Here is a 68,227-nt window from a genome sequence, read left to right as displayed (position 1 = left end):
CCTTAGGCTCAGGTCATGATCTCAGGGTCCTGGGATCAAGCCCCACATCAGGCTCCCTGCTCAGCGGGAAGGCTGCCTCTCCCTCTCCCATGCCCCTGCTTGTGTTCTCTCTCTCTCTCTGTGTCTCTCTGTCAAATAAATAAAATCTTAAAACAAAATTACCATATGGCCCAGTAAATCCACTTCTAGATTAATACTCGAGAGAACTGAAAACAGGGACTCAAACATAGTGGCATTCTTCACAGTAACCAAAAGGTGGAAAGAACCCAAATGTCCATCAACAGAGGAGTGGGTAAACAAAGTGGGGACTGCCCCCACAGCTGTCAGAAGAAATGAAATTCTGTTAGATGCTAGGACAGGGAGGGACCTTGAAAACATTATACAAAGTGAGATTAGCCAGATTCAAAGGACAGATACCTTACGGCTCCACTTACATGAGATTTCTAGAATAGGCAATTTCGTAGACACAGAAAGCAGAACAGAGGTTACCTGGGGCTTGGGGCTAGGGGGAAATGGGGTGTTATTGCTTAATGGGTATAGAGTTTCTGTTGGGGAAGGTGAAAAAATTCTGGAAACGGTGGTGATAGTTATGCAATATCGTGCATGTACTTAATTCCACTGAATCGCACACTTAAACATGGTTAAAGCTGTAAAGTATAGGCTATGTATATTTTACCACAATTTAAAAAAAAAGATCTTTTAAGAGATTAGATTAATTCTGTAATGAAGAACTTATACAGCGTGAGTACGAGGAGAGAGCGGAGCGGGGATATGCGGGTGGAGCAAGTGTGACAGCATTCAGGGAAGCAAAGACAGGATCAGCACAATCGCTTAGTAAACAATCGTGGAACGAATGAGGAATGGTACAGGAGAAGAACGGATTTTTTTTTTTAAGATTTTATTTATTTATTTGACAGAGATCACAAGTAGGCAGAGAGGCAGGCAGAGAGAGAGGAGGAAGCAGACTCCCTGCGGAACAGAGAGCCCGATGCGGGGCTCGATTCCCAGACCCTGAGGTCATGACTTGAGCCGAAGGCAGAGGCTTAACCCACTGAGCCACCCAGGCGCCGCGAGGAGAAGGGATTTTGAGGATTTGACTATGGTTGGACAAAATGTATCCCCTACGACATTCTGTGAGAAATCCATGAGGACTGGGAGTCTTTTTTCGAGACTTATGTTAGTAGACTTTAATCTTTGTCGAGTGGACGTCACACTGGGCACGAGGTGGGTGAGGATAAGGGTGGCGCCCCACGTAGCGGTGGGTCAGGTCAGCCTCTCTCTAGAAGGAAGAGCCTCCGTGGAGGTTTCTAGAGTCAGGAGAAGGCAGGACGTTCAGGAAGAGCCCAGGGAAGTAGAGGCTGGAGGCCATATTGGCCTCGGGGTGAGCTGTGTAGGCAGATACAGCTTTGAATTTCAGCCAGCTGGGATGCAGGTGTAAGTGTTGAGGGGATGGGGATGACCCACAACCAGACAATGGACTGCAGCGGGGTCGGCACTGAAGTTTTCTCGGCTGCGCATAAGGCCTCCTACGAGCCCAAAGCCCCTAAAAGCTCTTGTCCCTCAGCGCACGGCTCCAGGATCCGTCCGCCGCGTGTCTTGAGCCAGAGTCGCCAGCAGAGGGCGGGAGGGAGACGGACATGCTGAGGTCCGCAAGCCGCCGCTCTAGCCTGAGCCGGGTCATAGAGTCGAGTCGCTTCCGGCCCCGCGGCTGGGAAGGAGCCGGAAGTCCGGTGGGCTCCGGGTGTCGAGATGGAGGAGGGAGAGTACGAGTCGGTGCTCTGTGTCAAGCCGGAGGTCCACGTCTACCGCATCCCGCCGCGAGCCACCAACCGTGGTTACAGGTGACCGCTTGCCGCCGGGCCAGGCTAACTCCGATTTAACCGCTTCCCCGCCGCCCGACACGCCCACCATGGGAGCCGAGGACGGCTCCGGCCGGTTTAGGGGAGAGGCGGGAGGTAATGCTGAGGTTTCTCCCAGTTCGAGGCCAGAGCGGGGAGGGAGACCCAGACTTGGGGCTGTGTCAGCCCGGCGCACGGGGCTCCCAGCGCGGGGAGGGCTTTGGAGCCGTGTCTGGCCGGTACCCTAAGTGTGGTTCGGGGTGGTGGTGTCACAAGCCCTTTTTTTTCAGCCCTAACTGGTGGCCTTGAGGGGAACCTTGAAAAGCCTGAAGGGGGAGGGGTCCTGTCATGGGCGGAAATCTCCAGGGGAAGGAAAACAGCTCAGAACGGGCCAAAAGGACCCGTCTGAGGGAGCTGTAGGCGGATGGCCAGAGCCCGGGGACCCCTCCCTGCCCAGCTCCCTTCGCACGAACCTTAGTCCTTATCACAGCTGGTGGCGGTTGGGAGGAGTGTATCGCGCTTCTCCGGTGAAATGTTCAACCGAGACGGATAGACAGATGCTTGTAGGGTCTGGAAGAGAACGCAGGAAAGGGCGCTACGGGAGGGTAGTGGGGGTTGGAAGGAGACTTCCTTTCGCGATATGCTTTTTTTGTACCGTTTGCATTTTTTTACCAAGCCTATGCATTACCTATGAAAAGGTGCGGGGAGGGGGAGATGTACCTGTTACAGACAACCTGGTCTGTGGCTGTTTTGTGCCGCTGGAGTGGGGGTGGAGTCGCTTTTGAAGGCAGTGTTTTTGTCTCAGTGGTTTGGAAATACAGGATTGGCCTGCATCTCAAGGATGGTGGAGTGGCCACATTATCTGGCTTCTTGTTACTTTCCAGGTGTGTTAACACAGACTCCTGGCTGATTTTCTAGACAACAGATTACTTTCTTGAACACCTGTGACATCCGTGGTGTAACTTGAAAGTAGTTTGAAAGCAACAAGAGAAGAGGTTACAAAAACACATCTGCTTTCTGTTATCAAACTGGAAATTGGACACCAAACCCAGGATGGTCAGCCTACTCTGATCACCCTCAGTAGGATGGGTTTTGTCCCTCCTCATCCCTGCAAGAGTGAGATTCCCAAGTGTCTGGCTGGCTGGTTTGGCATAGAGGAAGCTGGCAGCCCCTGCCCTTGACCCTGAGAGCTCCTGTTAGCTTGGGTCTGAGGCCTGTGTTGCCCCAGTAGGAGGAACTGAAACTGAGTCAGCTGACTGAGAGTCTGCATTTGTGGTCCCCCAAAAGACCTGTGTCTGTCGTTAATGGTGTTGTTTAGGGACTTCCAGGAAAAGCCTTTGAAAACACCCAAAGTTCTTGCTATTTGGGGATTTTACTGAATTGCTTCTTAGAAGTAAAATGTGAAGTTACTGCCTTAGAAGTCCCTAAAGAAGCTATTGTGATAGGTCCATGGTTTCCTGGGGTTCTTTTGGCCTGGAACACCTTTGGGGTTAAATTTCCTGGATACCCATTCACTTTTCTCAGGTGTATGGTTGCTCTCTTTTTCTCTTTCTGCTAATGATTGCTCGCTCTCTGCTTTTCCTCGAAGATTGTCTCACTGGTCCCAGATGGTCACTCTCGCCACTGCAGCCTGGCAGTGTCTTAAACAGCAGGCCCAGGAGCTGCTGCATTTACCGAAAGAAAACTGGAAAAAAAAAAAAAAAAAGAAAACTGGAAGTCCTGCTTCTGAGAAAAATCTCTGTAGTCTAGAACCGGGGCCAGCAAACTGCCACCCACTGTGTTTTTGTATGTCTCACAAGCTAAGGATGGTTTTTATATTTTTAAATAGTAGTTGGGGAACATTTCAAAAGAATATCTCTTAATGCAAAACTTACATGAAATTCAGGTTTTTAGTGTCCAGAAAGTTGCACTGAAATACAATCACACGCCGCAGCAGACATTCAGATAAAATACGTAAAGCACCAAGACGCTCCTGTACTCTGTATTACTGCTGTCACCCTACAACAGCAGAGTGGGTAGTTGTGACAGAGATGGGATGGTCCTTTTCGGAGAAAGTCTGCCAGCCTCTCGTCCTGAGCAGGCAACCCACATGCCCTTCCCATTCCCGTCCCCAGCCCTGGAGTGATGGAGCAGGACCCCCTAGCAGAGGCTCAATGGTTTTTGTCCCCTTAGGGCCGCGGAGTGGCAGCTGGACCAGCCATCATGGAGTGGCCGGCTGCGGATCACTGCAAAAGGGCAGGTGGCCTACATCAAGCTGGAGGACAGGACCTCAGGTAAAGGCCAGGGAGGCCCTTGTGGGGCTGAGATGCCGTGCCTCCTACTTTTCAAAGGGAGAGGCAGCCCTGGCGAGTCCACTCGGGTCATGGGAACTGATCCTCCAAATCAAAGGCCCAGCGGCCCTCTAAGCCGCCTCCACCCCCCCACCCACCTTTAATTGTAGAAAGCCCGGTCTCTAGGTGTAAAAGGGTGCATTTCCTGTCACGCACCTGTCTTTGGTGGGGGGCATCCTTAAGAACATACTAATTTTGGAATCCAGGAAGAGGAGACAGACAAGCTGGTCTCAGGTAGGAAGCCCCAGAGTTTGCCTTTAAGACCAGCTTGGCCAGGGGGAGACGCACAACACGGTGCCGCTGAGTGAGGCTTCTTCCTCAGGAATTCTGTTTATCAACTGAATGGTAACTCCCCAGACTGACCACGCCCATGAACTGAAAGTGCTGGAAGTTGTCTTACTCAGCTATTTCTTTGGTGAAAGGACAAGCCAAGCTGGGCCGTGTTGGGGTCAGCTGGCAGATGTCACCTTAGGGGAAATCTGTCTGGAAGTCATGTGCCCCCAGGGCCTCCGGGTGAGCTGTGGAGGCCGCAGCGGCCTGAAAAGAGCCTCAGCCCCCAGAGCTGGGGACGGGCATGGTGCTGCTCGGTTGGGGGCTGCAACGTTCGGTCATTTATTTTTCTAACGTGTAAGAGATTGTCCTGGCTGGGGCGGGACGGTCTGTAAAGCGCCACAGGCAAAACCGGCCGCCTCTGAGAACTGCGTCTCTTGTGTCTGAGCCGTGGGACCTTCGGCGAGCCACGTGACTGCTGGTGCCTTGGCCTCCTTTTTGAAATGGGGATCACGTTAGCTCCTACTTCACAAGATTGTTGGAAATACGAAGTGAGCACACATTGATCCAACTGCTTTGTGAACTGCAGGGTGACCCAGAGCATTGATGCGTTCTGGAACATGGGGCTGGCTGGGTATTGGCTGCAGAGGAGTTTGAAAAGACAGCTGCTGTGACTAGGCCAGAGAATTCCGGGGTGTCCCAGGTGATCTCACGAGGGATGGCAGCGGCTGTTTCCTGGGAGCCTTGGGAACGGACTTTAAGGTGCCTGCCTAGTGGAACAGCGGCTGCCCAGAGCTGAGCTTCCCCTGCAGGATCCGCCCTAGGATGCTCGTGTCTCGGGGTCAGGCCTGCTGGGTCCTCTTGTCTCTCGCTCTGCACTCCTTCTCGGCCAAGGCTAGTGGCATTTGGGCCAGGGGAGTGTTGGGACTGTCAAGTCAAATTTCAGATACATAGCAAAATTCAGATACATCCCTGGCCTCTGCCTACCAGATGCCAGTAGCACCCCCCAAGCTGTGAAAAACCAAAAGTGTTTCTGCACGTTGTCGCATATCCCTCATTGGGGGGAGAGGGCAAAACCACCACTGGTTGAGAATCACTGCTCTAGGCCAAAGGCGTCCAGGTGAGTACTAGATCCCCAGGGGCAAAGCTGGGGGAGGGGGCATAGAGAAATTACCAAGAAGCTACAGACTCGAGGGCCACCAGTTTGGATTCAGTTAAGCCTTGATTACAATCACCTGTGAACCCCGGCATTGCGTAGAGGAGCCTCGGGCGAGTACCAGAAGCCCGGACAGAGGTCAGCACCTGTGGAAGTGGTGCGAGTCCAGAACGCCCCCGAAGGCGTGCCCCGCACCGGGGCCTAGAGTGCCCGAGTGACAAGGGATGCGTTCGGCAGGGGCTCCTTTTAAAACCGGTGGTCCTCTTGCCCTGTCTCAGCTGCTTCAGATCCTTCTTCTTCTTAATATTTTATTTATTTGTCAGAGAAAGAGAGAGAGAAAGCACAAGCAAGGGAAGGGGCAGGGAGAGGGAGAAGCAGGCCCCCCGCTGAGCAGGGAGCCCGATGCAGGACCCTGGGACCATGACCGGAGCCGAAGGCAGCCGCTTAACTGACTGAGCCCCCCAGGTGCCCCTGCTTCAGGTTCTTCTGTGGGCGCCCAAGCCCCTTTCACCGGGTTCTGCGGCTCCTCTGCAAGGTCTTTTCTGAGGTGGTGCTGTACCTGGACCAGGGCCTGCCTGCTCCAGGGCCCTCCCGTGCAGGCAGGTGGGCTCCAGCCCAGCTCTCCTATGGGAATGGAGTCCCAGCATCGCTAGAGGTTTGGATTGTCAGGGAGGACCAGAAATCTGGATGATTTTGCATGTAATTTGATTTTGAAGAGTTTGGCGGTTAAATCAAGAATATTAACCTTGGGCTGTATCTGACCTACAGGCCACTCCTGACTTAAACCTTTGCTTGGTTATAGGTCTGTGTCCTCTCTTCCATCAGAATGGATTTGATTTGAACCCTGGAGTAAGGTTTGCCTCGCTGCCTTTCAGGAAAAAGGCCGCAGCGGTTTGATAGAAATGTCAGGCAGGAAGGGGGCTCCAGGCTCACCCTAACCTGTGCTTCCAGGGGAGCTCTTTGCTCAGGCCCCGGTGGATCAGTTTCCTGGCACGGCCGTCGAGAGCGTGACAGATTCCAGCAGGTACTTCGTTATCCGCATCGAAGATGGAAACGGTGCGTGCGGGTCTCGGGGGTTCCTTCTCGTAAGAAGAGTTTCCTCTGCCTCTGGCAAGTGGGATTAATCCTGTGTTGTCCCCCAGGGCGCCGGGCGTTTATTGGAATTGGCTTCGGGGACCGAGGCGATGCCTTTGACTTCAACGTTGCACTGCAGGACCACTTCAAGTGAGTGGTTCCAAGACACCCGTGCTCATGCCTCTTTGCTTGCTTTCCTGGGACAGAATGATTTCCCAGCCTAGGATACTTAGGTGGTTGTGTGGGATTCGTCTGCTAGCAGAGCCCCGGAGAGACTCACTGCTCCTGTGGGCCAGGCTGCCTTCTCTACTTTCCAGTCCTCTCCTTTTCCCCAGGCCCATCTCTCACTGGTCAGCTGGCCCAGCCTCTGAGGTGCCATATCTCTTCCCTTACCAGGCCCCAGAGGAGCCAGAGTCCGTGGGAGGCTCATGGGGCCTTCCTGAGGCTGCTCCTTCGTGATACAACAAGTGGTGGCAGGTGGCCACTGTCTGGGAGTCCTTTCGAAAGCTAAAAGACGGGGCAGGAAAAACTGCTCCCCTGCCACCTGCAGGCCTCCGTCTCTGGCTGCTGTCGAGTTGGCGTGTGTGCAGCCACTCACGTGGGCACCCCTGGCTCTTCCCTGGCCTGTGTCCCTGCCCAGGTGGCTGCTGGATGGGTATCGAGTGGAGGGTACCTTTGTGTGCTCTCCACTCCCTGGGCATCTGTCTTGTCTCACCATCTACCTTAGGAGTCCTTGTGAGTGGGGGGTGTGGATATGTTGTCCTGGTCCACATGCCAAGTGCTAGGGAGGAGAGGGCCAGTTCTCAGATTTCCTGAAGACCGGTGTGAGGACCTTTGTCTGCATCCATGAGCTCACTGAATTTTCAGAGCTGCCTTTAACACATACGTACCTGTCATCCCATTTTGTTGATGAAGGAACTGATCTGCCCGCAGCTACTTATGTGTCAGAGTCAGGATTCAAGTTCAGGCCCAGCTCCCAAGCCTGCGTGTGCTTTCTGCCATGTAAAACCTCTTCCCGGATGTGGCAGGTGGAGGGGGGAGTAAGGGAGTGGAACGCAGGGCAGCGGGTCTCTTCCTCACCCTTTTCTTCCTGTCCTCTCCCCAGGTGGGTGAAACAGCAGTGTGAATTTGCAAAACAGGCCCAGAACCCAGACCAGGGCCCCAAGCTGGACCTAGGCTTCAAAGAGGGCCAGACCATCAAGCTCAACATCGCGGTGAGTCCCACCTCACTTGGCTTTGTTGGCCAGCCCCCCACCCCCCGGAGCCCGCCCGCCCTTTTCCCACACTTCAGTTCCATCGGTTGAGTAGATGTTTGTAGATCAGCTGCCTTTTGCCAGGTCCTGTGCTGGGGGTGAACGAGAGAGCTCTGCTCTTGGGGAGCTCAGAATTAAACAGAAGGACGAGGCGAGATGTGACCACAGCCTGGGAGGGGAGGGGATGCGCTCAGTGCCGTGAGTGCCTAGAGGAGGGGCACACAGCCCATAGTTAAGGGAAGTGAGGAAGGGTTCCTGGAAAAAGTGACCTGTAAGGAAGGGAAAGGAGGGGGATCAAAGGCAGTTCAAGCAGAGGGAACAGCATGTGCAAAGCCTCTTTGAGAAGAAGCATCAGTCCCTTGTCGCCAGAGCTGGTGTTTCTGACCAGGCTGTTAGAGTGGGGGCAGCTGCGTCCTGGCCTTGCTCCTCAAGGGAAGAGTAGGGAGGGCTCTGGGCGGGAAGGCGTTGAGGTGGGCGCTGGGAATCCTGGGCAGCTTCTGCTGGTGGGGTTGGTGTCCTGACGCCCTATGTCTCATCCTGAGCTGCCCTGCCTCTGGGTTTCCGCTTGTTAGCTCCTGTGGAGAACAGGAAAAGGCAGGGCGGGCTGGGTGTCTGGACGGGGTCCTCACCTGACTGCAGGGAGTGGGGTTGGAGTGATTGGGGGATCCAAGGACCCCATGGGAATGTTTTTTGAAGAAACTTTGTAACCCTAAGATAATGCTCTTCCTCTTTACTTCCTCTTTAATTACTATCTCTTTCTCCTCTTTTCTGCTTCATGCTGGTGATGATTTGGGACCCTTGACGTTGGCCAACTGGCCCTTAACAGAAAATACAGGTCATGTCCAGTGGACTGGTCGGGGTGTGACTCCTCTCTTGCTGGGAGGAAACTAACATTTAATGAGCATCACCTGTGTGCCAGGTAGTGTTTTTAGGCACTTACATGAATTAAACATTCTCCCATCTTACAGGCAAGGAAATTGAGGCTTAGAGAATTTCAGCCCACCTGGGCTGAAAATAACCAGCCCAGGTGGACTCCCACTGAGGGCTTTGAGGGTTCTGGCTTCAGGGCTGTGGTCTTGGATTGATGGTCTTGGATTCATCTTTGTAACTTACACTGGTTTCTGGCTCACATCGGGGCTCAGGTTTTTGTTTTTTAATTTTGTCGTCTTATTTTTTTTTTTTAAGATTTTATTTATTTACTTGAGAGAGAGCAGGAGCAGGGACAGAGGGAGAGAAGAAAGGGAGAAGCAGGGAGCCCTGTGCAGGGCTCGATCCCAAGACACTCTGGTCATGATCGGAGCCAAAGTCAGATGCTTAACCGGCTGAGCCAGCTAGACACCCACCGCCCCCCACTTTTTTTTTAATGTTTTATGGAAGTATGATACGCATACAGGAAAGTGCACACATCATAAATGCAGAACTCAGTGAATCTTTGAAAACCAAATGGACCCACACAAACTAGCCCCGAGATCAAGAAGCAGAGATTATCAGCATTCTGGAAGCCCGTCTCCTGTTCCGTCCACACGACAGAGTCACCACCGTCCTGATGTTGAATGCCCTGGATTTTGTTTTCAAACAAAATCTGCCTTTGTTTGGTTGCTCGTAGTTTGTCCATTGTCACTGCAGTGGCGCATACTGTTTGTGGGTTTGGTTTTTTTTTAAAGATTGATTGATTTATTCGAGGTGGGAAGGGGCAGAGGGAGAGGGAGAGAGATCCTCTCCAGCAAACTCCCTGCTGAGCACAGAGCCCCACAGGAGGCTCGATCCCACCACCTGAGATCATAACCTGAGCCCAAACCAAGAGTCAGATGCTTAACCGATGGAGCCCCCCCAGGCGCCCCCAGTGTTATTCTTTAACCAATGGTGGACGCTGGGTAATTGCCAATTTGGAGCTATTCCAAATGGTGCGGCTTTGGACGTCCAGGGGCATGTCTTTCGGTGCCATGAGTAAGTTTCTGTGGGGTCTGTTTCCAGGAGGGAAATTGCAGGTCAGCAGTTCGAGTAGCGGTGTACGGGGGAGCGTTCTGTTCGCTCCACGTCCTTGTCAGTACTGACAGTCTACATCCCAGCCGTTCCGGTGCGTGTGTAATGACACAGCACTCGTTTTGATTTGTAGTTTTAATTTGTATTTCCCTGCTGCTTAATGAAGCCAGGGCTGAGTTTGCAAATGAGATGTATTTGGGATCGCTCTGGAACTGTGATGCCTTGACCACCACTCACAATTGTGAGAGTGCTGGATGGCTCTTGACCATCTTTTGGTTATACAGACGTTTGGGGCTTGGGGGCCACCTTGGCCCTCTTTGTGGGGTTTTCCGATAAGCAGGGGTCCCCAGCAGAACTGACTGGTTTGCATTCCTCGCCTCTCTTCAGAACATGAAGAAGAAGGAAGGAGCAGCTGGGACCCCCCGAGCACGGCCCGCCAGCACAGGAGGACTGAGCCTGCTTCCCCCACCCCCCGGGGGAAAAACCTCCACCCTGATCCCTCCCCCTGGGGAGCAGGTGTCTGTTGGGGGATCCCTCGTCCAGACAGCAGTTGGTCCCAGTTCAGGTCAGTGAGCTGCACCTGCAGGTTCCTCTCCCCACCCCCGGCAGCTGGGGCCCCGTGCCATTCCCGCCTTCACTCACACTGTCCATCATTTGGTACCTGTCTGTGATACCACAAAGCTGATCCTGCCGGGACTGGGTAAGGGGTTCCTCTGTTCTCTGATACCTGCCACTTCCCCCCTGTGCCTCTGTGTACCCTTGCCGGGGGGGGTGCTGCAGCTTGTTTGCTGTGACACTGATTTGCTGGGAAATCATCAGTGTGTGGGCACCTGGTTCTTAGAGGGTGCTCAGTGTTTGTCACGTGGGTAAGTGACAGAGACATGGTCTGCTCGTATCTAGTAGGAGACAGGAGCCCAGGGCACAGAGACCGAATGTACGGGTCCACATACGACCAGCCAGGATGATGTGGGGAGGCTCCATGGAAAAGGTGGCACTGAGGTGGGCCTTGAAGAAGGAGATTGGGGCAGGGGACGCTTGGCCTTCAGACAGAGAGAAGAGTGGGAGAAGGGCTCAAATTTCTAAACACCTGGTGTGTGTAGCGAAATGGATGTAGCGTAAGTCAAGGTGAGTGGTGGGAGGTAAAGTTGGGGATTTAATTTAGAGCAAGCTCCTTGGTAAGGCCCTCGGGGTGCTGAGAAGTGGAGAGGCAACTCCCCCAGCACACTGTGTTAGTGTTTGCTCTAAGGTGTAAGGAGTGCCTTTTGGTGACCCCGGGATTCCAGAACTTAGTGCCCAGTACCAGCCATCGATAGTGCTGGGGAGCTAGCCCGTTTTCCTTGGCCCCCCACCCAACCCACCCAGCCTAGCTGATGTTCCAGGCCTTCCCCAGGCTGGGTGATTATCCCAGGTCAGGTTCTCCACACAGATCTCACTAGGTTCTAAGGAGCAGGATCTAGGCAGGAAGCCTGCTTTCTTTCCCTTTTAAGGGTGTGGACAGAGGCTTCCCCATCTGGCGGTCAGGCTTCCGCCCTCAGCCTTTGGGGGAATTCCCAGCCCGGGAGTGGGCAGGAGTAGCGGTCAGCCAGCCTCCGCCCTGGTACCAGGAACCATTCTTCCAGCATTATTTCTGAGAGTAACGGGACCACCTGCCTTGGCATCGCCAGGAGCATGGACAGGAATCTGTGTTCCTAACGGTGTTTGGATCCTCACCACAGTGGGAGAACCATTATCTCAGGCCTTCCCTTGGTCGCTGGTGCATGTTTAACAGCCCATACAGAGTATCCGCTACGTGCCAGGCAGTGTTTTAGGCCCTGGGATTGTTGCAGGTACAGCACCAAGTCCCTGCTCTCAAGAGCTTACGGGTTTTTTTTTTTTTTTTCATTTTTTTTTAAGGTTTTGTGTATTTATTTTGAGTGAGTAAGCGAGAGTGATGGGAGCAGAGGGAGAGGGAGAATCTCAAGGAGACTCCACCCGGAGCTCAGAGCACGATGTGGGGCTTGATCTCATGACCCTAAAATCATGACCTGAGCCAAAGTCAAGAGTCGGACACAACCAACTGAGCCACCCAGATGCCCCTCAAGGGCTTACGTTCTTTTTTTAAAATAATTTTTGTGTTAGCACAAGCAGGGGAGCAGCAGAGGGAGACAGAGAAGCAGACTCCCCACTGAGCAGGGAACCTATGTGGGGCTCAATCCCAGGACCCTGGGATCATGACATGAGCCGAAGGCAGATGCTTAATGCCTGAGCCACCCAGGTGCCTTGCTCTACAGATTAAAAAAAAAAAAAAAAAGACTTTATTTATCTATTAGAGAGCGTGTGCACACAGAGGAGAGGGAGAGGGAGAAGCAGACTCCTGGCTGAGCAGGGAGCCCGATGCGGGGCTCGATCCCAGGACTCCGGGATCATGACCTGAGCCAAAGGTAGACACTCAACTGACTGGGCCATCCAGGCGCCCCAAGGGCTTACGTTCTTTTTTTTTTTTTTTAAGATTTTATTTATTTGACAGAGATCGCAAGTAGGCAGAGAGGCAGGAGAAAGGCGGGGGGGAAGCAGGCTCCCCGCTGAGCAGAGAGCCTGATGTGGGGCTTGATCCCAGGACCCTGAGATCATGACTTGAGCCGAAGGCAGAGGCTTAACCCACTGAACCACCCAGGCGCCCCAAGGACTTATGTTCTAACGTACAAGACAGGCAGTCAGTGTGTCTGCAGACAGCATGCTGTCAGATAATGAGCCACGAAGAGCTACCGTTTGTTGAGCACTTAGTATATCCTCTAAAACCACACTGGCTGAGTTCACGTCCTAGCTTATCCATTGTGTGATAGAAGATTGATTACCTGCTTCTCTGGGCCTTGGTTTTCCGATCTCTAGGCTAAGGCGGGGTTATGATAACCTACAGTGTGGGTTTCTTGTGAGGGTTCAGTGAGCTAATCCGTGTGTAGCACTTGGGAACGATACCTAAAACACTAAGTGCTTGTGTTCGTCGTTCCACTAATGTGGTCGTTATCACCACCACGTGCTGGGCCTTCTCCAGGCTTGCCACCGTATTAACTGCCGCAGCCCAGGCTGGTTCTGTGAAGTAGTCACTGTTACCGTCCCTCACCCCCGCATGAGATAAGGAAACCGACTTGAGGGATGTGCATTGAGTCACACAGTTGGTCCTGGCCTGTCTTCCCCCAGGGACTGTGATGGGTCTGAATGGGACAATGCACTATAAGCACTTGGCAGGCATTTGGTGAGCTGTAAAACTAAATCCTTGAGGGCCCTGCTGTTATCTGGTCTCCCTGCCCAGAGCAGATTAGAAATAGCAAATTGGTGGGAGGGCGGAGGGAGGAGGGCACAGAGCCCTCAGCAGGGACAGCGTGGAGGGTGGTGCTGGAAGAGCGCAAAAGCATTCCTGGCTGCCCCATATGCCCCCCCCCCCCGCTTGGTGAAGGGGCACACAGCCCGCCCTGTGTTACTTCTTCTGGAAGGCTTACCCCAAACCCTAACCAGTTTGGGTCCCAGCACTTGGCACGTGTCTGGAGCAGAACTTTTTCAATTAGTCGATCCAGACCCTGGACGGAGGGCTTTATGTGAGGATGACCTTGCATTCTGTGGTGGGCATTTTCCATTCAAGAAGCCAGGGCAGATGGGAGCCTGCTTCCCTTCCTCTCTCTCTACCTGCCTCTCTGCCTGCTTGTGATCTCTGTCAAACAAATAAAATCTTAAAAAAAAAAAAAAAAGAAGAAGAAGCGCCACGGCGGGAGCGTGTGAATTTTAAACAGATTGCCAACAAAACAAAACAAAAGAAAACAAAACAAAAAAACCCAGATTGCCAACATCAGGGGTTGAAGACCTCAGCTTGGTCAGTGTGAGTCAGTATGAGTGATGGATGATGTGTGACTTGTCCTCACCGGCACCCTGCCCTCCACCTTGTGTGTATGTGGTTTTCCATTTTTCTCCAGGAGCCCTCAAGGGCTCATGAGCAGATGGAAATGTGGCAGCTTGGTTTTGTTTTGTTTTTTGTCCCAGAGTGGGTCTCTGTGTGTCTTTCTCGGCCACCTGGAATTATGAGACTGATTTCAGGGTCACTGAGACCAGAAAGAGAGATCTCTGACTCCTGTGTCTCCTTTCCTTCTCTCCCTGCCGGCGGATTTGGGGACGTCCATAGGAGGGGCCACCGTATCCTGGCCGCAACCCAGGCCTGCCACGACTGCCACCACCGACATCTGGGGAGACTTTACCAAATCCACAGGGTGAGGAGAGGGTCACATTCTTGTGGTGGGACTGGGGCCAGGGCCGTGTCCCTAGAAACCTGGGATTCTTCCATGTGCTTTTCTTCTGGTGTTTGGAGCAACAGCTCAGACTTGGATGTTTTCTGGCCAGCCAGAGGACAGAGCCCCAGAGTGCCTGCTTTGGGTGGCCTACTTCGCTTCCTGAAGGGTTTTTGCTGCTCTCTACTGCTAGGTGACCTGGGGCTACGCTGTAACTCTTTCTGGTCTTCCAGCCACCTTTGCTTGCCCCAGTAGCAGCTTCCCCTCTTCCTCCACTCCACACGCCCTAACCCCGCCCCAGCTCTCCCCGAACACTGGACTGAGAGTTAACCTTGGATCTAGCCTTGGCCCTCTTGCATTCTCTGCCTCAATAAAACTTCAAGCCTTTCCTTGGTGTCAGGGGGAAAAGACACTAAAAACTGACTGCACCATTGTTTATGGGGATGGGCTGTAGGACAGGACTCAGCACCTGTGTTTACTGTAAAGACAGATCGTTTAGACTTTATAGACCTCATGGTCTCTACTTGGCTTTGCTTTGTAGCTCAAAAGCATCCATAGGTGGTGTGTAAATGAGTGGGCGTGGCTGTGTACCAATAACCATTTTTACAAACAGAGGACTAGATTTGGTCCCTGGGCTGTAGTTTACTGACCCCTGCTCTAGAACATTCAGGGACTGACTTCTTGGAGCTCTTTCTGCCCAGAGAGAAGCCTCATTTTACTGACTTTGTATTTTCAAACGTCTGAACTCTCCCACCCCTCCCTTTTTTCCTTTTACAGGTCGACTTCCAGCCAGACTCAACCAGGTACAGGCTGGGTCCAGTTCTGATCTGAGTGTAGTCCCTCCTTTTCCTCATACAATTTCTGGAAAGAAGCCACGTCACCTGGGCCAAAGTAAGGAGGACGAAGCACTCCCCGGCCAGCCTCTGTTTGGAGCATGACTCTCCTCTCCTCCTCACCTGACTTTGACAGACTGGTGTGTTAGGCGGTAGATGGGCGCAGTGTCACACTGTTTCCTGGGACTCGAGGAGGAAAGCCCAGCATCCCTGTCCCTGTCCATCTCTTGACACGAGAGACTCTGAGACTGCTGCTTCCATCATGTGACCCGTATTAAACAGAAGCCCCCAAAGCAAAAGAAGGGCTTGAGCGTGCTACCTGGCCTCAGCTGGGCCCTTCTCAGTGGTTACAGATGTCCAGTGATCACTGGCCAGAAGGAAGATCTTGTGCACGCTTGTTGGCTGTCGCCACGTCACTCACAGTGCCTTCAGAGGGGGGATTCTTTCCTGATTTCTGGCAGGTTTATAGGCTGCAGCTCGAGCAGATAATCAGGAGGGAAATCAAGAGTATTAACCAGCTTTTAAAAAATTTTTATTTGCTTTGCTAACGTGCTGATCTGCACTAACTCGTCTTTGCAAAAGGGACTGCTTCTGCAAGATGTCCCAGCAGGGACCTCGGAAAGCATCCTGCCCTGTCCGCCGTAGGAGCCGCTCTGAGCTTCAGAAAGTGGTGTTCCTTCTTGGCTAAGTGGCCTGGCTGCCGGGTCACCACGTGGGCAGTGTGGGCTGAGGCAGGCGCCAGAAGCTGTTCGGGCAGGAAAGCCAGAACTGTCCTCGTGGCGGTGGGCGGTCCAGCCGTCCTGTCCACTGACAGCTCTCGGTTCACGGGCCCCCAGCGCAGTTCCCAGGGGCCTTGGGTTTTCTCCTTGGTGTGGTTTCTGAAGTGCCTTGTCTGCGGACAGCCTCTTACTTTCTTTTCTCCAGAGACTGTACACGACGGAAGGAGTTCTGAGTGAACTGGAAGACTAGGGTTGCCTGTTCTACTGGTTGATGAGAAATAATTTTATCTGAGCACACCTCGAAATTTGCTTTTTATCAACATACTTTACCTCTTAATTGAAGATCGGTTTTTTTGAAGGGTCAAGACAACTGAAAAAAAAAAAAAAAAAGTGTTGGCCTTTTTGTGGGACCAGATTCCGAAGATAAATAAATATTTTTACTTCTGTCCATGTCTGTCAGAGATGAGCCTGTTTTTGGCAGCATGGCCACTAAGCCATCCAGGGGGCCGCAGCTAGACTCAAAGCTGATCGTGTGTCCAGATTTCAAGTCCAGTGCCAGGGCGTCACATGAGGCAGAATAAGAGAATTGGGTCTTATTGCCCTAAGGCAACCAGTAACGTCTCCCCTGTGCATCTAGAAGAGCACCGGGACATTTTTAGCTTGTAATGTGGGAGGGGGCCCCTGCCTCCCCCCAAGACCTCACCAGGGAAACCACTCCCTAAATAGGAAGGGTGTAACAGGCAAGCAGAAGCAAAAATCCAAAATCCCCAGCACTTCCCGTGCTCGAGGGTTCGGTAAGAAAGCTGCAGTTTTTGTTAGTTATGGAAACAGCTGTTCTGGCTAATAAACCGTGTAAGGAGGGACATAGAAGATTAGAATGAGGGGTTCTCTGCCCTTCGAGTAAGAGAAAGGAGTTAGCATCAGAGGAGTCTCCGGAGTAGGATACCTTGCGTCTGTTGCCCATTACGTCCCATCTTCTTCCTTCCTGAGTGCTTGGAGGCTGGAAGGGAAGTTTACCTTGAACTCTTCCTGGCGTGGAAGTTCCTCTCCTTGGAGGTGGGCTCTCGGGTTCTGGAGCTGGACCTGGGCTTCGGGTCTGGGCGCTGTCCCTGGTAGGCTCCTTCCTTAACTCAGCGGTCAGTTCCAGGAGGCCAAGCCGCACTAGCACTGCCCACGTGCCATAGTTTGGCCTTAATTACCTTCCTCTAGAATCAGAAAACCGTTACTCCTAGTGGGGGTGGTGAGGCGGCTGGTGAAGCAGCCATCAAGGGTCTAACCGGAAAAATACCTTGACAGATCCGTGAGGGGTTGGGGGACGGGTAATAAAACAGTTTGGTGTTCTCCATCACCAACTGGAAGGCTGGCTGGGAAAAACCTGCCAGGGTCCCCAGGAAAATCCCCACTGCCAAACCAGGCCTCTCTTCAGACACGTGACTGGAGCTTCCAAGTGGGTGGGGTGGGGTGGGGGGACACGGGGCCTGGGCTGCGGTCTACAGAGCTGGGGGATTTGAATGCCCTCCCAGATGAGCATGGCTCCCACAATTGCCACCATCTCATGGAATCTTCCAGCGTAGGCCAGACCCATGACTTCTAAGCAACACAATAAGGCAAAGAGGACAAAATGTGGCTTCCATGATCACGTTACGGAACATCACATCTGTCCTGCTGTCAGGACATCTGTCCAGAGAGAGACCCTCTGTCGCTGGCTTTGGAGAAACAAGCGGCTCTGTGTGTGCCGCTCCGGTTGGAGGGTCAAAGAGGCGAGGAGCTAGGGCAGCCTCGGGCTGACAGCCAGCAGGAGACCACAGCCCCTGGTCCAGCAGCCTGCAAGGAAGGGAGCCCTGACCAAACCGTGGGAGCCTGGAAGCTGGTCCTTGCCCAGCTGGTTGTTCAGATGAGCCCCATGCCCCGGCCAAGCCCTGACTGCAGCTGTGCCCAGACACCTGACCCAGAGATACAGCCAGTAAATGTTTTGAACTGCTGCATTTGTGGGAATCCTGTTAGACAATAGATCACTAAGACAAGAAGTGAGCAAAACATGTTTGAAGTGGGAGTCTCGGAGAAAAGCATCTGGACAGATTTGAGGCCTCTGTGGCCTTGGCAGCTCACTTCCCATGCTCCTTTGGGCTTCCTCTCCCCCTTTATGTTGCCAGCAGTGATGGCTCGATGATGCTTACTCTATGCTAGGCACTGTTCCATGCACTTGGCCTAAAACTCGTTTTGCCATCACATCCGCCCTCCGAGGTAGGTACTCAGCTGTTTTACAAATGACGAGACTGAAGCGGTAAGATGAGGTAGTTTGCCCGAAGTCACATGGCTGCTGAGTGGCAGAGCTGGGATCAGAACCCAGACGTCTGGCTCCAACATCCATGCTTCTAATCAGACGGATCCAACCAGTGCTGCCTCTGGGGTGGGCTTGGAAGACCGGGTTAATCTGTGGGAGTTCCCATTCTTCTAGTAGATCAAGAAAGCCATAATATGACAGGTATCAAATGACAGGTCAAGGGCAGGGTCTTGCCTCCTAGGTGATTAGAAACCCCTCCATGCCTCATGGCACATAGTAGGTGTTGATTTCTCTGAGCAGACGGTGACAGGAGGGTGCCATGCTCTGTGGGCAGAATGGACCGGAATTGGGAGAAGACCAGTTTTTCCTTCATGCGGCTTGAACGTAGACAGATACTTTAATGTTTTCTTCCGGACTACAGAGGTAACGCAGGTACAAAAACAAAACCACAGAGGATATTAGCGATCATCCCAAATCATTCCTTGCTTTGTAGGAACAGGAGCCCATCTCTGAGGACACCCTGCACTGGATTTAGGGCCCACCCCTGGATTTAGGTGGACCTTAAACCTAGGACAATGTGGGCGCCTGGGTGGCTCAGCTGGTTAAGTGACTGCCTTTGGCTCAGGTCATGATCCCAGGGTCCTGGGTTCAAGTCCCACATCATGCTCCCCCTGCTCTGTGGGGAGCCTGCTTCTCCTCCTCCCTCTGCCTGCCACTGCCCCCCTCGCTTGTGCACTCTCTGTCTTGTGCACTCTCCCTCTCTGTCAAATAAATAAATACATACATAAAATCTTTTTAAAAAAATCCAGGATGATTCTATCTCAAAATCCTTAATTACATCTGCAAAGGCCTTATTTCCAAATAAGGTCACATTCACAGGTATTGGGGGTTGGGACTTGCACATATCTTTTGGGGGGACACATTTCAGCTCACCACAGTCTACCCACTCCAAGATCCACCAGTAGGGGATGGGTTATATAAATTTAGATACATCCATATAGTGGAATACTAGATTTTGGGGGGGAAACGGAATAAAAAAGCTCTTTATAGGAGGGCCTGGGTGGCTCAGTCGGTTAAATGTCTGCCTTCAGGTCGGGTAATGATCTCAGGGTCCTGGAATCGAACCACACCCCACGGAGGGCTCTCTGCTCAGCAGGGAGCCTGCTTCTCCTCCCTTCACCTGCTGCTCCCCCTGCTTGTGCTAGCTCTGTTTGTCAAATAAATCTTAAAAAAAAAAAAAAAAAGCCCTTTATATAGTTGTAAGGAACTATCACTGAGCTATATCAAGGGTAGGCAGCAAGGTACAGAATACGGCATAGACAGAATATGCTCTTTTGCATAAATGGGAAGGGAAAGCTTTATGAGCATAAAATATCTCTGGAAAGATACACAGGAAGTAGCACTCCACAAGTTGCCTACGCGAGAGACTGGGTGCCTGGGAGACAGAGATGCTGGATACCAGGAGATACTTTTGTAACTTTCTGAATCTGAACCATGTAAATATACCATCTTTTCAAAGAAAGGAAGAAAGGGTGCCTGGGTGGCTCAGTGGGTTAAGTCTCCGCGTTTGGCTCAGGTCATGATCTCAGGGTCCTGGGATTGAGTCCTGCTTCGGGACTCTCTGCTCCGCCTGGAGCCTGCTTTCTCCTCCCCCCCTTCCTCCTACCCTCCCACCTGCCTCTCTGCCTACTTGTGGTCTCTCTCTCTCTGGGTCAAATAAATAAATAAAATCTTAAAAAAAAAAAAAAGGAAGAAAAAATCTACATTTAAAAGGTTATTTGTTATATCAACACTCAAAGACACAGAGCAGAGTGAGCATTTTAGTGTCTTCTCATCTTATTACATATATAAGCAGTAAATAAATTTTATTTTTTTACAGATAAGGGCTTATTCTGTCTAGTGTTCTGAAACACATCACTTAATAACTTAAAACCATTTCTCCAGGCATTGAACATTCTTCTATAACATTTGGAATGATTTTATAGTTTTCCATTAAAGAAACCACCCAAGGGGCCCCTGGGTGGCTCAGTGGGTTAAAGCCTCTGCCTTCGGCTTGGGTCATGATCCCAGGGTCCTGGGTTTGAGCCCCACATTGGGCTCTCTGCTCAACAGGGAGCCTGCTTCCTCCTCTCTCTCTCTCTCTCTCTCTCTCTCTCTCTCTCTGCCTACTTGTGATCTCTATCTGTCAAATAAATAAATAAAATCTTTTTAAAAAAATAAAGAAACCACCCAAGATTATATAAGTTAGTGCTGAACCTTTCTTTCTAATTTTTTGCTATCCAAGTTGGATCTTACAGAAAGACTTTGCAAGTTACCCTTAAGATATCCAGTGAAACCAGTCAATCAGAATGCCTCTCCTCTAAGCCTCCTGGTTAATGTGGTTTTACGGATGGTGGGCAGAGTCCAACCCAGCCTAGCACCCAGATTTGGCAGGCAGTTGGCCCTAGCAACCCTAGGGTGGCAATTCCAGTCTCTTGTTTTCCAGTTGCCTGAGCTGCAGATTCAGAACCCTCTGCAGTGAGCAGGCGAGCCCCCGGCACGACTCCCTTCGGGTGGCTGATCTTGGGGTCACTGGGCCGAGCACCGTCTGGGTGACCGGATGGGCTGGGTGACCAGTGGGCAGCGCTGATGACCACTGGCCAGGCTGAGTTGAGCAGAGCCACTGACTCGGCACAGAGAGGGGGGCCAGAGGTACGTATGTGACTCCCCGCAGCACGGTCCTGTGAGCTCTGGGATAAGAGGGTCAGGAGAGAGTCGCTGTGCTTGCTGTCCCTCCCAGAGACGCCTATCAGGTTGCGTGGTATAGAGGAAAGAAGGTGGGATTGAAAGCTACTGAACTCCCTGCTGTGTATCGTTGAGCGAGTGACTGTATGTACCTCTCTGAGTCTCAGTTTCCTCATCTGTAAAATAGAAATAATCCTAGAACCTGCTTCGTAACCTAGATCCTGTGTGACAGAGCATCCAGAGGGGATTGAGGATAGCATGAGAAAATGCAAGCCAAAGCAGCCAGCACAGTGTGGTACACAGCCGGTGTAGGCTGCATTCGAGGTACACATGCTGGTGACCAAGGGACCCCTGGTGGAGGCAACAGGAGGTCTGTTGGAGAGAGGGACAGGGATGGGGGCCTGAGCTCGGAGCCTGGTGCTGGGAAGAGCACTCTGGAGTGAGGGCTCTGCAAGGACACCGAGGATCAGCAGTGGACTGGGGAGGCCATGAGCCTGTCAGGGCCTGGGTAGGGACCCTGCAAGTCTGGGGACTCCAGACAGGGTGACACAGACCTGGCCATCCTGGGGTGCCTAGGAGCCAGCTGTGCTTACTGGCAGACGTCAGTCAGCCCTCTCCTTTGTGCCCTTCCTCTCCCAACCTCACAGTTCCACCTCCCTAACCCCAAACCCTAAGGATTGACCCAAACCTTTCTGGACCAATAGCTCATAGCCCCAGCCCAGGCCACAGCCTCGCTTGCACCGTCCCAGGGTGTCAGGGCTAGAATGCCACCTTGGCAGCCTCAAATGTCGTTTCTCAGATATAAAACCCAGGCTCTTCTTTCACAAAGAGAAAACTCCTACTCACCCCCTCCTGCCTATCTATTTACTGTTTTCCAAATATAAAATCATCAAGTTAGGAGCACCTGGGTGGTTCAGATGGTTAAGCATCTGCCTTCAGCTCAGGTCCTGATGCCAGGGTCCTGGGATCGAGCCCCACCATGGGGCTGCCTGCTCAGCTCGCTTCTCCCTCTCCCTCTCCTTCTGCCACTCCCCCTGCTTGTGCTCTCTGTCATATAAAAAATAAAATCTTTTGAAAAATCATAAAACTAAACATGCTTTTTCAAACCAACCACACCCCTCTCTCTGCCCTAGAGATTCAGACCTGCCTCCCCCTTTGAAAATGGATCATTTGATTCAATGCTTTGGAGAACAGAGCGAGATTGAGCCCCAGTGGGCAGATAGAATCTACAGATCACAGCTTAGTTCCCAACACATGGTTTCCTCGGAGGGCCTGTGAAGCTGGAGACTCTTGATTCCAGGGTTGTGAGTTTGCGACCCACTTTGGGTGCAGAGATTACAAAAAAAAAAAAAGAAAAGAAAAGAAAAAAAAGAAAGAAAGAAAGAAAAGAAAAGGCATGGTTTCCTCTGTGGTCTGGTCCCTATCCCATTTGGGCAAGGCACATGAGTTTGAAACAAAGAGTGGGTAGCAGATGGGTTCTGCCATTTCACAGATGAACAAACTGAGGCCAGGATGCCTCAGGCAAGGTTGCAGGGCGATCAGGAAAACGTTCTCCTGCCGGTGCAGTCATCAAAGCCTCAGTACTGTTACTGTGGGCTCTGAAGGCGCGGGGCGGGGGGTGGGGGTGGGGATTGCCCCCTCAGTCTGGCTGGCGACGGGCGGAGGCCAGAGTTTGAGTTTTAGACCTTCAAGGCCGGGCCAGGGAATATAAGCGAGACCACAGCGGGATTCTGCCCCTGAGTGTGGGCACTTTCTGTTATGCAACAGGAGCGAATAATCCCTGTTTGCTGGATTGTCTGGAGCCCCAAGTCAGACCGCGCTGGAAAAGCCCTCAACCCAGTACCCGCCACCAGCTAGCGCTCCATAGTGTGAGAGCGCTGCCTGGGTCAGGGCCGCCGCCACCCCGGGGCCCAGGCACCCCACGCGCCCTTCGCCCCGGGCTACGCGGGAACGCGGGCGGGCACTGGCACGGGTCCCTCCGGCAAAACGGCCTTCGGCCCCGCCCCGCCTTGGACACGCCCTTAGGCACGCCCCTACCCTCAGTCCCCGCCCCCGCCCATGCTCCGCCCCGCCCCGCCCCGCCCGGCCTGTGCGGCGGCGGCGGTGGCGGCGGCGGCGGCGGCGGCGGCGGCGCGCGAAGGTAGGAGGCCGCGGGCGCGCGCTTCGGCGGACGAAGGCCGCAGGGCTGAGGTGGCGGCGCGCGCGGGCGGGAAGGCGGGAGCGCGCCAGGGGGCGGGCCGGAGCCGTTGTCCCCGGGCCCTTGGGAAACCCTGCGCGGTCGCCTTGTCCCCGCACTCCCTGGCTCTGCGGGCATCCTGTCTGCCCTCCGCTCCAGACCCTGCCCCGGCTCTCGCGGGCTGGGGGCCGGGCGCGGCGGGGGCCTGCCAGGCTTGGCGGCTTGAGGCCCCGGCGGGCGCCCCCGTGCCGCGTCCCCTAGCCCCTCCGGCTGGACCGCCGCCGGAGGCCCTTCCTCCCGTCCCCACAACAGGAGCTCCCGCGCTGCGGCTTCCTGTGGGCCCGACACCGTCCCTGCGGTCATCGCGCGGGAAGGGATTTCGCCCTCGCGGCGACCCGACGGAGTGCAGAGTGGCCTGCAGGCCCAGAGTGGTCAATTGAGTTGCCGAAGATGGCACAGCCTGAGCAGGGGATCTGGGCCCTCCTTGGGTTTCTCAGCGTGGGGTCTAGGGTTGGCGTTTTGAACGGGCTCCGTCGTGATTTTTATGCAAACCCAAGAGGACTGTGTTCTGGCCAGATGTCTGCTCCCTTGGTGGCCAGTCTCCCCAGCTCCCCGGGGGCCAGGACTTGTCTGGGGGATTGGGACACTGTGGGGCAGGGTCTATCAGGGTACCTTCTGTCTCTTTGCATCGGAGATTTCCTCTTTTCCTTAGCTGGGCTCCCAACAGGTGCTTAATAAATAAACAAGTCTGTGTTAGGAGCAGAGGGAGGCTAAGGCCAGGCTGGGCTCCTTAGTCGGGAGCAGGGTTCAGAAAAGACCTCAGGAGTCAGAACCCACTGATCTTGAGGCTTTGCCTGACTTAGCTCCTCTTCTCCCCAGGCTTTCTCTCAAGCCCTGAGGATGAGGGCCAGCCCTTGGACACTAGGCACCCTTCCCACTCGGGGGTCCCTGTGGGGACCCTATCAGGTTTTTACGCTAAGTTCCTGGGCAAAGGTGCTGGCCATGTGTTCCCTGGGGGTCGTTCTGGGATCCCAGTCTGTGGGTGACATCGTTTATCGCCAGGACTTGCCCAATGTGACCCCCAGCAAAGCTCAGGAGAATTGTTTCTTTATCTTTAATTTCTTTCATTTAGTTTCCTATATTATTACTTGTTTCAACATTCATTCATTCAACAGCTGTTTATGGAGCATTGGCTGTGGAGACAGCACGGAACAAAGCCAACTTGGTCCCTGTCCTTGGAGGAGATAGACAACATACATGTTAGATAGACAACATACATGTTAGATAGACAACATACATGCCTGGCTACGGGCAGGCACCACTTTAGCTGGTATTTTTGAATCAAGGTCTGGTTGACAAGCAGGAATCGGCCATGCAGAGGAGGGAAGAGCATGGCAGGCAGAAAAAGTGGCAGGTGCAAAGGTCCTGAGGTGGGAGCATGCCTGGTGTGTTTTGATGAGAATCAAGGCCAGCATGGCTAGGGTCGCGTGAGCAGTGGGGGAGCGGGAAGAGGATGATGAGGTGGGAGAAGTGGACTGGGGCCAGATCCGGCAAGCCTTGTATGCTGTGGCAGGACTTTGAATTTTTTCATTTTGAGTGTGATAGGAGGCTGTGTGTGTGTGTGTGTGTGTGTGTGTGGTGGGGGCATTGAGCAGAAGAGGGATGTGATCTCCATTGCTTGAGAATATACTGGAACTGAGGGACAAGAGTGGAAGCCGGCAACCTATGAAAAGCCATCTCAGCGGTGCAGGCAAAAGATGGCGGCAGCTTATATAACACACACCCAAGACCCGGGGTGGTGTTTGGCACACAGTAAGCGTGACATAACGGGAGCCATTGCTGTTATTGTCCAAAACTTTGGAACCAGGCATGCCTGGGTCTCACATGTGGCTCCAACTCTTCATGCTGGTAACTTTGAGCAAGTTATTTAACTTCGCTGAGCCTTATTGTTGTCATCTGTAAAGTGGGTAGAACAGCACTGGCATGACAGGGCTGTCAAGAAGGTTCAAACGGGGCCCCTGGGTGGCTCAGTCATTAAGTGTCTGCCTTAGGCTTGGGTCATGATCCCAGGGTCCTGGGGTCTAGCCCTGTATTGGGCTCCCTGCTCGGTGGGAGGCCTGCTTCTCCCTCTCCCTCTCCCCCTGCTTGTGTTCCTGCTCTCAATGTGTGTTTCTCTGTCAAATAAATAAATAAAATCTTTAAAAAGAAAGGTTAAAACAGATATGTACAGATGCAAAGTTACGGGCAGAGGGCTGGGCTCATGGTTGGTTCAATGTTTTTGTTATAATTTCTAGTCAGTAATAGGAGTAAAGGCATAAGTGGGTAAGAACATGGTGTGTGTGAAACTCATGAGTAATCTCTGAGGGACTTTTTGGATGATTCCTGCCACTGGATCTGGCAGACAGCAGGCTGGGAGGTTGGGCCAGAGTCCAGCAGGGGTGGGGAGGGAACAAGTGCAAAGAGTGTCTCCTCTGTATTTATTTGCCAAACAATGGCTGAGGTATGCCACTGTGTACCGGGCACAAGGTTCTAGAATGGGTATTGGGAAAAGCCAGTAACACCAGCGGTAGTAATGATAACACCAGTAAGAGCCAACACTCACTCACTATTTAACAGCATCTAATCATTAAGGTGATAACAGCTGATGTGACAGTGAGACCCCAAAGTCTCAGAGGCTTAACAGAAGTTTGTTTCTCATTCATGGAAAGCTCTGGCGGGTGTTTGGCAGGTGGCTTTCTACATGGTGACCCACGGACCCAGACCCCTCCAGCTGGTGGCTCTGGGATCCCCTAGGACCTCAGCATTATTTTCTTCCAGCTGCTGGACAGGGCAGGAGATTAAACAGTCCCTCATGCGAGGTTTTCATGGGCAGATCTGAAGTGGCACACATTCTACTTTGATTCTGCTGACCAGAACGTGTCACATAGCCATATCTGACGGCAAGGGAGTCCCATTTCCTAAGAAGAATTGGAAGTATGTTTTGGTGAACACATAGCAGTCTCTGCCACACCACGTCCAAGCACACAGCTAAGCATGGATCACCTTATTGAATCCTCACGATAGAAATAGACACCATTATCATCCCATTTTACAGATGAGGAAACTGAGGCTCAGAGAGGTGAAGTCACTGGCCCAGGTCGCACAGCTGGTGGGGAAGGATAGCCAAGACTGGGGTTGGATGCTGAAACTATAATGTCCAGATTTTTCCTATGAGGAAGTTAATCGTTGCTTCGAGGTTTGGCTGCTGATTCGGGAGACCTGCCTGCGCACACAGGGTTTAGATGTGATTTCTTGGCATCTAGAGAACCCAGTCAGACTCTAGGGGGAGAACTCTGGGCAGAGCCAAGGGTTCTGGCATCCTGCTCCCTTCCCCTGACCCCTTAGGGTACTGGCTGGGGGAAGGCACAGAATAATGGCCAGTTCACTAAGCACATCTGGGGTGCCTCTGTGCCAAGCTGGGCAAGTGGGGGGTGGAGATCCTGGTCTAGGGGGTGTTTGTGACCTCCCCCCTGCTCTGGTTATGGGTGTGCAGCCTATAGAGGGGGCTTCTGGAGGGTGTCTGGAGGTGGGAAAATGGGAGTCCCAAAGTTTTGTAGTGACAGCTCTCTGCCCCTGGCCCAGTTCACTTTTGCCTAAATTTGGCCTTGCTTGTCACAGCAACTCGATGGCGCTTACCTTTTTGGCCTGGTGCCCTGTTTCCTGGTTTTCCATTTGCAGAATGGATTTCCTAGTTGAGGGTGAGGGGTGCAGCCTAATGTGCACTTATATTGCACCTGCTGCATTCCCCAGTCTGACCTAGAAAGAGTAATAGAGTCTTTTTTTTTTTAAGATTTTATTTATTTATTTGACAGAGATCACACGCAGGCAGAGAGAGAGAAGAGGAAGCAGGCTCCCTGCCAAGCAGAGAGCCCAGTATGGGGCTTGATCCCAGGACCCTGAGATCATGACCTGAGCCGAAGGCAGAGGCTTTAACCCACTGAGCCACTCAGGCGCCATGAGAGGAATAGAGTCTTAAAGGGAAAATGCCTGGCCTCGTCTTGGAGCACTTACTGGGGGGTTGCCTGGCCCAAGTGGAATGAGCTCTGGGCTTACCACTTCCCTGTGGCATGTCACTTTGAATGGGTGAGGCTCTAACCTCTCTAAGCCTTGGTTTCTCACCTGGAAATGGGTTGAGGTAGGGACTTAATGAGGTAATGCAACTATGCCTCCTCTGGGACATGGCACTTAGAGGGGCCGCAGGAAGCAGGAGTGATGCTAATGAAAACAGGACAGAAGCTGCCATCTGCTCACTGCTCACTCCATGCCCACTGGGATGCGATCCCCCTTATGCCTTTCAACCCACATGATCCTCAGTGACTCTGTGTGGCAGAGGCTCTCAGTCCCATTTTAGAGATGAGGGAACCGAGGCTCAGAGAGAACCTTGTCCAAGGTCATACTGCCGAGGAGTGGCAGCGCTGGGACTCCCAGGTGACCACAGATATGCCCCTCAGTCCAGGCAGCCTCCCTGCCGGCAGGGCAGGGACCATGGGACGGGTGGCCGGACCTCTGGCCCTGGGGTACAGGGACTGGCCATTTTGGATTTTCAAATGAGTGCAGTCGTTATTTATTGAATGCTCGCTATGAACCTGGCACTGAGTCACACGCTCTTTGTGCCCACATGGTTTTTGGTTGACTCTCCCAGACAACTCCGTGAGATGGGTGCCAATCATCCTCCGCATCTTACAAGGGGACAGTGAGGCTCAGAGAGGCAAAGCTGCTTTCTCAGAAGTACACAGCCTGTGTGTGTGTGTGTGGCGGGGAGTGGCGGTGAGGGGATGAGGGGATTCAGATCGCTGGGTGTGGGCGATTCCACAGCCTGCGATCCTTACCGGGAACCTCTTGTGAGAAAACGTCATCCCAGCGCCCTGGGAATAAGGGCTTAGCAAATCACGTGACCCCTGCCTGGGTCAGCAAAGAAGGTCTAAGACTGGCCTTTCCCGCCTCCTGATGCTGACCCCACTGCCTGGGCTTGGAGGGCTCTAGGACCCAGCAGCTGGGGAGGGTGGAGAGTGCGCGCGTGCGTGTGTGTGTGTGTGTGTGTGTGTGTGTGTTTGGGAGGGTGTAGATCCTCGGCTCCAGGGCCCTCCTCCGCCTTCTCTCCATCCTTTCCTTTTCTTGCCCACCTCCTCCCCTCTTTCCTCCCCTCCCCCTCTCCATGCCAACTCTTCCTCCTCTTCCCTCCCCTCCTCTCCGTTCCCGGCCCCTCCCCCTCTCTCAGCCCCTCCCACCTCAGTGGTCACATGGGGGCACCGCGGGATTTAAGCCTAATCTGCCCTGTGCTCAGCACAACGGTCTGGCTGTGGGATGGGCAAGCTGAGCTGGTCTCTGGGGCCCTGGAGAAGGGCCTGGAGGGGGGTGCCCACAGCTTGCCCCCCATGAGTTTGGGGCTGGAGGAACCTTTGGAGGCCCAGCTGGCACTGGAGACGGTTATCCAGGTGGGTCCTGAGGCCTGGGCCCACCCCGTCCAAGGCAGGGGAGACTGGGTCTAGCAGGAGTGAGGGAGTGGTAGATGCCACCCCTATCCTGGGGTGCGATAGGTGGGTTTAGGGTGCACAGGGGCCCCGGCTTGCCGCTCCCAGCCAGGCTGGGGGTAGAGCAGCTGCTCAGGGCTCAGCGGCTATGGCTCCCCTATTCCAAGGTCCCATGGGGAAAAGGGCATCCCTGCTCCCAACTGAAGGGTTGAGGTGACTTCTGCTAGCACAGTGGGATCTTCATCCATGTGGGATTGGAGGTGGACGGCCGTCCCCGACACTGCCGGCCCGATGGGGTTTGTGAGTGGGCCGTGCGTTTGGTTCGCTTCTCTGGCCCTCCGTGGGGGCTCCTTCCCCGCGCAGGGGGCACACAGTCTTCCCATGGGGGCTGTTGGCCATCTGACTCCCCGGCTTTCCTCCGTTTGGGGGATTTCCTGAGGGTCTCCTGGGCACCCACATCTTGGGCCACAAGACTTTGTTCCTCTCCCACCAGGCCAGGGAGCCCAGCGTCCCAGATCCCCTTCAGAGCTTCTCTCCCCCGCCCCTCCCACCAGACCCTGGAGAGCAGCGTCTTGAGAGCAGACCAGGAGGAGGCCCTGAGTGTGCAGGACCCCGTCCAGGACTCTCCCAGGACCGTCGGCCTGCCTGCCCGCATCAGAGAGATTGTCACCCGCCACCTCTCCCAGCCTGAGAGCCAAGGTGCCACTTCTTCTTTTAGCTTCCACAGACACTGCCTGCCCCTCACCCCTCCTCATAGCCCCCTTCCCGTGGTCAGTGGCAATGGTGACTCACTGTGAGGCAGACATAGCCCTGTGATGGAGGGACCCATTTCACAGACGAGGAAATAGAGGCTCAGAGGTATATTTGCCCAGAGTTGTTCCCCATGTGGTGCTGCTAGGCAGTGGGGACCAGCACCCCATCAGGTAGCCTGCAGCGAAGACTTAGACCCAAACTCCACATTCTGTCCCAGGGATGGTGCGAGCTGCCTGACCCCAAGACTACAGGGGAGGGCAGCTCAGCTCAGCTCAGGGCTTTACAGAAGTCTGAAGGGTGGTCCTGATCATTCCCTGCCCAGACAGAGAGGCTGATGGACCCCAGTTCCTCCCGGCGGGTGGCATCCACAGCCTCATAAGCGGTTTGAGAGCCTGGGAAGGGCGCCCTCTGTGCTACTCGTGTGTTTGCAGCTCTCCTTTCCTTGGTGATGTTGCTGGTGCTCTGGCCGCTGTCCTTGTCCCAACCTCCTCGGGAGGAACAGAGATGTTGGGGCCCCTAGGATCCCCAGGTAGAGAGAGACTCAGAGAGCCCTCACCTTAGGCTGGAAGAGCCCAGAGACCTGTGGTGTGTTGGCGTGTGTCCAGTTCTCCTGGGATGGAAGGGGAGCCCACAGGATGGGGTGGGGGGGCACATCCACTTCTCGCTTTGGCCTTTTTTCCCCTCCACCGCTTCCTCCTCCCTTTTCCTCTTCCTCCTTCTCCTCCCAGCATGACCCATACTATCTTAAGCCCTGGTTTCAGAAGCTACATGAAGCCCTTCCCTTAAGCGAGGCCTCCCGGCTCTCCTGGTCGGGTCTGGTTACCATCCACTCATTTGCAGAGCAGCAAAACTGAGGCCCAGGGAAGAGTAACAATTGGAGAAAGAAGGAGCTAGAACTCAGGTCTAGTTCCTGCCTCCTAGACCGAGCCTCCCTCTGCACATTCTGAGCCTCCTGGGGCCGCCCTTGCGCTGCGGTCCTGTCGGCTCTGCGGCTCGCTCCGGGGATGGATGTAGGGGGAGGTTGTCCCGCTGCACCCCGGGGGAAGCCAACCTCGTGCCTGCTGTCCCTCTCCAGCCCCACTGCCCGCCCCAGAGATGGCATCAGTGCGCTCACTGCAGGAGGAGAACCAGCTGCTGCAGCAGGAGCTGTCCCGTGTGGAGGACCTGCTCGCCCAGAGCCGTGCGGAGCGCGACGAGCTGGCCATCAAGTACAACGCGATCAGCGAGAGGGTGGGTGCTGCCTGCGGCCTGGGAGCTGGGCCCGGTGCTCCTCCGATGCGAGGGACTGGAGACAGCTGGGCCGGGCCGGGCCGGGGCACTGGGCCGAAGGTGGGCCCGGAGTCAGGCTGGCCTGGGTGCCGATTGTGGCTCTGCCAGCGTGAGTGGCCTTGAGCAAATTCCTGTGTCCTCGAGGTCTGTTTTCTGTCGCGGGGATGCTAGTACGATGTGGGCTTGTGAGGAGTGGACCAGCTGATGGAATCAAGTGCCTATAGCCAGGGTGTTTCATGCCTACCTGTCCCACACCTGCTTGGGGTGGGGGGCACAGAGAGTAAGGCCCCTAGAGGCCCCTGCTACCCCTCCAGTGTCTGGACATCCCTCTGTGCTCCCACGTACACGGGTCTTGGGGTCCGGCCAGCAGCGGCTGGACACTGAGGCAGGCAGGCTGGAGTAGGCACGGGCAGCGTTCTGCCGGCCCTCTGGGGCGGCCGCGGGTCTGCAGCCACTCCCCGGGGGGGGTGAGACCTCGCCAAGGAAGGAAGGAGAAGCCAGGCCAGCCTCCAAGTCCAGACAGGACTCGAATTCCCCAGGCACCTGTCCCCAGGGCCCAGGCCAGGACTGCGCGTTGTTTTGGGTGCCTTGTTTTCTCTGGGCCTCCAGGCTTGTGAGAGGGGACACCAGGGAGTAGCTGGTGGCTGGGAGTTGGTGAGAGCGTTGCCAGAGGGAGGGCGTGTCTAGGTGGGAGACGTGCAGGTGGTACCAGTCATCCCAGTAACTACTGTTTACGGACTCCCTCTGGGCCTGGTGCTTGCTGGGTGCTTCACAGTCACTGCACCAAGAGAGCAGGCTCCAAGAAGGACAGCGCCGGGCTTGGGGGTCACACAGCCAGTGAAGGCTAGGGCTGTCGACCCCCAGCCAAGGGCTGTGCTTTGCCATTTTGTTTTCTGGGTGTAGGAAGAGACAACTGTGCCAGGAGTTCCGGGGGGGCAGTTGGAAAGCTGGAAGGACCTCAGACATGACCCTCTGGATGTAACAAACAGGAGGGCGAAGCCCAGAGGTGGGAGCTAGCCCGGAGCCCCCTGTGCGCTAGGCAGAGCCAGGTTAGCCGAGACTCCCCAGGCTGGGCCTGTCCCACGGGGACTTGCCTAATCACGTTGGGAAGAGGGGCACACATTCATGTGTGTGGTTGTGGGGGGTGCAAATGTCCTGGCGTTGGCTTGCCTGGACAGGCCCCCGACTTGTTGAGACTTGCGGAGGAGCAGGGCGGGGGGGCCCAGAGTGGCCCCTAGTGCCAGCAACATTGTGGAGCTAGTGTTCCCAGGTTCGCAGGGGGTGCGGAGGTGGGGGCTGGCCCAAGTCCCCTGTTGTTGTGGGTGACGGGGCCTCGAGCCAGCCCTCCTCCAGTTTAGCCCCCTCTCATCTTTTGGCCACTGGCTCAGTGCCAGGCCCCCGGGGGGACTGTCTCTTAAATGCCAGCTTCTGACTGACAAGCTGGTACGGCACCCCCTCGCTGGCAGGGGAAGAGAAGGAGAGATGGGAGGTAGCAGGTTTCTCTTCTGCTGAGACACAGCTGCTGCGGCTGAGGCTGCCTTGGTCCGGAAGATTCCCACATGTGGCTGGGCGGTCCCCTGAGCAGCACCCAGAGGGAGCCGGGCGTCTCGCTTTTCTGGGTGTGAGGTGGTGTGAGTGAGGCCCCCCGCCTGCAGGCAGGGTTTGGATGAGAGTGCCCTCCAGGCCTGTCCTGGGGCGTGGGCTCCCAGAGGACATCAGAGCCTGGAGATCGCCCAAGACAGATGCAGAAGCAGGCCCAGAGCAGGGGCTTGATAGGGTCGGTGGTGGAGCTGGGTTAAGGGTCCTGGTCCAGGGCTCTGCGGTCCTGTGACACTCTGTCCCTTCTGCCCACTTGTTCCCATGGTGCAGGTGGCAGGGCCGGACCTTGGGGCCGTAACTGTTACATGTGGGCTGTTTGGAGGCCCGTCAGTGAGGTTGTTCTGACCCTTTCAATCCTATGCCATCCCTGGGAAAAAGCAGTGGAGGCGAGGTCAGGATCTGTGTCCTGTTGACTGCATGTAGGGAAACTGAGGCAGGGGCTCCCCATGGCCTCCTCTCAGGTCAGAAGGAGAACTTCATGGTCCCTCTGGAGGCCCCCTCCATATTCCTGTCCCTGAGGAGCAGGTGTTGGGCAAGGCAGCTGGGAATGGGAAGGAAGGCATGGCCACGCCCCCTGGGCTCCGCCAGTGTCCATGGCAACCTGGACCCAGTGAATGAATGGCGGGTAGTAGGCAGCGGTTGCTAAGGGAGACAGTAAACTTCTTTCATCCTTAGCTTGGTGATCCGCCTCTTTCGCTTTTGAATTACAACTTAAACTGAAAGGCTGTTTTGTGAGGGGTGAAGTTTGTGCAAAGGGGCGAGGTGTGACCGGGAGTGGCCTGGGCCTGGCTGTGAGCTGTGGGGAGAGCCGGTGGAGCACCCAGAGACTGCCTGAACCCCCCCCCCAAAATCACAGCAAATAGCGCCCGCTTCACACAGATGTGCAAACACACAGAGCAGGGCCCCGATCAGACCCCACCTGGACACACAGAGATGTCACCTGGAAACACAAGTCCCCCATCGTGATACACTGATTTGTGGACCGGACACAGCAGGAGTCCCCCCAACAGCCAGACGCCACACTGTCCCCACCCCCCACAATTCACCGCACATACCACCCAGACGCACAGCCACACCACCGAGCTGCCCTGTCCCGCAGACAGCACAATGCATGGCCTCCCGTCTCGTGGACACACACAGCTAGACAGAGGTACGCTGCATACCTGCACGTTGCACAGAGTTGCTGATACACATGCTGCCAACACATGTGGAGCCCAGACACACTCTCCAGCCCCGCCCACTTACAGATCTGCCTCCAGACATAAAAACACATGAACAGGGGTGCCTGGGCGGCTCAGTTGGTTAAGTGTCTGCCTTCGGCTCGGGTCACGATCCCAGCGTCCTGGGATCGAGCCCCACATCGGGCTTCCTGCTCAGCGGGCAGCCTGCTTCTCCCTTTCCTCTCACTCTCTCTTTCTCTCTCACTATCTCTGTCTTGTTCTCTCAAATAAATAAATAAAATCTTTGAAAAACAACAACAACAACATGTGAACACATGGGCGCTCACTGGGGTCCTTGTGAAGGCCTAGCCACAAAGACACACAAGGTCCCCTATGGAGACAAATGACAAAGCACAGCCAACGAGGTGGGATCTCAGTGCCACCGTGCTCCGAGGGAGACACTGTGCCTGCCACCCTGGTCACAGGCCTGCAGCCCACCTTCTAGGCAGCAGCCCTCAAGCACTCCCCACCTGCCCCTCTTTATGGGTGGCACCCCAGTGGCCATGGTCACTCTGTTCTGGCACTGACCCCAGCACACGGGGTGGGGTAGGCAGAGAGCAGGTTGTTAGCATGGTCAGTGGCTTGTCGAGGGGCTCCCGGGAGTACTGGGTAGATGTAGGCCCAGAAGGCTGGCCTGGCCTGGCCTGGTCCCGTTCGTTAGCCAGCATGACAGCAGTTGCCCTCACTGTTGGCTTCCCTGGGACCTGGTGTGGGAGGGCATGTGAGTGGCGTGCCAGGCGCTGGGGAGGTAGACGGCGAGTGTGGGCCTGGGTCAGGATCAGCCAGGCTAGGCTGTCTTCCTCTTGGTTCTCCCTGGGTGTTGTCACTCTTCTGTCCGTCCCGCTCATCCTCAGCTGCCCGTTCCCCCCTCCCTTCCCCAACAGCTTGAGGAGGCTGAAGGGCCCCCTGGGACCAGCAGGTGCCTAAGGGGTTAGGAGGCTCTGCCAGAGCAACGATGATGACAACAGCGCACACATCCAGGCATCCGGCCTGTGCTCACGGGGTCTGATAATGAAGGGGCTGCCAGCTGCCTGGGGGCGGAGCAGGGCGCTGACAGCAGCTTTCCATAGAAGCCGGCTCTGTGCTAGAATGGGTGCCTCTTACAGAGCACTGTGTATGTGGGGAGTGGGGGCGTGGCGGGGAGCCCACCCGTGTCACCCCGGGGATGTTTGAGACTGCCACTGTGCCTTCTGTGTGTGCGTGTCTCTAAGCTCAGATATGCATGCGTATATTTTGGCCTCAGTTTGAAAGTATTCAGATGTGCTCATGCGATTAATTGATGATTCAACAAGCACGCCACTGCCACTCTCCTGGGTCTAAGATACGATGGAGAACAAAAATCTGGGTTTTCCTGAGCTCACCTTGGGTGGGGATAGGGGGACAGGGGCCTGTTGCTAATAACCCCCCACAGCCGGGTTAGGTGTTCAGCCCAGAGGCTCCTGGTGCCCCTAGGCAAGAGCACAGAGGGCCTGTAAGGTTCCCCTCCCTGCCAACCCCGGGCAACTTTGTGTTTTGCATGCGCGTGTTCATGGGCCCGCCTGCATGTGTCCACCGTGCCTGATCTGTGTGTCCATGCGTGCCCAGCCTGTGTCCCTGCACAGCTGGGTTACCGTGTGCACTCGAGCGCTCCACGCTGGGCTTGCCCACGTATGCCTGCAGGGCATGTGGGTCTGGGCCCACGCTGGCATCCTCTGCAGAGTTCCGTGCCTGCCTTCCCCGGAGGCCGGGGCCTCTCACCAAGGGACCTTCCCTGCAGCTGGAGCAGGCCGTGCGGCTGGAGTCTGGGGAGCCGGAAGCGCCCGAGCCCAGGGGGCTGGTGCGGCAGAGCGTGGAGCTGCGGAGGCAGCTGCAGGAGGAGCAGGCCTCCTACCGGCGCAAGCTGCAGGCCTACCAGGAGGGCCAGCAGCGGCAGGCCCAGCTTGTGCAGCGGCTGCAGGCCAAGGTCAGGGCCACCCACTCCTGCTCCTGTTCTCCTCCCCCGCCTTGCTTTGCCCTGCCCCCATCCCCTGGGGCTAACCTTCCACTCCGCACCTGTCCACAGACCCTCCAGTACAGGAAGAAGTGCACGGAGCTGGAGCAGCAGCTGGCGGAGAGATCCACAGAGCTGGAGCAGCAGCGGCTGAGGGTGGGTGCCTGCGGGTGGGGGTGGGGGAGGCAGGCCCTTCCCTCCGCTGGCCCAGGCTCAGGCCCACTTCTCCCGCCCAGGACACGGAGCACAGCCATGACCTGGAGAGCGCCCTTGTCCGCCTGGAGGAGGAGCAGCAGAGGTGGGGTGCGGCTGCGAGGGCGCAGGGCTGGCAGGGCTCTCTCTCCTGCCATGGGCCCACCAGTCCCGTTTGCACCCCCCAGGAGTGCCAGCCTGGCCCAGGTGAACTCCATGCTCCGAGAGCAGCTGGACCAGGCGAACTCGGCCAACCAGGCTCTGAGTGAGGACATACGCAAGGTGACCGCCGACTGGACACGCTGTCGGAAGGAGCTGGAGCAGCGGGAGGCGGCGTGGAGGCGTGAGGAAGAGGTGCGCATGGGGGTGCTGGGAGGCCAGTGGGGCCTCAGGGGCCCAGCCGGACCTGAGGGGTAGGACTGAGGGGTCAGGAGAGGGGTCCCTGCTGGTGGGTGAGCCCTTTAGCAGAGGTAAATAGTTGTCATCGTAAGAGCTGGCCTTGCTCAGCCTATACCACGTGCCCGGCGCACATTTTCTCCTCTGTTCCTCATAATAACTGTGTGTGGTAGGTGCTGTCACGCTCATTTTAAAGAGAGGTTACATAACCGCCCACGGTGAGGCAGGGATGCCGCTGCCAGCGGGATCTCTCTCTCTCTCTCTCTTTTTTTTTCTCCTCTCTCTTTTTTTTAAAAGATTTTATTTATTTGACAGAGAGAGAGGTCACCAGTAGGCAGAAAGGCAGGCAGAAAGAGGGGGAAGCGGGCTCTCTGGGAGCCCGATATGGGGCTCGATCCTGGGATCCTGAGATCATGACCTGAGCTGAAGGCGGAGGCTTTAACCCACCGGGACGCCCAGGCGCCCTCTCCAGCACTTTATGACCTTTGCGCTGCCTCCCGCAGCTGCAGCCCGTGGAGGCGTTGCAACCCGGTTCCCTGTGCGGGAGGGAGGCGTGGGAGCCCGAGCGGGACAGCCCCCACTTCCCCTGTACGCTGGCCTGGGGCACTGGCCCCGGGGAAGACCCACGTCCTGGTCCTGGGACCATCGATCTGAGTTGTGGGAGGAGGTGGGGCGGGGCGGGGCGGGGCCGCGGAGGGGCGGGGCCGCGGAGGGGGCGGGCCGGCCCTCACGCAGCCCGCCTTCCCTCCAGTCCTTCAACGCCTACTTCAGCAATGAGCACAGCCGTCTGCTCCTCCTCTGGAGGCAGGTTGTGGGGGTCCGTCGGCTGGTCAGCGAGGTGAAGATGTCCACCGAGAGGTGAGCGAGGCCCGGGTGGCGGAGGGGCGGCCTGGGCAGACGCTGCGGCGGCAGCTGGGAGACAGCCCCGCTTTTTGAGTTGAATTCATCTCAGCTCAGTTGAACTTCAGTCCAGTCCGACACACCTACTGTGTGCCAGGCTCTGTGGCGATGCAGAGACAACTAGTAATGCGAGCTCCTACCACTCCTGGCAGTCAGCACTTACTGGGTGTTTACAGTGAGCTAGGCTCTTTGGCCATTTTGTTTCTTCTGAGATCTACAGCGTCCCTGGGAGGTAGGAACTATAATCATCCCCATTTTACAGATGAGGGCACTGAGGCTCAGAGAGGTAGAGTGACCTTCCCTAGGTCACACAGCAGTAAGTAAGTGGCCGAGTCAGGATTTATAGCTCCTGCTTTTAATCCACTGGACTATTCAGCTTCTGCTCTCGGACTTCACAGGCTCTAGTGATGCAAAGATACGGACCCCCAAAATTCTAGACTGAGGAAGTGAGTGGTGAATGACATGGAAATAGAACAGAGAATATCCCAGATTCTCAGGAGGATGGGAGCGTTGGGGAGGTCAAAGAAACAGTTCATAGAGGAGGTGGAATTTGCACTGACCTCAAGGCCTGGGTAGGATTTTAACCAGCAGAGCCAGGGGCGCTCCAGGCAGAGAGAAGAGTGGGAGCAGAGGCTTGGAGGTAGGAGGACATGGCAGTCGATGGTGCTGAAGCAAAAAGCAGGGGAAGGGAGGTCAGGCTGGGAGAGCCTCAAAGGGCCGCATCAGCAGGGCAGCGTAGTCCTGCTTAATCTTTGAGCAAGTGAGGCTGTGGGGAGAGCTGAGGCAGACCGACCCCTTCCTTTACTTTTCTGCATTAAAATTTTGTTTAATTAATGATCTTATGTTAAAGTCATCAGATATTCAATGTCCAGATGTCCAGATTTCCAGCTGACACATCAGTGTCACAGATGAGTCACTCTTTTTTTTTTTTTTTTTACGATTTTATTTATTTATTTGACAGAGAGAGACACAGCGAGAGAGGGAACACAGGCAGGGGGAGTGGGAGAGGGAGAAGCAGGCTTGCTGCGGAGCAGGGAGCCCGACATGGGGCTTGATCCCAAGACCCTAGGATCATGACCTGAGCCAAAGGCAGACACTTAACGACTGAGCCACCCAGGTGCCCCGAGTCACTTGTTTTTATAATTTGTTTGAATTAGAACCCACAGATGCTCACCAAATGTGATTGGCTGACTTGTATTTTAAGTCTTTTCATTTATTTGTGAGGGAAACTGGGATAGTTGGGGGGTGCCTGGGTGGCTCTGTCAGTTAGGTGTCTGCCTTTGGCGCAGGTCATGATCCCACTGTCCTGGGATCCAGCCCCACATCAGACTGCCTGCTCAGCGGGGAGTCCGCTTCTCCTTCCTGCTGCTCTTGCACTCCTCCACCCCCCCACCCCCCACCCCCCGCCTTTTAAATAAATAAATAAAGGAAAGGAAACTAGGACACTTGTCCTAAGAGTTTCCCGCAGTCTGGATTCTGAGGTTGTGTTTAGCACCTTGTCCCCTATATTTCCTGTCAGTTGGATGTTAAATTTAATTCTTTCTTTTTTAAGATTTTATTTATTTATTTGAGAGAGCGAGAGAGATAGTGAGAGAGAGCACGAGCAGGGAGGATGGGTGGAGGGAGAGGGAGAAGCAGGCTCACCGTTGAGCAGGGAACCCAATGCAGGGCTTGATCTCAGAACCCCAGGATCATGACCTGAGCCGAAGACTAAGATGCCTAACAAACTGAGCCACCCAGGCACCCCTGGATTTAATTCTTGATCGGATTCAGGTCTGGGTTTCAGGTCCTCCTTTACTTAGTTTCAATTTAAGATTACATTTTTTGAAGCTTCATTGAGGTATGGGGCCTCTGGCTGGCTCAGTTAAGTATCCAGCTCTTGGGTTTGGCTTAGGTCATGATCTCAGGGTTGTGAGCTGGAGTCCCGTGTTGGGCCCCATGCTTGGTGAGCAGTTGGCTTGGGATTCTCTCTGCCCCCCCCACCAATAAATGAATAAATCTTTTAAAAAATGAAAATAAAAATTTAACGTTTTACTTTTGAACAACTCACATATTCACACGGTTCAAATTTCAAAAGGGTGTATGGTGGGCGCCTGGGTGGCTCAGTGGGTTAAGCCGCTGCCTTCAGCTCGGGTCATGATCTCAGGGTCCTGGGATCGAGTCCCGCATCGGGCTCTCTGCTCAGTGGGGAGTCTGCTTCCTCCTCTCTCTCTGCCTGCATCTCTGCCTACTTGTGATCTCTGTGAAATAAATAAATAAAATCTTTAAAAAAAAAAAAAAGGGTGTACGGTGAAAAGTCTCCCCCTTCTCCATTCCTCTGGGCCAGATGCTTCCCTCCCCTCCTGGAGACAAGTGGTATGGCCAGTTTCCTTCATGACCTTCCAGGCTTATTTTATTCAAGCAAATACAGCAGATCACACACACACACACACACACACACACTCTCTCTCTCTCTCCCTCTCCCTCCCCCACCCTCTTTGCTCCATACTCTTGGTGGAATTTCATCTTTGTGTTCTTGAAGACTCTGTCTTCACCTAATAGCTATAACTGGGAGGTGGCTCCGTATCAAACTTTGAACAGCTTCCCCATTTTTCTTGGCAACAGAGTATTCCATGAGTGGATATACCAAATTTATTTAATAGTAGCCCTCTTTTGGGGCGCCTGGGTGGCTTAGTTGGTTAAGCATCTGCCTTCAACTCAGGTCACAATCCTGGGGTCCTGGGATGGATCCCCACTTCCGGCTCCCTGCTCAGCGGGGAGTATGTTTCTCCCTCCCCCTCTGCCCCTCCCCCTGTTTGTGCTCTCTCTCTTATTATTTTAAATAAATAAAAATTTAAAAAAAGTAGTAGCCCTCTTTTGATGCACATTTAGACTCTCCCCAGTATTTCTTCCATGAGCAGTGCTACAGGGGATCACCTTGTGCACAGATCCCTTTCCTTGCATTGGGGCCATATCTGTAGGATCTGCTCTTATGGGTATAGTCAGTGGGTCAAACAGCCTAGCCACTTATAATTGTCAGAGCTCTTCCTAATTGCCCTGTGTCGTGGTTACACCCACTTACCCTCCTGCCACAGGGCCTGTTTCTCCACCGTCTCACCTACATTGTGTGTTGTGTGACTTTTCTTTTTTCTTTTTTTGCCAACCTGTTAGTGACATCCCACTGTAGCATCCTGGGATAGTTTTAATTTATCCTTGGGAGCCTGCCCCCATCCCATGCCTATCCCATGCTCTCTCCACCAGAGACCTGCTGCATTTGGGAGGGGAGCTGGCCCGGACCTCAAGAGCCATCCAGGAGGCGGACCTGGGGCTGAGCACCAGCGTGCAGCTGGCTGAGAGCCGGGCCGAGGCGGCCCTGGAGAAGCAGGCGCTGCTGCAGCTACAGCTGGACGAGCAGCTTCGGGACAAGGTGCTTCAGGAGAAGGAGCTGGCCCAGCTGCAGGTGCAGAGCAACTTGGACAAGGCCAATCTCAGTGCCAGGTGGGTGCCTCGTAGGCAGCACAGGAGGCGGGCTGCCCTGTGCAGGGGGCATCTGGGGATGCAGGAAGGAGCGAGTGCCCGTTCACTGGCCACGGGCCTTTCTCCCCAGTCTGCCCCAGTCACACCCTGTGTGACAGAGGGAGAGACTGAGGTTTGGGGGGGCTCTTGCCCAGGGCACATTAATGAGCAGTTTAACCACTGATGCTAGAACTTAGGCTCCTCGCTCGGGAGACCTGGACGAGTCCCAGCGGTAAAGCAAATGGCAACCTCATTCTCCTTTTGTAGAGGATCAGCCTGAGGCACAGAGGGGAGGGACTTGCTCAAGGTCACAGAGCCAGGGAAGTGGATGCTAGGGCCTCTCCCTGAGGTTTGGGAAGGCGTGAAGGACACAGAGCTGGTGGGTTTGAGGAGAAGGTGGGGTGGGTCAAGGTGGGGTGGGTCTCCCCTTCACCTCTGTTACTGCCCTTCCTCCAGAGTGACCGAGCTGGCCCTGACAGTGGAGCGCCTTCAGAACCAGAATCTGGAGAAGGATCGGGTCAACAAGGCCCTGAGCGAGAAGCTTGAGGCCCTGGTGAGATATGGCTGCCCCTGAGATGTGGAGGACGGGATCGAGAGATAGACCAGACCCCTGGATGAGGGTCACGTTTGCTTGGGCCACTCTTAGCATCCTGTGTTGGCTCAGTTTCAGCCCTCATTCGCTGAGCTCCTAGTGCGTGCTAGGCTTAGTGTGAGCCCCTAGTATGTGCCAGGCTTAGTGTGAGCCCCTAGTGTGAGCCCCTAGTATGTGCTAGGCTTAGTGTGAGCCCCTAGTGTGAGCCCCTAGTATGTGCCAGGCTTGGTGGTAAGTATGTTCACCTCCTTCATCCTGTTTCATCCTCTCAGCAGCTCTGTAGCTTGATTCCCATTACACAGATGAGGAAGCTGAGGCCAAGGGGAAGTACTTGCCCAGAGTCTCAGAGCCAATAAGGTGGGGCTTGAACAGATGCCTGTGCCCTGCTAGCCCAGGGCTCCTTTTCTTGGAGCTCAGCTGCCTCCCCCCAAGAGGGACACCCTTCAAGGGTACTGCTGGGTTGGTCATCCTTCTCTGTGGGGCCTGGCCTGTGTTCTTTTTTTTTTTCTTTTAAAGATTTTATTTATGTATTAGAGAGAGAGACAACACGAGCAGGGGGAGTGACAGGTAGAGGGAGAAGGAGAAGCAGGCTCCCCTTGGAGCAGGGAGCCTGATGTGGGGCTTGATCCCAGAACCCTGGGATCATGACCTGAGCCAAAGGCAGATGCTTAACCAACTAAGCCACCCAGGTGTCCCATGGCCTGAGTTCTATATCCGGCTCTCCTCCAATAGTCTGTGTGACCTGTATGGTTACACTGCGCCCCTCTGGGCCTGGGCTGTTCGTTGGGGACCCTGGGGCTGCTACGGGGTCTACCAAGCACTGGCCTGTGGTCATGGCCTTAGAGATCTCCTGATGGGCAGGGCCTCCAGGGAGAGGACTGGGGAGCTTCAGGCTGGGCAGAGAGCCTGACCACCGTTTCTTCGTCTCCCCAACATCACTCCAGGAATCCCTGCGGCTCCAGGAGCAGGCGGCCCTGGAGACAGAGGACGGAGAGGGGCTGCAGCAGACCCTGAGGGACCTGGCACAGGTGTGAGGTGGGAGGGAGCCCTGTGCGGGGCGGGGCCAGGCCGGCTGGGAGCACCGCCGCTCTGGTGGCCTTGAGCTGAACTGCAAGTGGTTGAGGGCCCTGGGGACCCAGGCTGCTGCTGTTGGACACCCCTGCTGGCTGAGCCTGGCCTCTACCCTGAGGGAGCCCCAACCTGAGAGGGGAGGCACTGCCGGTTCCAGGCCCATCGGTGAGAACGGCCCGATCACGGCTGGGTGATACATGGGAGACCTCACCGGGGTGCCGAGGGCTATGAGACAGAAATCGGGAAGACCTGTAGGAAGCTTAGAATGTGCTGCGCAGTGTGCGAGGAAGCCGGACACGTGGCCCCGGGACCCCACTGCCTCGCCTGGGCCAGCTAATCCGTGGCGCCCTCTTCAGTGGCCTCCCTACCCCAACTCAGGCCGTGCTGTCGGACATGGAGAGCGGGGTCCAGCTAAGCGGCTCTGAGCGCACGGCGGATGCATCGGATGGCAGCCTGCGGGGGCTCTCGGGCCCCCGGACCCCCTCCCCGCCGCGGCGTTCCTCGCCGGCCCGCGGCCGATCCCCGCGCCGAGGCCCATCCCCAGCCTGCTCCGACTCCTCCACACTCGCCCTGATCCACTCGGCCCTGCACAAGCGCCAGCTGCAGATTCAGGTAGGAGGGGCCCCAGCGCCCTCCAGGGCGGTGCCAGAGTCGGGGAGGTTGGGCTTTGGGCCGCTTGGGGCGGAGCCAGTGCCCTGGGGGTGGAGCCAGAGTTCCGTGGGAGGAGCCCGGGCCTGAGCTTTTCGGAATGGAGCCAGATCCCTGAGACTGAGCAACTGAGTCAGGACTCATGGAAGTGGCCGAGAGCGAGGAGGTAGATCTGAGCCCAGATTGGGAGGTGCCTGGGCAGCGGGCGGCGGAGCCTGGGGCAGAGCTGGAGCCCTGGTGTAGAGAGGAGATTACCCGACAGACAGAGCCAGGACCTGGGAAAAGGCCGAGGCGGGAGTGGGTAGGAATCAATCTAGGATCAGAGGAGCTGGAGAACTAGGGGCAGCGAGGAGTCTGGGGAGAGTCAGAACCCGGGTGCAAAGGGGAGGAGCCTGGGAGCCCTGGAGTAGTCAGAATCCGGGAGAGGACAGAGTGTGCTTGGTGGTTTGTGTGGGGCTTAGGTCAGAGAGGCCAAGGAAATGGAGGCTCCGAGCCCTGGCAGAGCGTTCAAAAGGGCCTTGGGGGCGCAGTGAACGGGAGTGGAAACCTAGTGTGGGGGCTCAGCCCCCCTCTCCTGGCCCGGACCTGGGCTGCAGAGTGGGCTGGTTGAGCAGAGTAGGGGGCGCTCTGGGAGCTTCCGAGGGCTCTCCCGGACTCAGCGGTTCCCATGCCACAGGACATCCGTGGGCGCTATGAGGCCAGCCAGGACCTCCTGGGCACCGTCCGGAAGCAGCTCAGTGACAGTGAGGGTGAGCGCCGCGGCCTGGAGGAGCAACTGCAGCGTCTGCGGGACGAGACCAGCGGGGCCACCCAGGCTCACGAGGATGCCCAGCGTGAGGCCCAGCGTCTGCGGAGCACCGTGGACCTTCTGAGCAGGTGCCTGAGAGGTCAGAGGTGGGGGCCCGGATCTCATGCCAGCCCAACCCTGTAAGCACGTGGTCATCACTGGCCATGTATGTCTGTTAAAATTCAGTTAAGCATTATCGGGGCTCCTGGGTGGCTCAGTTGGTTAAGCATCTGCCTTTGACTCAGGTCATGATCCTGGAGTCCTGGGATTGAGTCCCGTTTGGGGCTTTAATCTTATCTTTAAAAAGATTTTATGTATTTATTTGACAGAGAGAGAGAGTGAGAGCACAAGCCGGGAGACAGAAGGAGAGGGGGAAGCAGGCTCTCCCCTGAGCGGAGAGCCTGATGTAGGGCTCGATCCCAGGACTCAGGGATCATGACCTGAGGCCAAGGCAGATGCTTAACCGACTGAGCCACTCAGGTGCCCCCAGTTAATCATTTTAAAAAGTAAAAGTTTAGTCCTTCAGTTGTCCTCGCCACATTTTAAGTGCTCAGTAGCCGCACATGGCCATAGAACGTTTCGATCATCTCCGAGAGTTCTACGGACAGTGCTAAGAAATTACCTGCTCTTACGGGCCTGGTTATTTTTGTGGTTTTTGTTGTTGTTGTTTGCTGTGACTCTTCATAAATGTAACTGCAGAGTAAAAACTTCCAAAAACGAAGGGAAAATAAAAATGTGGGCCCTCGTCACAGCCTAACCCATTAATGCACTAGTTCTGTTTCCTGTTGCGCTTCTGGGTAGAGAGGCAGGGGACGCTCCCCATACACCTGCCGTGTGCCAGGCTCAGTGCCAAGTGCTTTACGTGTCTTAGCCCAGTTAGTCTCCCCGTCAGACTCACGCCGTTTGGAGCTGTGACTGTCCCGAGCTTGAGAGACTTGTCCAAGCTGACACAGCGGTGTGGCTGGGGGTAGGGCTTGGAATTCACGTCCTTCTGGAAGCAAAACCAGAGCTCCCCATGCCTTGGAAGGAGGGCATTTCTGTAGTCGTGTACACAGTGAACAGCTCACTTCGCGTTGTACTGTTTTAATGTTGTGCTGTGCAGTTTTTCTCACGTCCTGACGGCCTTAGCGTCTAGTACACACTCAGGTTGTCACTTCGAGTGAAGGGGTAGGGGCCGTGGAGACGATGGCAGCAGTCAGTCCTCAGCTTGAGCTGAAAACCCCAGCTGGCTTGGAAGGAGGGGTGACAGACATACTCCCCACCCCCCATTTTGTTGTGACTGCTGGAACTGGGGGAGAAGGCAGAACTCTGAAAATCTCCAGAGTTCCCGGTTGCTGCCCCCTCCCTCCACTCCTGGCTCCCACGTGCTGCCAGCCTGTGCAGCAGGAAGGGTGGCATCTGGGCACACTGAGCTCTGTCTTCCAGAATCGTGGGGCTTGGAGGGCGTGGGGGGAGCTGTAGGGGTATCTCCTGGTCGTATGGACTGGCACTGCCTGCGGGTCCCAGGAGCCTGGCCTGGCCTCTTCAACCTGGTGGGGTGGTTGGAAATCATGCCAGTGCTTCCATCCATCCTGCTGGGCCTCTGAGCTGGGGGTGGGGGGGGGTTGGCTGTTGGGGGAGAAGGAAAGCTGGGTGTCGCCCTGGGGAAGAGTCGGCTCCAGGGAGATGTGGATGAAGTGAGTCACCCGTGGAGGGGGGCAGGGAAGGCTTCCTGGAGGCAAGTGCCTTAGAGGTCGGAGGCTGTGGCTGAGGCTGGGACCGCAGCTTGGCCTCCTTCCCAGGGGAAAGCAGCCCCAGTGTCCCTGACAGCGCCCCCGGCTCTGGTCCTGCAGGGAGAAGGACAGCCTGGCCTGCAGCCTGCAGGCAGCCCAGCAGCAGGCCGAGGAGCTGCGGCAGGAGCGGGAGAAGCTGCAGGTGGCCCAGGAGGAGCTGAGGCGCCAGCGGGACCGGCTGGAGGAGGAGCGGGAGGACACCGCGCAGGACAGCACGCGGGCTCGCAGGGAGCTGGAGCGCAGGTCAGTGGCTCCTAGTCTCCTGCCAGGGCCACTGAAACAGTCCGTGGGGCTCCCAACGGTGTCCCTAGGGGCTGGGGGGGGGACCCACACCCCCTGCTGTCTGGAGGAATCTCCACGGCACCCCTCTGAGGCGGGGCCTTCCGACCAGCCCCGTTTCAGGCAACAGGCTCAGACATAGACTCACTTCCCTGGGATCAGAGGACCGCTGTGAGGTAGGGGTGGGGGTGGTGACAACAGCCAGAGTTCAGATGACCGTGGTAATAGTCCTATTGTATTGTAAATGGCAAGTTACAGGAATAGTGTTAATAATAATATTACCAAGTGCCGGACATTTTAAGCGCCGACATTCTCTTGTTCAGGCCTCATGGTAACTCTATGATGTAGGACCTGTCGCTGTCCCCATTTTGTGGATGGTGAAACTGAGGCACAGAAGGGTCATGTAATTTGACCAAGGTCCTACAGCTAGTTAGTAGAAGAGCCAGGATTTGAACCCAGGCATTCTGCCTTCAGCGTTAACCTCTTCACCGTGCATGCCCTGCTTTGTCCTCTGAGGCTTAAGTCATGGTGCTGGTTAGTACCTCGTGGTACTCGGTATCACTCATGTTTCTGCCGGCTGTTGGAAGGGAGGTATGTCAGGCACTGTTCTAAGCACTTCGTGTTCAGTAGGTCCTGTATCCTTACAACAACTTCATGAGTCAGGTGTTACCCCATTTTGCAGATGTGAAAACTGAGGCCCAGAGTCACAGAGCCCGAAGCAGAGGGCTTGGCTATTCTTTTGAGTAGGGCTCTGGCCTCCAGGGCTCCTGTCTCAGGCCCGGCCGGCACCCTCTGTCCCACAGCCACAGACAGCTAGAGCAGCTGGAAGGGAAGCGCTCGGGGCTGGCGAAGGAGCTGGTGGCCGTGAGGGAGGCGCTGAGCTCTGCCACGCTGCAGCGGGACATGCTGCAGGCGGAGAAGGCCGAGGTGGCCGAGGCGCTGACCAAGGTGGGACCCCCGGGGTGGCACCGCCACTAACCCGTCCCTCCCCTGGGGCCCGAGGCCTTCTCACTCTGGCTGCAGACTGACCCCGGCGCCAGGCTGGCCTCGGGCTGACCTCACACCCCAGCCACAAGTGACCTGCCCTCTCTATTCGTGGTCCTGTCCTTGCCTTTCCAGATGCTCCTGGGCCAGTGCCTGTTTTTCAGGTCAGCCCGTCCCATCTCCAGATGCAAGTTCTGGGGACTGTGGGAGCCAGGGGCGCCGTCCTTGGTGGGTGCCTGCCCGCCCCATAGTCTGGGTCCTGACATTGCCCCCTAGACCCTACTCTGAGGGACCCTCTGGCCCTGGCCCAGCCCTGCACGAGCTGGGGTTCACCTGCTCCCACACAGTTTTGCCGTGTGTGGCTTTTGCATAGCTTCGGAGGCAGCAGGCCTTCCTCACTGGTTGTTTTCCGTCTCATGTCGTGCTTTCTCTCACCCCCCACCCCACCATCTCGGAGGGGCCCCCTCTCTCTGCCTCTTGTGCCACCCCACACTCCTGCCTCCATCTCTCTACCTTCTCCCATCTCCCTGTCTCTGCGCATCTTTTCCTGCCTCTCCTCGGCTCCCCTCTCTCTCCGCCTCTCCCCTCTGACCATCCCTGGCTGCCCTGGCCCCGCAGGCGGAGGCCGGCCGCGTGGAGCTTGAGCTCTCGGTGACCAAGCTGAGAGTGGAGGAGGCCTCGCTCCGGGACTCCTTGTCCAAGCTGAGCGCCCTCAACGAAAGCCTCGCGCAGGACAAGCTGGGTCTGAACCGCCTTGTCGCCCAGGTAGGCTGGTGCCAGCGGGCCCCCCTGCCTCGTGCCCCTCAGTCCCCACCCCCTGCCTCAGTGCCTCCCTCCCTGTCCACCTCTAGCCCTGCACCTGTCCTGGTCACTGCCCCTCTTTCTGTCCACATGCCCGAGGGACCACCCTCTCTCCCCATGGGGCCTCCCCTGGGCGAGTGGGTGGAGAGGAGGGGGCACCCTTGGTCCTGGGTGGGACCCCCTTCCGTAGGTGGAGGGGCTGAGCCGACCTGCTCCTTCTGCTGTCGCAGCTCGAAGAGGAGAAGGCCGCCCTGCTGGGCCGGCAGCGGCAGGTGGAGCAGGAGGCGTCCTTGGCGCGGGAGGAGCAGGAGCGGCTGGAGCAGCTGCGGCTGGAGCAGGAGGTGGAGCAGCAGGGCCTGGAGGGCTCCCTGCGGGTGGCCGAGCAAGCCCGGGAGGCCCTGGAGGTCCAGCTTCCCACGCTGCGCCAGGAGCGCTCCCGGCTGCAGGAGCAGCTGGCCCAGGTGGGTGCGGGGGTGGGGCGAGGGGGAGCAGGTGGGAGGGGCTTTCAGGCTCCCAGCCCCCTGCATCCCATGCTGGCCTAACTCCCAGGCCTAGGAGCTTGATTCTGGGTTTAAATCCAGCCCTCCCTTTGCTAGCTGGGAGTCTCGGGCAAGCTACCCAACCTCCCTATGCCTCAGTTTCCCCCTCTGTAACATGGGGCTAACAGTTCTCATCACAAAGGATTGTTCTGAAGTGTACGCCGTGTAAGTACTTGGTAGATGGAGATCTCACTGCTCAGTAAGAATTCATAATATGATACCAGATAGAGAATTTTTTAATTGGAGTCTTAGACTGTAGAACACAGCTGGAAGGCACCTTAGGGCTTTAGGGATCCAGGGACCTTTTGACAGCGTCTGTGCTAGGGGGCCCGGGTTCCTGGGAAGGGGCTCTAGGGGATAGGCCGTGGGGCACAGGGAGCAGGGCTCCAGGTCTCCACTCCGAGTCTGTTTTGTATATTCAGCTCCTCCAGAAAGTTACCCCTAAACTGCATGAGGACGCTTATGTGCTTTGGTACGCATGTATGTTGCGGGTCCAGAGAGGGCTGTGACTTGTCCCAGGCACTCATAGCACATCAGGGTCCAGCCTGGGCCCGAACCCAGGTCTCCCACCTGCCTGGCCAGGGCGGGGTTGGGCTCAGGCTTGGGGTGCTGCTTGGTGAGCAGCTGGGAGATTCGGGGAGTGGTGCTCATAGTGCCTTGGTTGGGGAGGGCAGCTCTCCCGGCAGCTGAGCGGGCGGGAGCACGAGCTGGAGCAGGCACGGAGGGAGACCCAGCGGCAGGTGGAGGCGCTGGAGCGGACAGCCCGGGAGAAGGAGGCGCTGGCCAAGGAGCGGGCCGGCCTGGCGGTGCAGCTGGCGGCAGCTGAGCGAGAAGGCCGGACCCTGTCGGAGGAGGCCACTCGCTTACGGTAAGGCACTTGGGTTCACCCCTACCCTGGGGGTCTGCCTGGGGCCTCGCTGTGACCAGCCACACCCTGGCGTTGGCCCGCAGGGACGGTTACTTAGGACCCAGGCTTGCCGGCATGTCCTAGCTAGGGCCCTGGCTTCCCTAGGGAGCGTGGGCTGGGCTGAGCAGGTAGGTTGGCACCTGGCCCACAGCTGGCCACGCCCTGGGAGTCACCGTGTTTCCTGGGGCCTGGGAAGCTGAGTCCCGAGGCCACGGATTGTGTGTGCTGCAGCCTGGAGAAGGAAGCCCTGGAGAGTAGCCTGTTTGAGGTGCAGCGGCAGCTGGCGCAGCTTGAGGCCCGCCGGGAGCAGCTGGAAGCCGACAGCCAGGCCCTGCTGCTGGCCAAGGAAGCCCTGACCGGTATGGGGGGATCCTGAGTGGGGGGTGGGGAACTCCAGGCTCCAGCCCAGGCTGTAACCTGTCGGGTCCTAGGGTCACCAGAAGTTGGGAGCACTGGCTTTGGAGTCTGGCTGACCTGAATTCCAGTCCTGTTGCTGCCACTTAGATCCGAGCTTTCTCGGGCAAGCCCCTTCCCTCTCTGGGCCATACGTTCCTCATCTGACAGAGAGCAGTGCTAACACTCACCTTCTAAAGCTGTCGCTAGGATGAGGCGAGAAGAGTACGGGAAGACCTTGGCACAGCGCCTGGCTCGGCCAGCGGTGGCTGTTTCTCGTCACCAGGGCGCTTGGGTCTGAGTTCTCCGCAGAGCCGTGGGCTCTCTCTCCCCCTGCACAGCCCTGCTTCCCTCCACGTTCCCCGTCCAGTATCTGAACTCAGGGCTTGACCAGGCATCTGCTTGGGCCACGAAAATTAGCTTTCCCGTCCGCATCTCCCTGGGCCAGACAGAACCAGGAAGGGAAATGCCGACAGAGGCTCTGGTGGGCTTCCTACCCAGGGATGGCTTTTAGACTGTCCACAGTGGGGGGTGGCTTCCCCATGGTCACATGCATTGGTACTGACAGCCCACCAAGCACGTTTGTAGCCATCAGTCATTCGAGGAGATGCCTTATGGAAAGCTGTGCGGCTTTGGGGAATTACCTGTCTCCTCTGAGCCTCCACTCCCTCCTCTGTAGGTTGGGCACGAGGTCAGTACCCGAGTGTTACAGTGAAGCTGCAGTGAGAGTAGCTCTCACGGGCTCAGCCAAGAGTCTGAGCCCTCGTAAGCACTCAGTCCTTTATGGGGGTGGTTGTATTTTGCTAACCTCCCTATTGAGGGGGTCTTCTTCATGTCATTTCATTCCTTTGATGCCATTCTGGCTAGATAGGGAGGGGGACAGGGCCAGTGGAATCATGTGGCAGATGGGGAATCGGGCCCAGGGAGGGTGAGAATCCTCTCCAAGGCAGCTCAGCTTAGATCCCAGGTGGAGCCTCTCCGCTCCGGGATTCTGCCCACGTGGCTCATCTGGCTTGAGTCTGCTGGCCCACAGGGAGGTTCTGACACGAGCGTGTCCGCTCCTCCCGTCCCTCCTGTGCAGGGGAGCTGGCAGGCCTACGGCAACAGATGACAATTACAGAGCAGAAGGCAGCTCTGGACAAGGAGCTGATGGCACAGAAGCTGGTGCAGGCTGAGCGGGAGGCCCAGGCGTCTCTACGGGAGCAGCGGGCGGCCCACGAGGAGGACTTGCAACGACTTCAGCGAGAGAAGGTTCGGGCAGCTGGTTGGGGCAGGCAGGACTCTGAACCCGTCTCTCCTCTGTGACCTCAGACAACTTATCCTTCTCACTCTGTATCAGTCCCCAAATCTGTGAAATGGAACTTCATCTCTGTTCCAGGGACCCTAGGGGCAGCTGAGAGAATCCACTGGCTATGCCTTCTCAAACGCGCGGTTTCCCAGGCCCCACATCTTGGTTCAGCCCTGGTGACCCTGATGCAGGCGATCCAGAGCCGCAGTTGGGAAATGCTGACCTAACGTACAGTAGGAAAGCATTTTCATTTGCTAGGAAGTGCTGTCTGCCTATGAAAGACCCTTCTGGAACCTGAGCACATAGAAGGACATAGAGCCAGGTTACTAGAAGACAGAACAGAGCCATCTAAGAACACTGGTTCTAGAATTTCATTGCCTGGGTTGGGACCTGATCTTGGCCACATCTTGGTTAGGTTACCTGAAGGGCCTTCACTTCTCCATCTGTAACAGTGGGGACAATGATCCTATAGAGTGTTGTGAGGATGAGGCGGGGTAATCCGCATAAAGGGTTTAGCATAGTGACTGGCATTTCATAAGTGCTCCACTAGTATTATGGCACTGAGACACCATCCAGAGCAGGCCTTGGGGCAGGGCCGCTGAGTCACCTGTGTTGGACAGGGCTGCCTCCAACAGAGGTTCAGGGCACCCGAGGGGCATCCCCCCTGTAGTCTTCTTGGATTGGGGCAGGCATGCATCTCACTTCTCCCGCAGGTGGCAGCAAATCGCTCGCAGAAGGAGCACTTGTGTCTACTTTTCACTAGTTGGTGGGGCCTAGTGCCGGGGCCAGATACCTGCCTGGGACCCCGGAGGGGCTTTTCTTTCTCTGTGGGTTCTACCTACCCACCCGCCCACCCTCTAGGGAGGCAAACTCCTGTGTCCTCTGACTCCTCCTGCACCTTCTGACTTGGCCTCTTAATGTCACTAAATCTGCACTCGTCAGGCCAGCTGTTCTGCTGTCCCCGGGCCCGCTTTGGCCCTTGCAGCGCACCCAGCTTCTCTCTACCCAAGCCCCAATCCCCATCCTTCTTCCATAGCTTTGGACAACTCCTTAGTCCCAAATTCGGATTACTCCTCATCACCCTGACTTGAGGCTCTCTATGGCCCTGACTGTTCGCAGAATTGGCCAACGTCTCCTTACAGCCCACAGGGCCTGGTCTGGCCTGGCTGCTGCCTGTGACTCTGGTTCCTTTGCTCACCATGTCCCCCAGGGACCTTAAGCATAGTGCATCAGCTTCTCTCTAGCCTCCAGGCTATCTCTGGGGCCGGACTCTGGGCCTGGGGCTCTGTTTCTTTTCTCTGTTGACCTGGTTGACCACTGCCCATCTCTCCTTTGGGAAATGTTCTCTGACCCCCAGGCCAGGCTGCTGCCACTCCCTGGGGCTTGCACAGCCCTGGCGTGTCCCCGTCACAGCCCGGATCACTCACCCCGCCTTGTAGTTACCGGGTCACCTGCCCTGCCCCTCAGGGTCTGGGCTACAAGTGGCTCTTGCTGCCTGGGCCAAGCCTTGGCGGGGGGTCACAGGTGCCTGGGCCTGGCCCACAGGAGGCAGCCTGGCGGGAGCTGGAGGCCGAGCGGGCCCAGCTGCAGAACCAGCTGCAGCGGGAGCGGGAGGAGCTACTGGCACGGCTGGAGGCGGAGAAGGAGGAGCTGAGCGAAGAGATCGCGGCCCTGCAGCAGGAGCGGGACGAGGGCCTCCTCCTGGCCGAGAGCGAGAAGCAGCAGGTTCGTGAGCCCTGGTGTGGCCTCCGCGGCTGCCTGAGGGGGACCCTGCTCTGGGGCCAGTCCCTGCTCAGCCACCCAGCAGCTAGGAGCGGGGAGTCCCTCTCTGGGTCTCAGGGTCCTCTCCCGCAGATGGGTAAAGCGTTGCTGAGCCCCGTGGTCAGCCAGCCATGGTGCATGGTGTGAACTCGCCGAGTGGCACTGCCTTCGTGACACCGTGAGCCCTGGGTCCAGGAAAGCGGACCCACATTCTGCCATCCCTTCTGCCACGGTGGGCTGGCCCGGGTGCCCCCAGATGTGAGCAGTCTCCATGAGGCCCACATGTATCAGTGGACCCTCCTCAGGAGAACGAACTCCTGACTTTCCCATAATGTGATGGAGTCAGGATGGACAGTGTCCATCTATCTCCTCACTAGCCGTGTCCCCCTGAGCAAGTCACTTTACCTCCTGAGTCAGTTTCCTCATCTGTAAAAGGGCAGTGATGCAGGGCAAGGATTGTTGCGGCCAGTTAGGGAGATTTCTAAGTTGTGTCCATGTCCAGATTTACTGTACGGGTGTTGTGCCCTTTTCTGGGGCCATAGAAGGGGTGTGTCTGCACCGCTGCCCTGGGTGCACCTGCAGTGACCCAGACGAGGTACCAAGCCCGCAGTGGGCACATTTCCCAGGGGAGAGTGGGGGCAAGGCCCGAGCATGCCCCCATGACCAGCCAAGCCCCAAGCCTCTTTGCTCCCTGCCTCTGCCCAGGCGCTGTCCCTGAAGGAGTCCGAGAAGACGGCACTGTCAGAGAAGCTGCTGGGCACACAGCACAGCCTGGCGGCCATCTCCCTGGAGATGGAGCGGCAGAAGAGAGACGCTCAGAGCCGGCAGGAGCAGGACCGGGTAGGGCAGGCCAGGCAGGTGGGCCTCCATCTGAGCTGGGAGGCGTGGCCCTGTCTGGAGGGGTCCCCTGTCTAAGGCGTGGGGCGCATGGCTCTGCCCTGCAGAAGCCTCTGGGCTGTGGGGGAAGCTTCAGCCCTTCCTTGGGAGTCCCCGTCAGAGGGAGGCGGCCAAGCTCTGCTCGGTGAATCCTAGCCTGAGGGAGAGAGCAGCTGCGGGGACAGCACTCACTGGGCATCGAGGGACCAGCAAGGCTGTCTGGCCGGGTGGCAGGAAGGGCCGTGTTTGGAGCTGAAGGTGGACAGCTGAGCTGGCCCCGCCGGGAGCAACGGGGGGAGGGCTACGGTGGCAGCAAGTCTGAGGAGCCTGCCTGTCCTAGAGCACCGTGAACGCCCTGACGTCCGAGCTGCGGGACCTGCGGGCCAAGCTGGAGGAGGCCACTGCCGCCCACGCCCAGGAGGCGAAGAGGCTGCAAGAACAGGCCCGAAACCTGGACAGGCAGCGGGAATCGTCTGCGCGCGAGGTGAGCTGCCCCCCCTCTTCCGGGCAGCGCACTGAATGCCACTGGGGCCTGGCCTGCTGGGGTCTAGAAGAGTGTGAGATTTGTCCCCGCTTGTGAGAGCAACTGAACAGCCAATGCAGAAAGGAGGCAATAAGCATTTATGGAGTCCTTGGGGTGTACATGCGGGACTCAGGGCACTGGGGGAGGGTCCCAGGCCTCTTGGGTGTCCCTCCATCGAAAGATCCCAGGGGCTGATTATTCCAGGCCCAAACACCACTGACTCCATCGTGCTTTGCGCCAAATCAGATCTCACACATGTGGTCTCAGTGGCTGCAGAGGGAGGCGGCAGGTGCCCGGGGCCAGGGACAGGAGTATGGGCTAGTTTCGGCCAAGTCCCAGCTGGAGCGGAGCCTGTACCCTGTACCGTGACGGCCTGCCACCCTCCCAGGCAGAAGAGCTGCGGACGCAGCTGCGCCTGCTGGAGGATGCCCGGGACGGGCTGCGGCGGGAGCTGCTGGAGGCCCAGCGCAAGGTGCGTGAGGGGCAGGATGGCCGCGAGGCCCAGCGCCAGGAGGCCAGCGAGCTGCGGCGCAGCCTGAGCGAGGGCGTCCAGGAGCGCGAGGCCCTGCGGCGGTCCAACGAGGAGCTGCGGGCCGCCGTGAAGAAGGCGGAGAGCGAACGGATCAGGTGGGGCAACGCGAGGGGACCCGCCCCGAGTCCTTCACACTAGATCTCGTCCCTGGAAGCTAACTTCACCCCGCGGTTCTGGGGAAATCACACAGATGGGGAGTCTTTGCCCCTGGAGCTGGGCACGTGGGGGGGTTTTAGGTGATTTTCCTGTCTGAAAGAAAGGGAAAGGCAGCGGAAGGCAAGGCTGGGTCCAGACTCTGACCCCACCTGTTGGTGTCACCCCAGAGACTAGCCCCAACCTTGGAGTCACTGGCCTGCCTCTTATGGCCTCGGACCTGGCCCCTGGCCCTCCAGGGCTCAGCTCAGGAGGGACCCCGTGAGCAAGTAGCATTCGGGGCACCTCTGGGCTGAGAGCCGGCCGGACGTACTCGAGGGATCAGGGAACGGCCTCTGTGTAGATCCATACACTGTACTTTTCCCGGGACCAGTGGCCGTCTCTGACCTCTGCCTCCTCCCCACGCCAGCCTGAAGCTTGCCAACGAGGACAAGGAGCAGAAGCTGGCACTGCTCGCGGACGCGCGGGTGGCCGTGGGCAAGGAGGCCGAGGAGCTGCGGGCCGGGCTGCAGGAGGTGGAGCGCTCCCGGCTGGAGGCCCGCAGGGAGCTGCAGGAGCTCCGGCGGCAGGTACTGTCCCTGGGCTCTTGCTGCTGGACCAGCAGCACCCTGTTTGTGGAGCTTGGGCCCCACATCTGCAAAACCAGGACCTTGACCTCTAACAAACCTTTCCAACTTAAGAACCCCTGAAACTGTGCAAAAGTGAGTGTGTGTGTGTGTGTGTGTACACACATTTGTGTACGTAGTCGTTCACCTTTCTCCCAGGAGAGGGTCTGGAGCTCTTGTCCAAATCTCAAAGCCGTCCTTGAACACCTAGAGGTACAGACCCAGTGAGACAGAGCCGGAGCTGCAAACATCTTTTGCAAAGAGCCCGGCAGTAAATATTTCTGGCATTGCAGGCTGCACAGTCTGTCGTAACCACCCAACTCTGCCATCGGAGCGGGAAAGCAGCCCCGCACGGCACAGAGATGCGTGGGCATGCGTTCCATTCCGACTTTGTGTCTGGACACCAAAATTTGAGTTTTATATCATTTTTCACGTGTAAGAAACGTTGTTCCCCTTTGGTTTTCTTCCAGCCATTTAAAAACGAACCATTTCCAACTATTTAAAAATAGAAAAACCATCCTTGGCTCAGGCCTTCCCAGAAGACTTGCAGAACAGGCGACGGTCCCAGTGGGCTCCTCCGCTCTACCTTGCCCAAAGCTAGCACAGCCTGACAACCAAGTCCTCTTCATCTCCCACCGGCGCCCCCTCCACCCCCTGAGCCCCCTTCCTGCTCAGTGGAAGTCCCGGGAAGCCGTGGGAGTCCCCGAAAGGAAGGCATGTGTGTGTGTGTCAGGCTCTTGCAGGGGGCTTCGGGTGCTACGGCATGATCTCTGTTCCCTTCACTCCGGGCCTGACTCCCCACCTGCTCCTCTGGGGAAATAGGGGCTTAGAACTTACCTCTGCTCATCCGAGATCGACTCCCAGTCTTCTGCCTGTGGGCTGTGTGACTTTGGACAAGTCGCTTCTCTTCTCTGAGCTTGAGTTTTCTTGTCTGTTCAATAAGGATAATGTCAGTACTTGCCCGTATAGAATTGTGTGAAGATGAAATGAGTTCATACAGTTGAAGTGCTTAGAACAGGGGTGGACACATGGTCACTACACCGTAAAAGTCAGGCATCCCTGCAGAGAAAGGGGGCCCAGCAAGCTGTGCCTCCTGCCCTCCAGAGTTCCTCTTCCGATGGGGGTCCGCCCCTCCCCATGGTGAGTGGTTATGATGACATGGTCAGTGGAGGTCCTCGGTGCCCAGGTGCCAGGCTGGAGCTTGGTGAAGTTATCTGGGGCAGATTCCCAGTGGATCTGAGGTGGTGTGGTGTTTGTGTCCCTAGAGCACTGGGTCCCGAGTGCCCCCTGGGCCTGGGCCGGGCAAGGTATGGGGCGGAGTTGAACAGGCCATCGATACGTTGGGCTAGAAGGGGCTGTGGATGCTGAGAATGGGCCCGAGGTCCTCCCCGTGTCCGCTCTTACAGATGAAGATACTGGACAGTGAGAACGCCAGGCTGGGCCGGGAGCTAGTGGAGTTGCAAGGCCGCCTGACGCTGGGCGAGCGGGCAGAAAAGGAGGGCCGGCGGGAGGCCCTGGGCCTCCGACAGAAGCTGCTGAAGGGCGAGGCCAACTTGGAGGCCCTGCGGCAGGAGGTAACTCGGGTGGGTGCGGGCTGTGTGGATGGGGAGGGTCTTAGGAGACAGTTGGGGTGCCCTGTGCTTCCTCCCATCAACAAGAAGTAGGTGGGGACTCCAGTGCTGGGGTCACTCTGAGAGATCCCTCCCTAGGACTTGTCCCTGTCCCCCACTCTTTGAAATTCTTCCCCAGGTATAATAGCAATAACAACTGCAAGAACTGTGTAGCAGGGGTGGGGAGGTGAGGGGGAGCTCTGTAGGCGTAACTAGGTTTGAATCTCCCGGCTGCCTCGGGAGATAGGTATGCTTAGTCCTGTTTTACACAGACACCCAGATGCTTAGGCACACCGCTACCCAGGTCTGTCTGACTCCAAAGCCTGCGCTTTTTCCGTTCTGCTTTTCTGGCTGTTTCCCTGTAGTGAATCTACTGTGTGACCCTGACTAAGTCACTTGACCTCTCTGTGCTTCAGAGCATTCGTGGGATGGGGGCCCTGGCATAGGTCCTGGCTTCCAGGTCCTCCGTCAATGGTGGCTTCTAGTGAAACTCGTGACCGTGAGGGGTTGACTTGTTCCCTAAACCAGAGTGCTGTGTGTGTGACCATGCACTCCGTCAGAAAATAATCTTTTAGTACATGCCCTGTTGGGTTAATTATTGATAAATTATGTGCACAGAGAGGCAGTATGAGCTCATCGTTAAAAGAATAGCCTGTGGAGCCTGTGTGCCTGGCTTTGAATCCTGCCTCTCAACTTAGTAGCTGTGTGGCCTGCGGTTAAGTTATACAACTACTGTATGCCTCAGTTTCCTCCTTTGTAAAACAGGGATGATTCATAGTGGTAATTGGAGTTTTTTGCAAAGTATTTAGTGCCTGGCACTGATAAGTCCTATCTATGTAAGTGTTGGCTGTTAGTTTATTGCTAAGAAACTGTGTATATTACAAGGCATATACACAGAAGGAAGAGAAAAAACAAATTGTAGCAGTTAACTCTCACACTCCCAGGTGTTGTGCAAGCCGCTTTTGGGGGGGCTGGGCTCCAGGCTGGACCTGGGAGGCAGGGCGCCGGGATTGGGGAGGCCCTGCTGACCCCCACCTCTCGGCCTTGCCTGTTACAGGTCCAGGGGGCCCAGAGGAAGCTGCAGGAGCAAGAGGGCGAGTTCCGGACCCGAGAGCGAGGCCTGCTGGGCTCCCTGGAGGAGGCGCGCAGCGCTGAGAAGCAGCAGCTGGACCACGCCCGCAGCCTGGAGCTGAAGCTGGAGGCGGCACGGGCCGAGGCCGCGGAGCTGGGGCTGCGGCTGAGCGCGGCCGAAGGTCGGGCTCAAGGTCTGGAGGCCGAGCTGGCCCGCGTGGAGGCGCAGCGGCGCGCGGCCGAGGCCCAGCTGGGCGGCCTGCGCTCAGCCCTGCGCCGGGGCCTGGGCCTTGGGCGCTCCCCCAGCCCGGCCCCGCTGCCCTCGCCCGGCTCCCCCACCCGGAGTGCGCCGGCTGGAGGTGAGCAGAGAGCAGAGGGGCAGAGGGAAAGTGGGTGGGGGGTGGGGGTGGGGGGTTGTGGAGTCTCCGCCTCTGGCCACACCCCCGTCTAGTTCAGCTCCACCCGAGAGTCTGTTGGGGGCGGGGCTGCACCTCTCCTGGGCGCTGAGTCTCAATCGCGCCCCAGGTCACTTTCCTTCCCTTTGGGGAGCCTGCCGAGGTTCCTCTCCTTTGCTGATCCGTGCTCCCTTTGTTACTTCGTTTTCAAGGGGGTGATGGTGATGCGTCTTAAGGCCCCTGACTCCGAGTCTTTGAGGCTCCATCTAATAGAATCAATGCTCACCGTCTCCCCATCTGCACCCCATCCTCTGCAGTCTCCACCCCTAGCTTGACACACCTCCCTTCTAGGCTTGTGACATCACAGCCACAACATCACAGCCAGACAGATACACACCCAGCCTAAGAGCCCTTCCAGCAACTTCTTCAGACATCCTTCCAGTCCCATTTGCTCCCAGTGACCCTGGGAATGGCAGCCCTGTGCTTCAGGGGGTGTGAGCATCCACCTGGTCTCTGCCTGACCTAATCTTGATTCCTAGGGCTTAGAATAGAACCAGCACCGTCTTAGCCCTGTGGGCAGTTGACTCTGGGATACTGAGTCCTTGCCTCTTCAAACGCATATAGCCCCAGGATCACATTCATTCAGTTACTCAGTATTTACTAAGCACCTACTATGTGCTGAATACAATTGGACGGAGCAGTAGACAGAATGACTAGCATTTCTACTCTTACAGAGTTTGCAGTTTAGGGATGAGAGCCGCAGACAATAAATGCGGTATATAAATGAAATAGAGAATGTTCTGGGTGGTAGTAAGGGCTCCGAATCGGTAAGGACAAATGTATTAAGGGACGTTGCTAGTGAGAATGTACTTTTACCTGCTGTAGAAGATAATTGGCAGTTCCTCGGAAAATTTAGGGTTACCGTGGGCCCCCACAGTTCCACCCTGAGGTTATAACCCAAAGAACTGAAAAAGGGAACTGGAACAGGTTGAGTATGCGCCCGTAGCAGCATTATTCATGGTAGCCAAAGGGTGGAATCGGGCAGTGTCTCCATCGACAGATGAACGGATAAACAAAATGTGGTGTATCCATACAGAGGAATGTTATTCAGCTTTAAAAAGCAATGCCGGGGGCGCCCGGGTGGCTCAGTCGGTTAAGCGTTGGACTCTTGACTTCGGCTCAAGTCATGATATCATGGTCATGAGATCAAGCCCTGCATCGGGCTCCACGCTGAGCAGAGTCTGCTTGGGATTCTCTCTGTCCCTCTGCCCCTCACTGCCACCCCCACTCCCCACTGCTTACACTCTCACTCTCTCAAAAAAACAATGACATTCTGACACATGTGACAACACAGATGAGTCTTGACAATATTATGCTAAGTGAAAGGAGCCAGTCACGAGAGGGCAAGTGTAGTATGATTCAGCTTATATGAAATGCTTCGAAAAGACATATTTCATAGAGGCAGAAAGTAGATTTGGGGTCCCCAGGGCACGGCACGGGGGGAAGGGGGGAATTGGGAGTGACTGCTTAGTGGGTACCGAGTTTCTGTTTGAGGTTGTGCACATTCATTTGCTTGGCCAAAACAAAGTACCATGAACTGAGTGTCTTAGGCAACAGAAATTGGTGTCTCACGGTTCTAGAGGCCAGAAGTCTGAGATCAAGGTGTTGGCCGGGCCGTGCGCCCTCTGAAGTCGCTAGGGAGGGGTCTATTCCAGGCCTCCTGGCTGCTTGTAGTTCCTAGGCATGTGGCAGCAGAACTCCAGGCTTCACATGGCAGCCTTGTGTGTGTGTGTGTGTCCAAATTTCCCCTCTATATTAGGACATCGGTCGTACTGGATCAGGGGCCCACCCTACTCCACCAGGACCTCATCTTAACTAATTACATCTGCAACAACCCTACTCCCAAGTAAATTCACATTCTCAGGTACCAGGGGTTAGAACTTCAACCTATTAGTTTTGGGGGGACATTAGTGCAACCCCAAATAAGGGCGATGGAGAAGATTTGGAAACAGTGGTGATAGACATACGACGATGTGAATATAATTGATGCCGCTGACCTGTTACACTTAAAGATGGTTAGAAAGGCCATCCAAATCGATGCAGAAAAAGCATTAGATAAAATACAACATCCAATTATGATCCAAACTCTGGGAAAACTGGAAAAACATTTCCTTAACTGATAAGCTAGATCTTCAAAACCCTATAGCAAATACTACATTTAACCCTTCTATTTAATATTGTTCGGGAAGTCTCAGAGGTCCTAGCCAGCGCACTATGGTAAAAAACATAGAATTACCATGGTAAGGTTCAGGAAGGGAGAAACAAACTTGCCACTATTTACAGATCACGTGATTTTTCTATGAAGAAAATATAGGAAAGCTACAATAAATTGTTAGAACAGATAAACTTTAGTAGGATTGCTGGAAACAAGGTCAACATGCAAAAATTAATTATATTTTATTTTATTAATGGAAACAGAGGCAAGAGGATGCTGGGGGCAGGCTGACCCCCTGCCCTGCAGTTCTGAGGTTGGCCTCCAGGTGCCACCCTGTCTCTGTGTGCACTGCCCCTCCCGCCTCTTAAAGCAAGAGTTCATCTTTCTGCCTGGAAATAGGGCTTTACCTGGTTCCCCATCTCAGTTTGGGATTGTCCCAGTTTTGTGACCAAACAAACCCCTTAACTGCTTTGAGCCCATCCAGCCTGTGCAGGGGGGACATTGGTCCTTCTCAGAGAATTATCGCAAAGGGGGACTAGGGTGCCGGAAGAGCCAGTGCCTGCCCTCAGTGCAGGGACATGTCGCGGGGGTGGAGTGTCCACCTTTGGACTGGGCCCTGGGGGTGCAGCTGTCGCAGTGCTCCTGGTCTGGGTGGGGAGGCAGATCTTGGTGCCTCGTGAGGGGGTGATGAGCTCACCCCAACCCAGCCTGGGATTGGGGACACCTCTGCAGAGCAGGCCTAAAGGAATGGGCCAGGCAGAGAGAAGCCAGGGGAAGAGAAGGGAAGAGGGAATGTTCTAGAACTTGGGACCTGAGGGTGATGTGGAATGGACGGCTTGTAAAAGTGAGGGGGCTGTGCTAGCGTGAGCAGCAGGGCCTCTGTGTGATGGCAAGGAAGTTGGGGCTTATTCTGAGGGCCGTGGGGGCTGGGAAGGGTTCCACAAAAGAGGGAGAGCCCCAGCATAGTGCGGGAAGCTCATGAGAGCTGAGGGGTGCGGCAAGGTGAGTGAGGCGGTGCACACAGAGCCCGCAGGGCCCTTCCAGGCAGGAGAGGCCAGGGCTCCCGCACCGCTAAACGTGCCTCCTCCCCTAGGAAGTGGCGAAGGGCTCTACAGCCCCAGCCCCTTGGAACGCAGCCCTGGGTCTGAGCCACCATCCCCAGGACCTGCCACCTCCCCGGCGTCCCCAGACTTGGACCCTGAGGCGGTGCGGGGGGCCCTCCGGGATTTCCTGCAGGAGCTACGGAGTGCGCAGAGACAACGGGTGAGGCTGGGTGTGAGTGGCTAGAGAGGGAACCAGGTGCCCGGGGTGCTGCGGGGTGCTGCGGGTTGTCAGAGCAGAGATCTTCCCTTCCTCCCTTCCCCTGGACGCTGGGGCCTCAGGACGAGCTTCGGGCCCAGATGAGCACCCTGAGTCGCCAGCTGGCCGAGATGGAGGCTGAGAGGGACAACGCGACGTCACGGGTGAGGCAGCTGCAGAAGGCTGTGGCCGAGAGTGAAGAAGGTGAGTGTCCACCCCTGGGTCCTTGCTCTGCTCTCTCTGCTCTTAGCAGCCGCAGTGGGACCTGTGGGATTGGCCCGAACCTCTCCTGCATCCCAGCCCTGGCCACCGTGACCTGAGTTGGGGACCTGTCTCCTTTTGGGGGGCCCTCTTTAGTCAGCCCCACTCCATGTGTCCAGACTGGCAGACCCCTGAGGGCCCTGTGGTGGGTTGGGGGGCGAGAAGGCCAGGCGTCTGGTGGCCGGGCCGGGCCTGACGGGCCTGGGGGTCCGCAGCCCGGCGAGGTGTGGACGGCCGGCTGAGCGGGGCACAGGCGCAGCTGGCGGAGCAGGAGGAGAGTGTGCGGCGCAGCGAGCGGGAGCGCCGCGCCGCCCTGGACCAGGTGGCTGCCCTGGAGAGGAGCCTGCAGGCCATGGAGAGTGAGCTCCGGGCCAGCCAGGTAGGCAGGAGCCGAGGGCCGCGGGCAGGGGGAGTCCATGCGTGCTTCCGCTGCGGCTGGGGGTCCTACTGTGTGCCTCTCTGTTGCTGTCAGCCTGGGGCCCGGCGCCCATGAACGTGACCAGCCTGGGACTCTGCCCAGAAACACGTTCAGATTCCATACTCCCCTTCCTCCCCGGGGTCACTAGGCTGTAGAAGAAAAGTCCTGGGCTCTTCAGCCCGATGGAGAAAAGCCTGGATTCCAGTCCTGGCCTGGCAGCTTGCTTGCCCACTCTCACTTTCTTCTTCTGTAAATGGGGGAGAGCAGCCATTGTTTCCTGGAGACGATGCTCGAAGGGTCTTAATGTATGGTGTTCGGGGGACCATTTCCTTTGCCTCTGTATAGCCACACAAATGGTGCTCTGGGGGTTTTCTGTGTTTAGGGGACATCTGTGTACGTGTGCGTGTGTGTGTGTGTGTCTGGGGGAGGGCGCCCTGGCCCTGGTAGTGACGGTCCAGGCCACCAAAGCCTGGAGCCTTTCTCACAGTCACAGATCCCCTCGCTCCTTCCCCCCTCACTCCCTAGCCCTCCAGCCTTGCCCCCACAGCCCACCCCCTGCCTCTGGCTCCAGGTCAAGTTTGAGCTGGATTGTTATGTCTGTGGTTCCAGCTCTGGCCTCGGGCCCAGCTGCAGGGGCCGCAGGAGGAGGCCAGGAACAAAGCTGGGCAGGGGCCAGCGTGGGGCTGCCAGGCCCAGACATGGCTGCATCGGGGCGCTGAGCACGGCGGCAGAGGGGCCGGGCACAGGGCAGGGTTGTATTGGATGTAATGGGATGGGAATGGCAATGGAAGGGCCCCTGTCTGTCTTTCTGTCCTGTCCCTACTTCTCAAGCTTCCTTTATTGTCTGATCCCGTGTGAGGGGAAGAACACCATCGCCTAAAACCAGGTGGGGCCCAGGGCTCCTACCTGGCTCTGTTCAGGTCCCACAATGCAGCTTCTGGGCCTGCCTCTGGGGTGAGGCAGCAGAGCAGGGTCGCCCTGGAATCTGCATTTTTACCCTCCCTCCGTCCTCCCCAGGGCTCTGTGAATACCTTGTGGTACCCCTCCCCAGGCAGTGCAGTCTCCCACTATACATATTTGAAATAGGGCCACAGAGCGGAAAAAGAGAATTCTGGATCACAAAGCCTGGTATGCTCAGCCCAAACCAGAACGCGCTCTGAGATTCTCAGGGCAATGCATCCTGCAAACATATGGGCTGACTGAGGCCCCAAGTCACCCAGGGAGTGGTTGGACCAGCCGCCTCAAGGCTGCGCCCCACTTTCTCCTGCGGGTCCTGAGGGGATGGGGCGTGTGGGGTGGCCGGGTGGCCGGGGCCTCATCCCTCCGCACCCCCAGGAGAAGATCAGCAAGATGAAGGCCAACGAGGTGAAGCTGGAGAGCGACAAGCGGCGCCTGAAGGAGGTGCTGGACGCCTCCGAGAGCCGCACCATCAAGCTGGAGCTGCAGCGGCGCTCGCTCGAGGGGGAGCTGCAGCGCAGCCGCCTGGGCCTGAGTGACCGTGAGGCCCAGGCCCAGGCCCTGCAGGATCGGGTGGACTCCCTGCAGAGACAGGTGGGTCCCCACCTCCGCCTGGAGGCTTCTTGTCTGCACACCCAGCGCCGGGTGCTTCATAGGGACCACGTAATACTCCCTGTGAGGCAAGCCTCATCCTCATTTCATGGATGGGCAGACAGGAGTTCAGAGGTGACCTCATCACGCAAGATCAACATAGCTAATAAGAGAGACAAAATTAGAGTGTGAGACTCTCACAACAGAGTCTAGGAAATCTGCTTCTCTCCTAGGAAGCAGGTAGGACAAGTTAGAGATGTAGGTTCCACTTGTGTCCCTTTTTGCTTTGGCTGCCAGGAAGCTCAGCTCTAGAATGTTCAGGGACTCTGCTAGCCCTGCACGGTCACCTGCCAAAGTCAAGAACTCAGAACATTTCCAGGTTGTGGTGGCTGTGGTGGTTTTTCTTTCCCTTCTATAGCAGGGAGGAGACCGTGGGGTCTGAGACAACTAGGTGGGTGGCACTCCAGGGGAGGGGAGTTAAGCAGCAGTGGGCCAGGGCCCTGGTTGCAGTGGGCTGAGCCAGTGGGAGCACATGGGAACAATGAGCATCAGTGATGAAGGCCGAGGCAGAGTGGGAGGGGCTTGGCTTGGGTTCAGCCTCCTTGCTGGAGGCCGTGGTGAGAGCAGAGCCACTTTACCGTCCTCTGTGTCCTCCTGCCAGGTGGCAGACAGTGAGGTGAAGGCAGGGACCCTGCAGCTGACAGTGGATCGGCTGAGTGGGGCTCTGGTCAAGGTGGAAGAGAGCGAGGGGGCCTTGCGGGACAAGGTGCAGGGCCTGACTGAAGCCTTGGCCCAGAATAATGCCAGCCTTACCAGCACCCAGGACAAGAATCTACATCTGCAGAAGGCTCTCACTGCCTGCGAACATGACCGCCAAGTTCTCCAAGTATGGATTCCGGGGCCTGGCTCGGGGTGGGCTCAGTGAGAGTTCGCCATCAAGGGCAGGCTTGGAGGGACCCTGATAGAGAGGCAGCCACTGGGGCCATCAGTCGGGACCCCGAGGGAGCCAGTCAGTGAAGCTTGGGCGGGGGAGAACACTAAGAGAATAAGTCTACTCACTGAGGCTTACAGGGACCCAGAGGCAGGGTTGATGGGACAGAGCTGGGGTCTGAGGGGTCCCCACCTTATATAGGTCCGTGTGCCAGGGCTGCCGTCTGCCTCGCCCTCCAGATAAGATTTTGGAGCTGTTTTATGGGCTGTGACCCTGACCCAGAGGTACAGAGTAGAGGGGAGCCTTTGCTCCCTCCTGGTACCACCAGCCCCTGTCCCCCAGGAACGGCTGGAAGCCGCCCGGCAGGCGTTATCCGAGGCGCGCAAGCAGAGCAGCTCCCTGGCGGAGCAGGTGCAGACGCTGCGGGGCGAGCTGGCGGACCTGGAGCTGCAGCGGGCGGAGGCGGAGGGCCAGCTGCAACAGCTCCAGGAGGTGAGGGCTGGGATCCCTTCTGTCCCCAGGATGCTGAGGATGGAGTGGGACCTTCCTTATCCCAACGTCATCCCTGACCTAGGTTCAGCCTCCCGTGGGGAAGCATGGTTCCTTCAGCCCCCGCACCCATAACACAGATGCGGAAGCTGAGGCCGCCTCTCCGGGCGGAGAGGCGGCCTCAGCTGATAGCTGTCTGTCGGGCTTCGTGAGGCTTGGCCGAACTGGGGGCTTGCTGGTTTTTTTCAGGTGCTGCGGCAGCGCCAGGAGGCTGAGGCTGCGGCCCTGCACACGGTCCAGAAGCTGCGGGACGAGCGGCGGCTACTGCAGGAGCGCCTGGACGGCCTGCAGGGCACTCTCGGCCAGCTGGAGGTTGAGAAGCGGGAGGTAGAGCGGTCAGCGCTGCGGCTGGAGAAGGACCGCCTGGCCCTCAAGAGGATGCTGGACAAGGTGGGCTGAGCCTCCGGGGCCCTCCCCTGCCTTCCTCTGGGTCCTAGCCGGGGTTGATTTTGGCTGTGTGCCCCCCGACCCCGGCCCCTGGTCTTGCTGCCTCTAACCTGACCCCTCTCCCTGGGCCCTTCCCTCTTCGTGGGACCTCCCTCCTTCCCGGGGCCCCCCTGATGCCCTCCTGCTCTCCCTGCCCAGGTGGAGCGCGAGAAGCTTCGCAGCCACGAGGACACGGTGCGGCTGAATGCGGAGAGGGGCCGCCTGGACCGCACGCTCACGGGGGCCGAGCTGGAGCTGGCTGAGGCCCAGAAGCAGATCCAGCTGCTGGAGGTTCAGCCCCTGGCCACCCTCTCTCTCCCGAGCCCTGGAGCTGGGCCCCACTTCCCACCCTAGCCTTGGCCTGAGTGCCGAACCAGCCCAGGAGCTGCTGATGGCTCAGCCGGCCCAGGCTCCTCAGCCTCTATAACCCCCTGAGTCCGGACCCTTGGAGGGGACAGCCCAGAGCCAGGGCCCAGAGGGAGGGGTCCTCCTGCGTGGAGAGAAAAGAGATGCCAGTTAGTATGTGAGCCTGTGTGTGTGCTCTGGGCATGTAGAGGTGTGAGCGTGCCTGGGAGTATTCTCGTGCATGTCTCCTGAGTCTTGTGCACGGACGTAGCAAGTGGAAGTACTAGGAGTGTGTTTTATGTGTGTGTGTGTGTGTCTTTCTGTACAGAGGTCTTCCTGTCTGTAGATGTATGTAGGAGTGTTGGGCTTTTGCACATATGCGTGCATCCATGTGAACACGGTAAGTGTTTACGTGCTTGCTTTTGTGCCTCTATGTGCGTGTGGGTCTGTCTCTGACTACATCTGTGTGTGTGCACGCGCGCATGGGTGCACGCCTGTCAGCGGGGCTCACTAGGTACCCTGACCCAGGATTTGCAGACCAGGTGGGCCAGGAACATGGGGGACAAACAAGGATTTCTCCTGCACCCCTGCCTGCACTTTTGCCCCAAGGGGCCTTTAGGCTCCGGGAGGTGCATGACATCCCCTTGCACGCGCACACGGCACACGCACACAGGGCCAGACCCCTCACCAGCTGCCGCTCCCACAGGCCCAGGTGGCGGCCCTGGAGGTCCAGAGCCCGGCCCGGCTGGAGGCCGAGGAGCAGCAGCAGCGGGAGCTCCAGCAGGAGGTGGAGCGCCTGCGCAGTGCCCAGGTGCAGACAGAGCGCACGCTGGAGGCACGGGAGCGGGCCCACCGGCAGCGGGTGCGGGGCCTGGAGGAGCAGGTACTCGGGCCCCTCCCCGGGATGTGGAAGCGGGGAGGAGGGATGAGGATCGGCGGAGGGCTGGCCCTGACCTCGGGTAGAAGCAGTCGCTGGTCTGATCGGGGACCCACGCTGGTATCCGTCATGACCAGACACAGGCCCAAGTGATGTCACTGGAACTCCGGCCCTCTGCTGTGGCTCTGCTGTCCTCACGGCTGTCCCCTGGGTGGCACAGGTGGCATGAACAGCCCCAGCCTAGGTCATCCCAACGATCCACCATAGAGAAAAGGGGACCTTTTTCCTGAGAGCAGCAGCAGAAGTCCCGGGGATGATGCTTACTGGCCAGCTTGGGTCCCAGATCTTTTCCCAGCTGTCCCCGACCAACCTGTGCATGGGTAGACCAGGCCTGGGTCATGGGTGCCCTGAGTTGGGCTAGTACCAGGCCTGCCTCAGTGATGCGAGTGGGGACGGGTGGCCCCTGAGGAGATGCGAGGAGCGGTCAGAAGACAGCCAGCTGCCGTGTGAGACGGAATGGGAGGGGAAGGAAGCAGCCTGGTGCTTCACGAGACCCGTTTTTTCCTGAAACAGGCAGGATTGGGTCCCTTGTGGGGCCCTGGCTGCAGCCACCCCCCATCCCCACCTTCTTTGACTTCAGTCTGGTGGCCTGAGCCGCCACCTTCTCTTTCTTCTCCAGGTGTCCACACTGAAGGGACAGTTGGAACAGGAGTTTCGGAGGAGCTCAGCATCCTTCTCCCCCATGTCCGGCCCCGCGGGGGAATGAGCCCCTTCCTGGTTGGCATCCTAGAGGACAGCCGCAGCTGGGGCAGGACTGCAGCCCCCCCGTCTGCAGGGTCCGCCCAGGCCCCGGCCTGCCAAGCCACCAGAGCTTGGTGGGGGGTGGGGAGGAGCCAGGTGGCAGCGCTGAGGGCCGAAGGCTGGGGACTCGAGGAGCAGCTTTGTGGCCTCACCCGTGGGTCCCACCTCAGTTTGGTCCCTCCCCTGGGATGAGCCTCCAGGTCCTGTGAGAGCCTCTCTGAGTGGCTGAGCCGAAGCCCGGGGTAAAGGAGACCCCCCCTTGCCTTTGGCCGGCCCTGGGACATGGGCTTATGGGAAAGAGTAGGGGAGCCTGGGAGTCAGAGACCCGGGCCCTCCTCCAGCTTTCCAGAGCTCTCTCTGCCTTAGTTCGGAGTGTTTGTCAGGAAATTCCTCAGAGTTCAGAGTCCCTGTATTTTTATACCTTTTTACAGTGTTAACGGTTCAGAACTATTGTGTTTTTTTTGTAGCAAGGAGACCTCATTTTCTAAAAATGGTTTGTGTAGACGTGTCTCTTCACTTTTGCACCTGAGAGATTGGAAGGGCCAGGAGGGGGACACCGGGGCCTGGGCCGGGAGGGATGAGGCCCCTGGCTAGGGGTACATAGGGAGAAGGGGAGACTTGAGAAGGGCTGTGGCACTTCCCAGCCTCCCAGGCTGTCAGCCTGGGGAGGGCTCTGTGGTCCTGTGCCACCCGTCCCAGGCAACAAATGCAGCTGTGACCCAAACTGCGCTCCTTCTAGCCACAGCGCTCTGGCCCCTCCTCAGGACGGGGTCC

At 56.7% G+C, this 68,227-nt stretch overlaps 2 protein-coding genes across 4 annotated transcripts; both read left to right on the top strand.

Annotated features, from left to right (window-relative positions):
• Positions 1 to 1,710: 1,710 nt before the first annotated feature.
• On the top strand, positions 1,711 to 16,163 carry NECAP2 (NECAP endocytosis associated 2). 2 transcript variants are annotated; one of them, XM_080800399.1, is made up of 8 exons: positions 1,711 to 1,841; positions 4,011 to 4,111; positions 6,546 to 6,650; positions 6,737 to 6,818; positions 7,774 to 7,882; positions 10,292 to 10,469; positions 14,055 to 14,139; positions 14,935 to 16,163. In XM_080800399.1, exons 1-8 carry the CDS (start codon positions 1,750 to 1,752, stop codon positions 14,981 to 14,983), a joined length of 801 nt encoding a protein of 266 aa, XP_080656525.1. In that variant the 5' UTR covers positions 1,711 to 1,749; the 3' UTR covers positions 14,984 to 16,163. The 2 variants fall into 2 exon arrangements, with proteins under 2 accessions (XP_080656525.1, XP_080656526.1); XM_080800400.1 differs by lacking the exon at positions 4,011 to 4,111 and having other exon boundaries at positions 1,734 to 1,955.
• A 14,088-nt stretch (positions 16,164 to 30,251) lies between these two features.
• Positions 30,252 to 67,954, top strand: CROCC (ciliary rootlet coiled-coil, rootletin; the record flags this gene model as incomplete). Of its 2 annotated transcripts, XM_080800872.1 has the most annotated exons (35): positions 30,252 to 30,386; positions 35,001 to 35,186; positions 35,286 to 35,369; positions 35,450 to 35,511; positions 35,594 to 35,759; positions 36,553 to 36,659; positions 39,942 to 40,178; positions 40,653 to 40,749; positions 41,733 to 41,816; positions 42,238 to 42,471; positions 43,184 to 43,383; positions 45,127 to 45,309; positions 46,149 to 46,293; positions 46,948 to 47,094; positions 47,361 to 47,591; positions 48,344 to 48,537; positions 48,808 to 48,935; positions 50,051 to 50,220; positions 51,803 to 51,982; positions 52,724 to 52,858; positions 53,235 to 53,378; positions 53,806 to 54,044; positions 54,512 to 54,671; positions 56,114 to 56,281; positions 57,375 to 57,747; positions 61,092 to 61,261; positions 61,381 to 61,501; positions 61,774 to 61,937; positions 63,312 to 63,527; positions 64,186 to 64,410; positions 64,798 to 64,947; positions 65,194 to 65,394; positions 65,590 to 65,721; positions 66,482 to 66,658; positions 67,332 to 67,954. In XM_080800872.1, 35 exons carry the CDS (start codon positions 30,252 to 30,254, stop codon positions 67,416 to 67,418), a joined length of 5,832 nt encoding a protein of 1,943 aa, XP_080656998.1. In that variant the 3' UTR covers positions 67,419 to 67,954. The 2 variants fall into 2 exon arrangements, with proteins under 2 accessions (XP_080656998.1, XP_080656997.1); XM_080800871.1 differs by lacking the exons at positions 30,252 to 30,386; positions 35,001 to 35,186 and having other exon boundaries at positions 35,327 to 35,369; positions 35,425 to 35,511.
• Between the last annotated feature and the right edge of the window lie 273 nt (positions 67,955 to 68,227).

The sequence above is a fragment of the Martes martes genome, assembly GCF_963455335.1.
Source record: "Martes martes genome assembly, chromosome: 4".
NCBI lineage: Eukaryota > Metazoa > Chordata > Mammalia > Carnivora > Mustelidae > Martes > Martes martes.
This window is presented reverse-complemented; position numbering and strand designations above follow the sequence as displayed.

Coding starts and splice junctions, on each gene's coding strand:
- NECAP2 (XM_080800399.1), top strand. CDS start 1,750: ATGGAGGAGGGAGAGTACGAGTCGGTGCTCTGTGTCAAGCCGGAGGTC. Junction 10,470..14,054: donor AGCAGTTGGTCCCAGTTCAG/GTCAGTGAGCTG, acceptor GGACGTCCATAG/GAGGGGCCACCGTATCCTGG. Junction 14,140..14,934: donor GACTTTACCAAATCCACAGG/GTGAGGAGAGGG, acceptor TTCCTTTTACAG/GTCGACTTCCAGCCAGACTC.